Source organism: Fistularia commersonii, chromosome 3 (genome assembly GCF_037954325.1).
Source record: "Fistularia commersonii isolate RoL2024-O1a breed Wild chromosome 3, RoL_Fcom_v1.0, whole genome shotgun sequence".
Lineage (NCBI taxonomy): Eukaryota > Metazoa > Chordata > Actinopteri > Syngnathiformes > Fistulariidae > Fistularia > Fistularia commersonii.
In genome coordinates, this window is record NC_141286.1 from 18,330,410 (window position 1) to 18,389,035 (window position 58,626).

Consider the following 58,626-nt stretch of genomic DNA (forward strand, 5'->3'; position numbering starts at 1 on the left):
AAGATTCTATTATTCACCCAGCAACCTTTCTCTCCTGGCAGCCAGAAGGGAGCAGATGATCTCTAGTTTGTCAAAAAAAAAACTAAATGGGAGTTAATGAGCTGCTCCCGAGCAAACACTGGGATTCATTATGAATGGAAGGCAATCACACAGATCAAATATACAGTGGGGGAAAATGGAGCAGCAATTTGGAGGCAAAAAAGAAGGACAGGAGGGGAAGAACAAATTGAAGAGTCAGGTAAATATAATAATGTGCGCCTCATGTAATAATCCCCTTATATGCAGATACTGAAGAGAAGCGTTGACTGATAGACAGAGCAGACAGAACTGAAAGGGATCCGGGGTAAAGTAACAGCGGCATTTTTGTTGCTCCCCCTTCTAGATTTTGTTTCTGGAAGATCCGTGTCTCAGCAGGACCAATGTTCCAGCAATGTGACTGATTGATCCAGTAGATGAACAGTAAAGATTAAGAAGATGACAAATAGCCATGCTGCTTACACAGCGCTTGGGGCTAATCTCCCCCACCCCCCTGGGCTCCCTTTTGAGGAGGTGCCACTGAGAAGCACCCACAGACAGTGACACACTCTGATGGCTGGTGGGACGACGTACGACCTATAAGTGTAAGCTGGAGCCCATGGCAGGACCCAAGGCCATCCGAATCTCCGGGCAGTAGAGCTTTTACAGGGAACTCAACCTGCCATCTGCAGACTGGGAACAATCGAAGGGCCACGTTCTTATAGCAATTATTGCAACAAACTCAAAAGGAACTGTCTCTGAGCTGATACCTTACATTGTATTTGGACAATTCCCACTTTGCAAAGTCATCACTTCTTATCAGGACGAATTCTTGGTGAGAAACGATGGAAGATCACCTGTCAAAGATACCCATGATGCAGTCCTCTTCACCTGCCGAGTCGTCTGGGAATGGCGGGACTGATGACAGTCGAGGAGGTAAGGAGGTGTCAACAGGTACCAATGAGTTAAGATGAAAAATAGTTCTGTCGAAAATTATAGAAAATGAAAGAAAAATAGCAAAAAGCTTGTATTTATCTTTAATTTTGTTTCGACACCTGTCCATATTCAATGCTTAATTCATGTCTTAAATTGTTAACCACACAAATGAGGAGACTAAGATATGTAAGATGAGATACATAAGATAACATGAAAAAAATATCATATTTATCAATAAAGACTTGATTAAAATTTAATGGAATATTTCACATGTTGATTTAGAATGTGTGGATTTATTTGGATTAATTGAGGTTTTTTTTTTTTTTAATTTATCTTAGTTGATAATCTGCGTCCTGCAATTCTTTGTTTTAATTTTATAATCAAGAGATTTTCAGAACTAAACGGCTGTCGCAATATTGACTTGTGTATTGTCAAAGTGCCAGCCTCAGGCAGACTGAGCTGACCCTACAGATGGCGGTCACATATATAAAACAATAGCACAGTGAATGAATGGCACTAAACGAATCGTCCTGTGTGACTGTGTTTGACTTACAGCCAAGAGCCCGGCCCCAGGAAAAGCTATGAGCCCAGCTCTGGTCTGCAAAGTTTGCGGGGACACCAGCAGTGGGAAACACTATGGCATTTATGCCTGCAATGGCTGCAGCGGCTTCTTCAAACGCAGCGTGAGAAGGAGGCTCATCTACAGGTAAGACAACCATACTATCCAACTGATATCACTGGACTTTCTTGTCTCAGGAAAACCTGGGCGAAAAAACAAACAAACATGTGAAGAAAGATTTTCTTCACATAATGAAAACATTAGGGCAACACAAATGCATATTTTTTCTTGAAAAAAAAAAAAGTGAAAAAAATTAAATATTTGTGTGCTTAGGTGCCAGGCGGGTACAGGCATGTGCCCGGTGGACAAAGCTCACCGCAACCAGTGCCAGGCATGCCGGCTGAAGAAGTGCCTCCAGGCGGGCATGAATAAAGATGGTAAGTAATTTTCGGAGATCCAGTGTCTGTAATAGTAACATCTCGGAGGGAAGATCTTACCCTCCAAGCCTGTATGATGGTCAAAATTGAGGCATAAGTATGGAAAATGCTTCAGGTAACATTTTTATGACAAAATCCTAAAACATGAGGTCCTACAAAAGGCACAGAAACCAGTAAAATTTGGGTGGTACCAGGTTTCTAGTTGACTTCAGCCACTTGAAAATATGTTCAATATGACTTTGAATTGTTTATATGCTCATGGATATCAGGGTCCAAGGATTTCATGCATCCTTTTCATATTTGTTCTGAGTGTAGCAGTGCAGAATGAGCGTCAGCCCCGCAGCACGGCTCAGGTCCGTCTTGACTCCATCGACGTGGACCCTGAAAAGGACCACCTGGCGACCACACGGGAGCCCACTTCCTCTTCTGCTTCTTCAAGCGGCTCCGTAATCACGTGGCCACACATCACCTCGTCCATGTCCATCACCTCCTCTGTACCCCCCCAGCGTTGTGTCAGTCCCCAGAACAACCACCGCTTCATGGCCAGCCTCATGACGGCCGAGACCTGTGCCAAGCTGGAGCCCGAGGACGGTGAGTTTTGAATATAAATATACTTAAAGTGGAAAAAGTGACTTTGCTGGAGTGCATTATGCAGCAATAGTTTAGAGTGGAAAAGGAGTTAGTCAGTATTATTGAGTGAGATGGGGGTGTTAATATTCACGCCATCTACTGGCTTAATGTAACATTTGTATGTACATGACCAACAATAAGGGTAAAAAAAAAAAAAAATTATTCTGAAAAAAAATGTTCCTATAAGATTTTTTTTTTTTTCATGTGATTCAAGTGATATGTCTTTGTTTCAGTGGATGAGAACATTGATGTGACAAGCAACGAGCCAGAACCAGCATCCTCAGAGTACCACATGGCTCTGTATCCATCCAGCTCAGAGAACGTATACGAGACCTCGGCCAGACTTCTCTTCATGTCGGTGAAGTGGGCCAAGAACCTGCCTGTGTTTTCCAATTTGCCCTTCAGAGACCAGGTAAAACATAGTGAAAAGCCTGAACAAGCTCATAACACAATTTGATTGCATAGTGAATAAGCACTTTTCTTTAATCTATTACTTCTGTAATTGTACAATTTCTGGTGTGTCCAAAACCCCTTCAAGGGAGATTGTAGACAAGACTTCAGCATTATAAAATGCAATCTTACAATCAGTGCAGCAGCAAGACAGCTACACTCATCATTTTTACCGCCACTTTGTGTCCAGGTGATCTTGTTGGAGGAGGCGTGGAGTGAGCTCTTCCTCCTCTGTGCCATCCAGTGGTCTTTGCCCCTGGAGAGCTGCCCGCTGCTCTCGCTGCCTGACCTCTGCCCAAATATGCAGGGCAAGACCAGCTACACCAGCCTGGACCTACGACTCTTGCAAGAGGTCTTCAGCCGCTTCAAGGCCCTTGCGGTGGACCCCACTGAGTTTGCCTGCCTCAAAGCGGTTGTGCTCTTCAAGCCAGGTGGGAATCTGCCGCCTTCATAATATCTATAATCAAAATATCACTCAGCCAGTGAACTGTCCAAAAAAATCTATATTTTTACTTTTTTTACTGGTATATTTTATATTGTGGGCAAGGATTTTTTTAAAGAAAAACACTGAAATAATTGTTTGTATCATCAAAAGAGATTTTAGAAGGGAACTCAGAAACTGAGATAAAATCAACTCAACAAGCATGACTTAAAAGGCTTTCACACATTTAGATTTAAGTTTAACAAAATTGATTATGACTTTGTCGCCATTAAAAAGATTAAATCAGATAAGATTTCATTGTTTAGTTTGATTATGTATTAAAATGTGCCTTTATGAAGGAATACTTTAGTACCCATTTCCCCATCTGAAGTTGTATGTTTTTTCTAAATGTGAATTTATCTGAGTTAAATGGAAAATTCTTGCTTTCTGCAGAGACTCGAGGCCTAAAAGATCCGGAACAAGTGGAAAACCTGCAAGACCAGTCTCACATGATGCTGGGACAACACATTCGTTCGCATTATCCCAGTCAGCCTGCAAGGTACTGTGTTAAACTGTTGGTGCCCGTTTTAGCCTTTTCACAAAAACATATCAACCCTCATCTTTTCGCTTATTATAAGCATCAATTTCCCAGCATTTCCTTAAATGACTTTTTCTCAAAACTGCCGTTTTTAAATGTACCATCAGCATGTGGATGCATATACTGGGGTTGTCCTCAGTTGCAGCAGTAAAATATTAACTTCCATGTTTATTTATCTCAACATAGAGGCGAAAGCGTTCTAGCATGCAGCCAGCAGAGGCCCCCAAAGATGACTGACTGAAAAAAATATACATTTTAAGCATGCATGACCGCAAATAAGTCTTTTTCTTCAGTTTGACTGTTTAAAAAAAAAATCAAAACAAAATATAGAAAGTTATGAAAATGGACCAAACAAAACAAATAAGCACAAACAACAAAGAGACAATGGTTGAGAGCATATACACAAAAGAAAGGAAGGTTCATGAAATATATGATTGAAACCAAGAATCACCAAAATAAAACGGATCTAGACCAATTAAAACTAAAAGAAACAGGAATTTCACTGCATTTGTTTGTCATGGAAAATTCTATAATTCTATTTATATAAGATAGTGTTACAACACATGCATTATCTATATTGATGCAAATTTTTTTCTTCAGGTTTGGGAAGCTGCTCCTTCTCCTGCCCTCCCTGCGCTTCGTGAACTCAGAGAGAATTGAGCTGCTGTTCTTCCATCGGACCATCGGAAACACTCCCATGGAGAAACTGCTGTGTGACATGTTCAAACACTGACTCTTCAAATCCAGAAACCCATGCAATTATCAGCTATCTTCCAATTTGGAGGAAAGTAATCTACAGATGTCTGCTTTTGGAGCTCTGAATACTTACAAGATTCTGTATGCTGTTACGTTTTTAAAGCCACTTTATGTGTTTGTTGTTTTCACATCAGTTCATTCTGAAAAAAACCCATGCAGTTCAGTAATGTCGTCATGCTTGCTATGTATTTGTATCATACTCAGTAAGACTCAATCTTCAAGTGTGTTTTTGTTTTTTTTTTTATTTACACAGCAGACATTTATTTGTTAAGTTTAAGTAGATGGACTGTAACGTTTCTCCTGTTGACGTTTATTTGTATTTATGTTGTATTCCTGTGGTCACACCTTGATAAAAGAAGGTATTTCTTCAATACATCTTCAAGTATAAGATGCTTTCATTCTTATGTCAAAGATGTTCGCACCTCACACAGGGAGGAAAACGCATGTGACAGTAGCCATAACAGACTTGAGTATGGTTTTAATTTTAGATGATTTTGTTATTTCAAAGAATAAAAGCATTTTGAGGTCTTAAAAATCATAATCTGTGGCTATTTTATGGATTTAGGGAGAAAAATTTCAGACTTTAAATTTGACATGAATTTCCCCACATCATAAGAGAAAATCTTTTTCTTTCAGCGTTTGCTTTCATTGGTCACCTCAGCAAATCTACCTCCTCCATCTAATCCTATTCTGGTTAACCTCTTCTCTCACACCAACTGACTTCATGTCGTCTTTCACTACATCCATACATCTTCTCCTTGGTCTACCTGTAGATCTCCTGTCTGGCAGCTCCAACCCTAGAGTCCTTCTACCAATATTATTCACTATCCCTCCTCTGTACGTGACCGAACCATCTCAGTCTGGCTTCTCTGACCTTCTCTCCAAAACATTTAGCATGTGTTAATCCCTCTGATAAACTAATTCCTGATCCTATTGTTACTCCCAAAGAGAACCTCAGCATCTTCATCTCTGTTACCTCCAGCTCTGCTTCCTGTAGTTTCTTCAATGTCACTGTTTCTAAACCATACAGCATTTGTTGGTCTCATAACTGTCTGGTACACTTTTCCCTTCATTCTGGCTAATATTCTTCTATTGCATAGTATCTCTGAAACTTTTCTCCCACCGCTCCAATCTGGTTTAACCCGTTTCTTTACCTGTTTTCCATACTTTCGCTCTTGCTATCGACTGTCGACCCTAAACATAAAACATAAAAAGAGAAAATGTTCAGTTAATTGCCATGACAAATCAGACAGGGTGATCTAAATATACAAAACAAATTCCAATGTTTGTACTTTCCCTGTTACTCGAACTTCAAAACATCATGCAATATACAATAATTGACTTTATGTTAACTTTCCTTATGCTGGGTTAGGTTGGGCCATTGTACAGCTGCATGCACACACACACACACACACACACACACACACACACATACATTTGTTCTAGTTGTTCTAAGCTCTTCCAATCAGACCTCCTGTGTTTGCCTCTGTAATATTCCAATTACTGTTCAGAAAAGAAAATGTAAGGGTCATTTAAGGGTTTTTTCGCGGGTAAACATGTTTGGCCTGAATTGTGCTGCATCAATAGATATTATACTGAAAAAATGATCTGCTTTTTGTACAAACAAAAGAAAGAAATAGAAAACAGTATTTCATGCTGTGTTTTTGTTATGATACAAAATTGGGCTGTTTAATCTATTGATTTGTTAGACCTACATGGTCTACATGGAAAATGTCCTTTTTAAATTTCACAATCATAGTATTTAAAGGGTAACAAAATAAAATATAGAGAAAAATCACCACTGTGATTAAAGGTAAAGAATCTGTCATTATCAATTTCTCTTAAATATTACACTTCGGGAGTTTTTATCAGCAGCAAAACAGGTGGATTATCTACTATTTCAATACAGTGAGAGAAATATACAACAAAGTTTGCTTTGAAAGGAGACTGGGAGATGAGGTTGCCCCAGAGCAATGCAACTGAATGTCAGTTTGATAAGAAACTCTCAGTATTACTTTACATTGTGACTCAAACACATGAAAAGCATCAGATAACCCTGAGTGACCACTCTTTTTAGCTGCAAAATGCAAATATGAACTAACCGTGAAAAGCAGAACAAAATTTGGCCGTCTAATGTGGTACCTGTGACAGCCTGAATCTTGTAATCCCAAACTACTTGCATTCCCATACATTGAAAAAGTAGAAAGTTTTAATTAATTCTGGAGATACAATGTAAATGCAACACAAAAAAGGTCTGCTGACAAGACACATGTTATTAATTAGGCTGTTTCAATCAATTAATTCAGTTGATGATATAGTTGGCAAAGTCATGAATCATGCAACCGGCCATTGAAATGCACATAAGATTAGCCACTCAACAATAGCTTTTGCTTGTTTTGGATACAAGCATCATCAGCTGACATGAATAGTCTATAAATTTAATTGTGGGCAAATGAAGAAGTGGATATATGTGGAAACAAAGCAAGACTTTTGTTAGTTTGTCAAGAATCATCATTTTATGTTGAAGCATTTTAGGTGCTGTAACCTTCACCATCAGAAAATCCTGGGATCAGACCAGCGGGGGCCCCTACTGCCTCTGTCATATGAGTGAACTTACACATCCAGATTTAGACTGTGAACTTTCTCTTATTTGCTTCATACTTGTTAGTTTTTCAATGAATAGTATGACAAATACGTGGACATTTGGCTAAAATATTACATATGATGCACGAAAGGCACAATATCATTGGACGGTTAAATCCATCTTAATCAAGTTCCAGATCTTTTGGTCTCTTTCTGTTAAATCTACGGCAACCCTGGAGAGCAGGCATTGCTTTTAATTTCACCAGACATTTTTTATTTTATTTTATTTTATTACAGTTACAGGTATTTTCCTTCTTCTGTTTTGGAATTAAATAGAAATATTTTACTGAGGCTTTTTCTCACATGTCCAATATCAACATGCATGTTGGTCTTTTCTAAGCTTTTTCACACAAAGGTTGCCTCTGTATAAACAAGATATTTTCATCTTATTATAAGATTAACATCCTAAGTAACAGGCTGAGGTGGGAAAATAGGTTAATGTCACGTTGCAGCACAAAAATGACATTTCCTAATCTCAACAAGAACACAACTAACTTGCTGTAGTAAACCACACTAATTTAGCAGAAATTATAGTAAAACATTAAAACGGCTTATCCTGAAATCTTGATGTCAGTAACTCCCTGTAAAGTGTCCAAACTATCATATGCTTTGTTCTTCATTATAGTTTCCAGTATTGTTAAACTATATCTTTGTTAGAGTTTCCATCAACAGTAGCTTGAGGTGATCTTATGGCATACTGTGTGCCAATAAGTTACTGCAAGAAACTAGTTTCAGATGTCTAGTTTGAGAGCTGAGTTTCAATTATGTATCGAATCGTCACCCTCTTAAAATAATTGCCTAAGTCAATTTTTTACAAAAGTGTTTTTTTTTGCCTAAATCCTCCTCATGATGCTGACCACCTCTGGCAAAATTGCCTACATCCTCAGTTAAACAGATTTTGCCATTCTACCCCTTTAGTAGAAATTGCCTTTGTCAAGAGTGTGTCAAATGGTTCAGTTTTTTGTGTTTCCTGAAAAATCTGAAAAATGACTAAGGCGATTATTTTAAGAGGGTGATGAAATGTATTACAGAAAATTTAACAATTCACTCCCACAAGTGCAACTAAAATTTTCTAGCACCAAACTTAATGTCTGGAAGAGTAGCATTATTTTAGTCACATCTGGAATTATGACTCGTCTCTTCATTGATAATATAGTGACAGCTTAAGCAATATCAATTAATCCAAGTGCCAGAGGTCACTTAAGGTCAAACTGTTGCACCATTCTTTTTGAATTCACAGTATTATTGAGCCTCTCTCTCCCTCACCCCCCTCTGTGCAGCTAGTAATCTGCTGTGTTTGGTTCTTAGTTGGATTGGAATGCGGGACATTTGGGCATAACAGTCCTAAAACATATCAGGACCAGCGGATCATCGGGGAAGGTTACCTGCCTGAATCAAGATTCGCGAGAGATTTTATTTGGCTTCACCTGTTTGATTTGATCAAATAAGTGCAATGAATGAAAGCAAGGTTGAAGTTGAACCTTTTCAGTATTCCTACTACGACTATTCAGACTGGTACTCAAATAATGCTGAGCCCACAATACGTCCCAAAGAGTAAGTATAAACATTTCTGAAATCCATTCAAGTTAGATTTGAATATTGCACATTTGAAGGTATTAGTTTGTTGTTTAGCAAACAATCAGATTACCATTTTATTTGTATGTTTTATTACAGTAATTGCAGGCAAACTATATATAAAAGTCAGTAAGCATTAGAAAATCTGTAACTTAATGTATAAATTCAAATCGATGTAGATCATATAATTTTCCTCTTTAACATGATTGCTATGATTGTGTGTAGAAAATCATGCCTTGAAATGTGTTAGATCCTCACATTTTTTTTGTTCCTTTTCCATGTTTATATTACTAGTCCTGTTAACACTGTTAGAGAAAGTTAATTTGGCCTTGCAAAAGTGTTGTCTAATATATTGTTTCCCTCCCTTCTCAGAGTTATTTTACCATGTGACCCTATAGCAGATGACAAGCTCTTTCACATATGCATACTTTCAATATCCGTAAGTACTGAGCTATTCTAAGTAGATACTGGTAAATTAGTGTCAGAGCAAAGACATTATTTTACATTCATGTATAAATGAGACACTTCCATACAATGCCTGTTGTGTTTTCATGTGTAAGCACAGCCCAGAAGTTTTTAAGCTGAGTGATATTGAAAAGTCGGAGGGAAAGGAATTCTCTGTATTGTCTCGGGAAAAAAAAAACAGCTTCTGGAAACTAAGAAAAATATATTTGTTTTGATATACTGTCATGGACAGATTTACACAAATGCACAGAACAATTAATCCGTAACTCTTATACCCCAAATAAAAGCTATTCAGTTAGTTAGCATACAATTTACATACTGGTTATAGCATTGTGATAAAACAAAAAATTTCCACTGATCTTGAATGGTTTCATTATAACTGCTATTTTGAACACTTTGATGTCCCTCTCAAGGAAAGTTCAGCAAATAGTAAAACACAGCCATATACGCATACAATGTCACACTGTGAAAATCTATAATCCAACACACCAGCCCATAATGATCCGATTACAAATTGGTACCAGGGTTGAGATGATAGGACCTGTACAACTGGAGAACGTCTTGTCATTCTTAATCCCGCAAATAGGTTCTCTAGTTTATATTTCTGGAATGTCAACAATTAATTGGACAGGCTGGATACTTATTGCAAGAGGATGGTAATTAAATAAAGGATAAAATAGATTGCAGGAGGTAAAGCGTATACAGTGTTAATACTATGAAAATCGTTTTCTTCCATTCTCATTGTGTAAACTTCTACCACTTTATATAGTATTTTAGAGTTTTACACTGGCATTGCTCATTTCAATGGGATGCAGCACTGTTGGTCTTGCACAGATGGCGACATGGTGCTGTGAATATCTTTGCGGCTTTGCACGCTCAGAGCAAGAACAATGGGTTTAACCATTATACATTTGGGGCCTTGGCAAGGCATGACTGGGTGCCTGACTTCAAAACATGATTAATAAATGGTCTGCTCACAACGCAGGGTACAATTTCGAGAATCATACTAAAATTATTATTTTTCTAAAAAAAAAGAGTTTTCTAAAAACTTGTATTTTTCTAAAAATGTGCGATTTTGTTTGGTACAGGGAACCATCCCACCTGTATCTCCGCCGTTGCATTTATTGTGCCACATTGAAAAGCTGGCCACCGTAAACAAACGGATCCAAGGAAAATGACCGACATTTACAATAACTACATTGACTCTTTCAGAGGCACCAACAATTACCAGCTCAAGCATGCACTCTACCCATATCAGTGTTGGTAGCAGAGAATGTGCAGGGGTGAAATGAGAGCAAATAATTAAATACTTGATTAATTCCAAAGTGTCATTTAGGATGCCAAAAAATATACTTGTACATTTCGACAAAATAAACCAGTTTCATATTTCAACAGAAGATCATTGCTGCAGTGCTTCCACAGAGAACAGCAGCATGGGACGGTACCATTTTTCATGGCAGGCACACACTCCGATAACTTGCGATAAATAAACTTCTTAACATTAAGAAAATAATTTTTCCAAGATAGTTGGCTTCTGGGACTACCAGGAATGGGTAGATGCCAGTGAGAGGTTGGCTGTTTGGGTTTGCGAGTATATCTACTCGGCAAGGCAATTAATACCTTAACAAAAACATTGAGGTTGCCTGAAATTATGAGTCTAAAATGGAAGTAAGTGCAATTCCTGAGGGATCCTTATGAATACAAATATCAGTAAGTTTAATTCACCCAGTTACCCAATAAGTTGAAAGGTAACTCCTGACAGAAACCTTTGTACCAAGAGAGGAAAATTTAGTATATTTTCCATGCACTGCTTACACCATATTTTCCTCCATATTTTAGCAGTGCTTTAAACTTCAGCTCCAAGTACCATTTCAACAAGCGTGATTTGAAGTAAATGGAATGGCTCATTACAGTAGCATTAGCACTAGTGGTGTAGCCGTAATAAGAAATAGCAACACATAAGTTAATTTTCTTAAACTACACAAGGCTCTAATCAATGTTCATTATATGTATAAATGGACCTTTAGGTGGCTTAGGACATGGAATATAATGATTTGTCCATCATTTTGCCTTCACGTTTATAAAAGGTAAGCTCACTGTACCTTAATAGGAAAAGAAAAGATCTTAACTGGACGTAATGTCCCAGTTTTATTTGACTTTTAATATACTGTGATGGCTGAGTCTGACCAAACCACAGCAGAAAAAAACTCCGGATGCTTAAGCTGATCTTGTCCTGCAGATTTGTGCTTAAGAATCATCAAGATGTCTTGTTGCATCTACAGAAATTCTTAGTATTGTTGTATCTCAAAGTTGCATTGTTTTAATGGGCGGACAAAACTGGCTGCCAAGCTAAAAAAGCAGCTTTCATTCATACATTCCATCAATTCAAATTAAATCAAATTATGCTTTAATAAGAAAGAGTATATCCTCTGCTACATATGTTTAAAGGTACAGATCATAATAATGTGTGGGTAAAATGTGATCTGGAAATGTACACAGAACATGCTATTGTTATTGCTTGCTATTGGTGGGACAAATGTTATTTTTTGAGGGATTTACAATAGACAGAAAAAAATGCATTATCCACAGGTCTCTGTGATCTTGTAATTGATTTTTTTTTGCTTTAAATGAAGTTTGCTTTAAAGCGAGACACTCAAAATTCTTACATCTCCCAGCATTATATACACACATTTTGCCAAATCTGTTCTGACTATGACTATATAAAAGTTCTCATTCCCTCTAGCTGGTGACCATGTTAATCCTGACAGCTCTCATCAGAAAAAATAAACTCTGCCAAGGATTTACGAGAGGATCCTCCAGTATCTTCAGGTGAATTGAAATTGCAGAGTTAAATAACGGCTTAACATAACTTCTTTGGCACACAATCCAAGTGTTTCTCTATGATCTCACAGTCCGGCCCACTTCCTGGACCAAACCCAGAAAAAAGGCCTTGTCATGGCTGTTTTTGGACTACTATTCAGCAAACTGGCAATGCTTGTGATTGCTCCAGACCCGCTCCCTTTCTCCAAAGACACTCCAGAACACATGAAAGGTGAATATTTCCATGTAGTGCTCACTTTGTGTTGGGGTTCGTTATAGCTGAAATATTAGAAGAAAACAGGGTGATAGTCATTAGAATACGAGAAAAGAATAACTGTGATGAAAGTAAAGGGAGCAAAGTGTTAACAGATTCACAGAGAAAATAGGGTCAGTTCATACAAGAGCTATACTACAATTGCTTTCACTTTATATTGGCCAACCTCAAACCTTTTTATCATTCAATATTTTTGAATTTAAGAAATACTCTGGCATTTTTGGAAATAGAATTTGACCCATAGTTTCTTTGAAATATTAAAAAATTCTAACATCATGAATCATGAGAATATGCAAGGCCTTTTTAGTTAAACCATATTCATCCTAGGCCTCATTGTAGAAAGCCCAGGCTTGAAACAGAGCAGTTTTGTTTATTTTTTAATTGAGGCTTGTGCAATGCTGCGTTCATTCACATAAGCCTAGGAAAGGACAAAAAAGCTGTATTGTAAGAAACACTGATTTGAGTATCTATTATTTCTTTATCTTTTTCTTTTTAGAATTTATGAAGATCATCGCTATCTTCTACTATCCAATTCTGTACTATCCTCTGATGGTGTGTGGAACTTTGCAGCACAAAGCAGGCTATGTGTTCGGAACACTGCTTTCCTTCAGTCACTTTGGTGTTTTGCTGTGGCAGAAAGTTGACTGTCCAAAAACTCCAGAGGTGGGACGTTCACATTATATCATTTTTGCACATTTGGAAGCTTCTGACATTTGCCTTTTTTTAAATCTACAGCACTGATCTTTGGGTTTGGTGTTACAAAATGGTCTTTGTCAGTATTTTTAACTTCCATTATGTAGCTTCTGAATTGAGTAAACTGCAACTTTCGGTAGGGCTGACAGTGCTTATCATCTGTCGTGATGATTGCAAGACTTTAGATTAATAATTGATGTGAGAGAAAGAAATAGATCTGATGGATTATTTTTTACTCTAATACTAGTGTAACAAGATGATTGCTATGTACAACAGCCTCAAAGAAAAACATTTGGCAAGGGTTGAATTGACAACTTCTGACTTTGGTGATCTTAGATTATAAACCATGTACCTAAAGTCAGACAATGTTGGGGCGAGTGATTTTTATCATGGCTCTAAAAACCCTGAAAGACTGTCAAATGAAAATGTGAATCTTGGATCCGAAAAATAGGTAATTAGGAGCGGCAACCCATAACGAAGTCTTGCGTTTTGTTAATTCGGTCCAATCGGAGCTTGAGGTTAGTTTATTATAGTTTGATTCATTGAATCATACTAAGTCAAGCTGATAACCTATGCCCTTCCCCGATAAGCTCCTCCAAAAAATGCAACTGCAGTGATGTAACAGCAGCTGAAGTGAGTGATCCAACTTGTTGCATTACTTCGCAACAAATCCCCTTCATTTTTCTAAGCTCTTTTCAGTATGTCAGCAATTTCAATTAAAATTGTAGACAAAAGGACCTCTTAGTCTGCCTGACAAATAATGATCGCTTTTGTCTTACATTATTTTGCCTTTCTTCTAAAGCTGCCTTTGAGGCTGAACAAAATACAAAGAACAAAAAATAATAATCAATATATTTAACATTTTTTGCCAGCAGCTTTTCCTCTGAGTGAGAGACTGGAGTTAGCTGTACCAAACACTTTGCTGTGGCAATTACATTTTTAATGACATTTCTCTGTAGATCTACAAATTCTACAGCCTTCTTGCAAGTCTGCCTCAGATGGCCTGTCTCGCTTATCTCTGCATCCAGTTTCCCTTGCTGTTTGTCAAAGGACCAAAGACTGACGAGGTGAGAAAGCACTGGATGCACAATTTGCAAATATAAAGCTCTTGAATCTTTGATGAAAAACAGTTAATTTTTTTCCTTTCTGATGAGATATCAAGCTGAAATATAACCGCACTAGTGAGCCCAATATCCTGATGCTCTACAGGTTAGAAATAATTTCAAACAAAGGAAAACCCTTAGTTACTGTACAGTAAGCAGCTTGTACGCAATCGAGTAGTTTGAATCATGTGACCTTTTGTTGCTGTTTTTTTCTTTTCCAAATGCACAACATATATACATATATTTGATGCTGGTAATTGACAGATAGCAAAGTTACAGATATTTCACTTTGATGCAAGATCACTGAATTTATTGAGGCAACCCACCTGTATACAATATTGAAGGCATATTTGCCAAAGTAAGTGTCTTAAAGTGTTTTCTTTCAATACCATGGAGAGCTCAGGAATTTTGTTGTAATTGCCTTACAACAAATGGGATGAATAATCATGGAAATTAATACATTTCTTTTTATTTCATCTCTTGAAAGATTGTCTTGATGCCTCAGGATAGCTGATAAATCCACACAATGCAAATCAATGCTTATCTTTTTCAAGACCTCCTCCAACACATAGCTATATATATGTTCATCACTCTGAGGCATGTAATCAATGTCTCACGATGGATACTCATTAAAAGTTAGCACATTGACAGAGAATATGTTTTGTATGTATAATAGTAACCCTTAGCAGGTACTCAGTGATGGTTGTCCTCTCCTTATCTCCTTATGACATGGTTAATTTTGAATTGTTATTTTGTGCACAGGACCTTGACAGTAGCTACTACAATGACTACGTGAAGTCACTTCTCAAGAAAAGGCCCTCTGCTGCCAGGTGACCGGAGACACAACATTCAATTGGGCTGATATTACTTTGAACGGCATCTAATATGATGGGATATGGATACGTTAAAAGTCAAATTCTTGATGGACCAGTGAAATACTTATCATACTTATTTTATGTTTATGATGGGAAAGCAAACTCAATTTAATCAAAAGAAAGTAAAGCCACAATGTTCAATGTTTTCTTAAAATATCAGTAACAACTTAATATTCAAATTAAAATTATTTAATGGCTATATTGTTAAAAGCTTGGCAATCTCTGCAAACTAGGAATCTGCTTTACTGATGTGATTGATTTTTCAACTAAAATCACATTGTCAATGTTTACAATAGTCATGTGATGAGGATTATAGTACTTCATAGAATGCCTGAACTGTTAACTGCTTTACTTTGCTATGTTTCACGTGTCTGTAAATTAATAAGAAACTATAAGTATGTTGATGCTATACAAAATGCAATTAACACTGAACTGTTTTTTAAATTCTATAGTACGTCCAATTCAGAAAAAAAGCCACTAGCACAGAGGTTACTGGAGGTGCCTAAGAGTTATATATATTTACCAGAAAAAGGTGAGTACACAGACTGTGTCATCTAGTACTAGTCTTTTTAACAGACACTCAGCACTGATGGTAGTCAGTATTTGTATCTATATATATTGTAGACCTTTGACTAAATTGGTGCCATCATTCTGAACTTTGACGCTCATACAGTAATGACCTCTTTTATCTTTCAGTTTTCCGTTTCCCTTTAAAGCTGGCTGTATCAGCGTTTGTGGCTCTCGTGGCAATTTACCATGTAAGTTGATTAAAAAAACCCACACTGTGAAACATCTCCACGTTTGCTTTTTGCAAGGTACATGATCTTTGTCTTTCAGACAGCATTGTTGCTAGTTGTGCTGGTTGTCCCCACACTTCATATTGTCCGTGCCGGTATCGATGAGAACATCGCTTTCCTCCTACTGGGGTTTGGCATCGTGCTGTCAGACGACAGGCTGGAGGTTGTCAAAATTGTAACTTTCTACACTTGGCTGCTGGAAGGTTTGTGGTCACGTCGTGCCATTTTATGAATTAAGGATCCATCTTTAAATGATAAGGCACACATTTTTTTCCATGCTTTCTGATTTTTGCCAGTTTGCTACCTATGTGCCATGACCATGTCCTGCATGGTCAGCCTCACCATGCTCATGAAGTCTCTGGTGCTTCACAGGTGAGTTCACAAGGGTGAGCAAAATTTCACAAATCACACCGTTGCTTGTTTTAAACCAGAGACCAGAGAACCATATTCTATCTAGTAAGCCAGTGCTTGAGATGCAAAAGAATATCTAAGGTAGTATAATGGTTCGTGCTTGTAGGTTTTACTTCTCACAAAAAACTGAAAAAATATTTTTTTCATGGGACTACAGTTGTGAGTTTGTGAGATTGAAAAGCTTTATTAACATCTGCTGAACTGGATCTCGTCTAATACCGAGGTGCTATCATCACAATGAAATATGTGTAACAAGGAATAAATGACTCACATATTATTTTAAACTCAGTTGAAAAATAAAACAGGCAAACAGTACCAGAGCTTGACCATATTATTACATACATTTTATATCACACATCAGTGTATTTAAAAAAAAGCGTATGTTAACAAGCTTGCCATGATATATTCATTGTTTCTCGTCAGAATATAAAAAGCAAATAAAGTTGCCTTAAAGTTGTCTCTTGATGCAGCAGGGATTGCACAAAATTACCCCTCCTATTATTCTTTATTGCTTATACACAAGGTCTAACCTCAGAGGACTGTACAAGGGAGAAATATACAACCTTTACCACAGCCAGAAGAGCCTACGGCCATCAAAACCCGGTGTTGTGTGTTGGATGGGCTTGACGGGATACCAGGCTGCGATCATCAGTATTGGTAAAGAATGCAACACTGAAAAATATCAACACTTAATAATAATTGTAAATATACTTGTGTGAATTGACCAACACTGTCACCTACTTTGCCAACAATGGCAGTGACTTTGGACAATAATTTTATTTCCTTCATTTAACCTTTACTAAACAAAAAAGAATCCCAGTGGGATTAAAAATATCTTGTTCAACTATGTCTTGGCCGAGACAGGCAGCAGCACAATGACCAAAGTTAGATACAAATGGACAATCACCATATACACTTTAAAAACATAAAATAATCAAATAACCGGATCAATAAAACCAATCATAAAACCCCCCATAAATCCAGGTGAATGTCTAAAATCGGATGTGCTTGCCTCCAAGTCTTCTTAAAAGCTTCTGATGAGACAAAGCCTTTAGGTTTCAGTTTTTTCTGTAGTTCAAACAAGGTGAGCAGCAAATATAAATGCCTTTGTCCCAGTCGAATTCTGACCTTGGGACCGACGACGAGAAAACATCCTGGGAACGAAGTCTAAAGCTCCTATCACTGATTAGGGTGAGAAGGTAGACGAGAGAGAAGAAGCCAGAGATTAACCGGTTAATTAGTTATCTCCCAATACTTTAGTCTACATGCAGACAATGAAGACCATCCAATATTGTCAGACAGCCCCCAGTGATGAGTGCGAGATCTCAAGTTGATGATGAACCTCAATGCCCCGTGATACACAGTATTGAGCACATATACAGTTAATGCTCTGAGATGAGGCATTTATTGTCTAAGAACTGACGAACATCAAACCAAACCATCCATCTTATCCGCTTATCCTGCACTCAGGGTCACGGGGGGTGCTATCCCAGCTGTCGTCGGGCGAGAGGCAAACACCCTGGACTGGTCGCCAGTCAATTGCAGGGCAACATACAAGAGCAGACAACATTCACTCACTCACTCATTCGGGGAAATTGTCCGAACTTTTTCCAATTAACCTGCTGCGGAGAACCTGGAGGAAAACCACGGGGTGGAGAACATGCAAATTCCACACAGAAAGGTCCTCTAATGGGAATCGAACGAGGGTCGTCGGTGATGTGAGAGTGAAGCACTAACCACTGCGCTACCCCCCAAACAAACCAGGTTTCCCTTTTTTTTTTTTTTCCAACTGATGAGTCTGTAGACTAAAAGACAGAGATTCATCAATTAAAATACCAAGACATCTGTACAATGATAGAGACTCAAACTATGAACCCTATGAATGTGACAACTGGGGGCAGATTCTTTGGCTTGGCCTCAGCATTTGAGAACAGCCTAACTGTTCTGTTCTCAAAAGAAGGTGAAAGTGACTGAGTGATTCTTATCTTACTAGACAGACAGTAAAAAGTAGAATGATCTGTATATTGAATATCTTATTTAATGTCCAATTAACACAGCCATTCATTGATCCATGTATTCCAATCTTGTAAAACTGAGAAAAATCTGAACGATTAAGTTAGCAGTAATTCATACCAAAAGTTGTATGACTACAATCAAAACAGTATCCATCCAACCATCCATCTTCTGCCGCTTATCCGAAGTCGGGTCGCGGAGGCAGAAGCCTGAGCAGAGAGGCTAAGACTTCCCTCTTCCTGGCCAAATGGTCCAGCTCTTCTGGGGGGAAACCAAGGCATTCTTAGGCCACCATAGAGACATAGTATCTCCAGCGTGTCCTGGGTCCTCCTCCTGGCCTGCTCCCATCCTGACCATATGCCTGAGCCACCTCATCTAACTCCTTTCTATGTGGAGGAGCAGTGGCTCCACTCTGAGCTCCTCCCGGATGGTGAACTTCACATCCCTATCCCTTTACAATTTTCAAATGAATAACCTTTTATGAAGACATATTTTTCACAATGAGACGTGTTAATAAGAGAGAAAAAGAAATACCACATAGCTGCAGTAAGTTTATTATGTGATGTTTTGAATGGTGATTTTCTTTTTTCTTGGCAGGGATGGTCATCCAGACTGTTGTGTTCTTCATCTGCTTTGTGTTCTTGGTGTTCTTGGTCATTATCCCTGTATTTTATGGACGTAACCTTATCGTATTCGAAATAGCAGGAAGGGCCTGGTGAGTCAGTAATATATATATATTTTTGCTGCTTTATTAAATATTATATAACAATTGATAAAACTGGTTAATTTGTTTTTGCCAATCAATAACACCTCAGGCCAGCCTGGGTCACTTTGATACTGGTTACAGTGCTGCAACATGCAATTTCCAAGACTAGCTTCATCAAAAAGGAAGCTGGGACCAGAGACCTGAACAACAAGTATGTAAAGAAGGAACTTTCCAGCTTTAATGTTATAATAATTGCTCACTTAGTAATCTAATAAAGATCTAACATCTGCCATTGACAACCATTCATTGTACTTAGTAAACCAGCAATTGCAGATAGTGCTCAAACATGGGGGGGGGGGGGGGGGGTCAATGGAAATAAGTGAATTTCCAAAAGGATGGTATGTTCCTTGAAATATTTGTGTTTTGTTATTTGCAGAGAGAGTCTGTTCCTTCTCACATACCTGTTGTTCCTTGTTAACATGGTGGTGGGAGTAATAGTTGCCATATGGAGGATAGTGATAACTGCTCTCTACAACATTGTCCATCTTGGTCGTATTGATGTTAGTCTCCTGCATCGCACCTCAGAGTCCTACGACCCAGGTAAGATTTGTGGGTTTTGGACTGCAGAAGAATTAGTACCATATATTTGACTTAAAAAAAAAAAAAACTAATCTTCTCAGGTAACGTGCTGAATGAATGAAAAATGAATGACGAAAAACGAAATGAATGAAGAATGTTTTTTTTTTATTAAAAAAAATAAGTTTGCAGAACATTGAATTGATTGATATTAATGTTTACTAATATGCTTGTGTATTATGAAAATAATGATAAATACATCCATCTATCACTTCTGATTAATGTAATTATCACTTCATTATTGCTATATGCCTTTCTTAGCTTTGAAGAAAAAAAAAAAACAATTATGCCCCGGCTGCGTTACATGCATAGAGGGCACGGATATTGATGGCATGCTCTTTTTGTACAACATCGTTCACTTCATCTGGATATTTCTTGAGTTGATGAAAATTCTTTTTTTTTCTTAATGTGGTCAGTCATTGAGTTTTGAATGCCGTTTATTTATGAGTCTTCTTGACAGGGATACATGGTATGACTAATAGCTGATACGATACAATATATGACAAAGAATGACAGTACTAGTTTTAGAAAAGATTCAACTTTTTTATGATTTAAATAATACTAGTCATTATAGCTATTTTTGAAGCTATTTTTCATGGTTTTAGTGTGACTGAATCCACTGTGATCTTTCACTCCCTCCAGCCTACCGCTACTACACCCACTTTCTGAAAGTGGAGGTCAGTCAGACTCATCCAGTGATGAAGGCTTTCTGTGGCCTGCTATTGGACATGATGGTGGAAGGTGGCAGGGTGGGACAGAAAATCAAAGATGCAGAAGAAGGTACACACACACACACACACACACAAAAATAGCATTTACATGTATTGATTACAATGGTGAACACATGTTAGATGTTTTGAAGAGATGGTCACAGAAGCCAGACTGAGATGGTTCAGTCATGTACAGAGGAGGGATAGTGAATATATTGGTAGACGGATGCTGGAATTGGAGCTACCAGGCAGGAGGTCTCGAGGAAGACCAACGAGGAGATTTATGGACATCGTGAGAGAGGCTATGAAGGTAGTTGGTGTGATAGAGGAGGGTACAGAGAATAGGGTTAGATGGGGATGGTAATTCGCTGTGGCGACCCCTGAAGGAAAAAGCCGAAAGGAGAAGAAGAAAAGAAGAAGATGACAATGGTGACCACTGAGCTTGTGACTTTTGTGAAAATTTGGAAATCATTTTCATTCAAAGAAATTGCATTTATGAGTGACAACAGTAGATTTGTTTGGTTTATGGTCATTAGCAAGATTCTAGTAACTACTTAATGTTGCATCAGACTCTGGTATATCACACCAAAAGGATTACTACCACTATTACCACACAATCATAGTTTATGATTTTTCCAGCTCAGATTAATCTTGGATCAACATGAGTTTTAAATGGAAAATGTTACTTTTCAGTATGTAAAGAAGCCAATCTGCTACATAGATTACCTGGCATCTTCAGTTGACATGAGGGACAGAACACAAATGACAAGCCGTGCCAATGATGTGAAGAACCAGGAATACATTTTTTAGCAAATACTGATTCAGTGAAAGAAGCAGTGAAGCCTTTTCCATGGCAACCCTGTTTCTTTTACCCCCTCTCATTAAAAACAAAAAGGTTCACACATTGCCTTTAGAAGGCTAACCTGGATTCAGTGGTACATTATATAATTTCTTACCTGTAACTTCACATGACAAAGCATGTGAGGTACACATGTGATATCATGATTTAAGCACAGATTTAACACATTTGTGCAGCAGAATAGCACAATGAAAAATAAAATCGATGTAACTACTGCATGAAAGTGGCAGTATCTATCCCGGATCTTTTCCTTCTCTCTTGACAGCCTGCTCCTCCATGCTTTCAGGGATCCAGGACAATCGGCAGAGCAAGGCTTTCAGCAGCAAGAGAATTCGCTCTCGTTGGCTCTTGCTCTACACGCTGGTCAATAACCCATCACTGCTGGGCTCCAGGAAACACTTCCAGACTCTGCAGGCCACCGACAATGTCCTCAACGGAACACCAAAGCATAGCTCTAAGATGGGCAGTGTGAAGGAAAGCAGCATGCAGAGTACAGAGTCTCTCCAGTCTACAGAGAACCAGACTAATCAAGATAAAACTGACTGAGATCACTTAAGTAAAGTCAGCCGTATAGTTCAAAATAAAATCAGACTTTCTACTTGTAATGCTATGTGTTCACATTACAAAATCCAGTATGCCTTCAGAGCAACCACTTAATCTGTTTATTGAACCAAAGACTTTCCTGTTTAGCAAAACACGTCCAAATGTATGTTCCATAAAATATCATACTGGACTGCAATGCATTTCATACTGACATATCCTATATTCATAATCGCTATGAAACCATACCAGACTAACCCAGAAGACAGTAAAAGACTTCTATTTGGCCATAATAATTCCATCAATTGTCTTTCAATAGTAAGAATACATTTTCCCTCATTAGGCTTGATGGATGGTTGAGCATCTTTGATTTAGCCAATTGTAGTCAATTGTGGGGAAATACGTGGAGTCAAAGATGTACTATAAAAAAGAGTGATGTGTGAAAAGCCACATTTTTAAATACAATCCTAATATTTTCACAACACTAGAAATAATGGTTCTCAAATATTTGTAGTCACATGAGGAAAGAAGGAAGTTCAATATGACTTTTAGATGCTGAAAAGAAACTGAAGGAATTTAAAACAAGAAAATAAATATTATTTAAATCTTATTTTCTTATTGCCTATTCTAAACTTAACTGGACTTTAATTAGAGTGGTGTTAGACAATCGCCCAGATTTATTTAAGACAGACAGACAGACAACACTTGTGTTGCCAGACCAACATTGAATTTACTGGATGCCTTGGAGAACTAGTCACTGCAAACACATTACTGCTGAGAGAAAAAAAAAAAAAAAACAACTTTTGAGAGCAGTGCTGTTATTGTAGCGGTTTGATTGGAAATGATTAAGCCTGTGTTTTCGGTCACATCATGTTGAAATTCTCACTGTCCTGCTGGTGGCCAGATAATCAACTGAAGCATCATTGTTAACTATATCCAGGCCAACACAACAATGATTGGTTTGACACTGATTGTTGGTTTTCGATAGCCATCCGGTTTTCTATCAGGTAGGTGACAAAGTCAAACAAAGGCTGATCAAAAGCTTACTTACAGTGCAACTTGTCTGTGGGGAACAACACCTGACACCCGCTGTAGGTCGCATATGCTTTTACTCAAAATTGTGTATTAATTATGACTCTTATATGCCAGTGTTCCCTTACTTCATTTTCAATAAATGTGTTGAGAAAGAAATCTGCCTCCTGTGTAATGAGTGTCAGCTTATGGAATGTGTTTGCTTTCTTGTGACTTGTGCACTCAGCACATTGTGGAACGCACACAAATACAAGGGCTGTAATACTCTCATACCAATCACCTCATGCAGGCATTTTAAAGTGCTCCGTACACAAGGCAGTAAACAATTGCTGAATATAGGATTAGATATGGAGTAATTTGACAAAAGTACAAGTTTTTGGATTGTATTATGCAGTTGTGTACAGGCAAGCACAATGTCCATCTTGATTAATGACAGTATAATGACAGCTATGAGAAATGGCTCAGAGTGAATCCAATCATGCTGATGCAGGCTGTGACATTATGTTCTCAGTTCTTCGAGCTGCCAAACAAAAAACGTATTAAAAAAATATTTCTTTGAATGTATTAAAAATACCCTTATTATTGTTATCCAGGGTGAAAACAGTATCTCCATCTCAGTAATGATTCCAAAAGCATGAAACAAAGAAAAAACATAATTTACAATTGTAGAGAAACAGGATGAAGGTATCACGTGACCTGAGTAGTAAAATAATTCACAAGCGAACCAATATTTAGACCCTGCTCTCTGTCTGTTGATTTGGAAAGGCTCAATTTGCCTTTTCAAGGTAATTACAGACACTCACATGTAAAAGGAAAAGTTTTACACTGGTAAAGAAGAAAAGCCTGACAATAAACCACATAAACCAAATGATCTAAGACAGGGCTGTCAAAGTCATTTTCACTGCGGGCCACATCAGCATAATGGTTGCCTTCAAATGGACACATAAGATAAGATAAGATAAGATAAGATAAGATAAGATAAGATAAGATAAGATAAGATAAGATAAGATAAGATAAGATAAGATAAACTTTATTGATCCCCATAGGAGAAAATCTTTCGTCACAGCAGCATAACAGTTATAGTGTCAAAAATAAAAATATGAATGTAAATATGAATAGAGAGACTGTTAGAGGACATAAAATAGCAAAGACATTTATGAATAAATAGAGAACGGGGAGAAGAACAACAGCAACAACATCAGGGATAAGAATGGACAACAGACAACATTTCTTGTTTTTCTGGAGGGCTAACTTTGGCATACTTAGCTCTGTGTTTGGTGTCAAAATGCCGACATACATTGAACTCTTTGACAACCGACACTGCCTCATAACACAAAAGACATACCCCTTTTTCCTCCTTGAAACACAAACATGTATTCACCTTCCCATCTTTCTTGAAACAGTCTTCCATCTGCATCAACTGTTCTCTCCCACTTTCTCAATTCCACTTGTTGAAAATCGCATAGATGTGGATACACTGCAATCTAATGGCTGGATGCACACACACACACACACACACACACACACACACACACACACACACACACACACACACACCCATCAATATGCTAGTATGCTTAGCATATTAAATGTGGTATTCACCAAATCTCACCATCTGTTAGAAATAGTTTGACTCTTTTTGACCTTGGTCTCTTCCCTTCCAGTCTCCACCTGGCGCACAATTGCCCTCTTTTATGGGCTTATTTTTTGATTCCTTTGCAGACTGTTCTCATTCACCCAACATGTGAACCCTCTATGCATGGTCTTAAATGAACCCACTTTTTCCCTTCATCTTCATTCTAACAGGACAATGTTAAACTTGAGTTCATTTGTAAAGTATCAAGTCATTTGCAGATTCATTCATCATAATTAACTACAAATCAACCAATCAATCGATTGATTAATTCATCAAACAATCAATCAATCGCCAGACAGTTAATGTATTTCGTGATCTTATAAAGATCACTAGATTAATAACAAGCCAGGAGAATAAATGTACACAATTTGCATAAGGATATTGTCTGCATGTTAGCACTAGCACATGTCAGGTAGCAGATGAAATGATTATTATTGATCATTTATAAATGGTTCTTGATATGTTGAGGGTAAAGAGCGAGATAACATGATCAGTCAGTCAGGATTCCTTTATTGAGGCACGTAGAATTAACTGGTAAATCATACTGAAACACTTTGATGAAATTATACCATTTCTGTATCACAAACATACACAACAGACAGACAGATCTTGTTTTTCACTGACAGAAAAAAATATACAGCACAGTGAGATTCACAGTACCATCATGCAGTTTATCTACACTAAACACACACACACACACACACACACACAGTGAGAAACTACAGGAGGAGTGACACAAGACCAGATTACAAAGGAGGATTTTTTTCACACCAAGAGCATTTTTTATGTTATACATGGCAGGAGAAGTCATTACTCAACCACATTTTACCAGCCTGACAAGAGAGTTTATTCATTTCGATTCAGCACAATTACAATTATTTAAGAGATACTTAGGTTACAGCAGCTGACAATATAATGGCTGAATCTTTGAGACAAAACAGATTTCACATTTATTCTGCAACGATTCATTGGGCTCCTCTGTTAAAGAATGCGGCTACTTGACTCTGAAAAAACACAGTATTCTCTAAAAGTCTCAATAACATCATAGTCATTATTGGAATGTAGTTCACAATTTGCTTACTTAATTGTAGGACGTGTTCAGTGAATTCCACAACTCATTTTGTGTCACTTTAATTTATCAACAAATAGAAACAGAAATGTTCTAAACAAACAAACTACTCTGTAAAAGTACTGCTCGTTTGGTGGGCAGTCTTGAGACCAGTACCTGTTCCAGTTAAAACATGAGCTCTAATCCCTGTTCAGTGGCTTGCATAAGAACATTATGCTGAAACCACTTTGATATTCTAATGTCTTCTAACATTAGCCTGATTTTGACACAACGGTCCGTGGTGCCCAGTAACAGGGGCAATGAAATGAAATGAAAATTGGTCTTTGTGTCCATGGTAACTATAAAACTATGGCCGGACACTTATAAGGTGAGCGTAGCCCAAAGACGGGGGACTAGAAGTGGTAAATTTCCCGCAAATTTTGAAATTTTCTTTGAGTTCTGTAATTTGCTACCGACATTTTATTTTTATATAAGCATGTGATACTATTTTACCATTGGTGTAAGAAATAAGCAAAATATTACATCAAACTGTATTCTAAAACCAGTCGACTAGCCAGCCAGAGTAATCGAGTCCATTCATAAGAGCAACAGAGAAGCACCATATTTTCCACACTATAAGGCGCACCTAAAAGCCTTTAATTTTCTCAAAAACCGACAGTGCGCCTTATAATCCAAAGCGCCTTATATATGGATCAATATTGGTTAACTTTGGCTACCGTAGTCGGGGGGCGTTGCCAAAGTAGCAGCGGTAAAAACGGTAAAGGGGAATTCCAGTCCTCCACACTTGTGTGTGTTTAAAGACCCCAAAATGGCCCCTTTCAAGAGATACACTTACGACGCAGAGTTCAAAATCAAGCCGATCAGTCACGCAGTAGAACATGTGAATAGAGCAGGAGCTAGAGAATTCAACATCAATAAATCAATGGTATGGAAGTGGAGGAAGCAAGAAGATGACCTGCGCCAAGTGAAGCAGACCAAACAGTTTCCAAGGAAACAAAGCGAGATGGCCACAGTTGGGAGTGGGACTGTAGTTTCTATTCTCTGCGCCTTATAATGCGGTATGCCTTATATGTGAAAACAGTTTTAAAATAAGCCATTCACTGAAGGTGCGCCTTATATTCCAATGCGCCTTATAGTGTGGAAAATACGGTCAGTGACAACTGAGCGACAGTTGATGTACAAACAGAAACTGCACCCGCTACATTTACCTACATTTACCATGGCAATTAAAATTGCACTTTTTGAGATGACAATATGTCAGACAGAGTTACTGATTAGGATATTTGTAGTTGTTTATAATATTCACAGCCTCCGCTCCCAAAGGGAGCCTATCGCTGACCTCTGATCCCACCTCACAGTCATCGGAATTCCCTCTACATTGAGACAAAGAGAAGGACTCAGTCACTACACTTTCCTCTGTATCGGCTTCTTTCTCCCCATCTACACTCTCAGTGTCCCCCTCCTCCTCATCCAGCTGGCTGACAGTAATATTCCTCTGGGACTCTGTTTGCTTTGTGTGGATGTTGAGATTAGTGGCAAGGGTTTTTTCGATGCTGTACTGGTCTTTAGCCTTGAGGATCATCTTGTATGTTTTGCAACGGTATTTGTAAACCAAGTGGAAACACATGGCGCCCAGAAGTGGGACAGTAGACACAGTGAGGAGGCAGATGCTGACAGAGATGATGATGAGTAAGTTGGGCAACTTTCTCCTGGTGGTGAACAGCACCTGCACTTCACAGTCCCCCCCATTATAAGTCAAACACAAAGAGTAATTGGTACCAGGTCGCAAACCACTGAATGGGTAGGTGTTCACACCCTCCTTAATTCGAGTCCATTGCACAGCTGAGTGTTTGGTGTCAGATGCTATACACAGATACAAACTGTTTGACTGGACTTTTTCAGTAACACTTGTAGGATCCCCGGTCTCCTCGCTGATATGGTCCAGGCTCTCAGAATCACCGGTGGTGGCAGTCTGCTTGGAGCTCTTGTCTTTGGGTATAAGAAGAGGGTTAAGCCATACTGTTGCTTCTGTTTCTGACACCCCTAAGGCAATGACACCAAAGTCAAACGTGTACTGCTTAATATCATCCAAGCTACCATTTAAGATGTGGCTAGAAATATATTTTGTGTTAGCCGTCAAGCCACACTTACTGGAATTTATTGGATTTTCATCAAGGGAATGGGACTGGACCCTTGTGGATATGAAAGTGGGCCAGATTTTTATGACTTCTTTTATCATTGGTTCAGGGGGATGCACGGAATCAGAAACAGATGTTTTGTTTGCTGGTTGGCGTACACTTAGTTGCTGCTTTTTAGTCGAAATTATTGTTGTGGTCCACTCTTTGACGGGTGTCGGTTTTGGTAAAGCCACCACTTCCACAAACAACGATTCCTCAGCTTTACCCAATGAATTTGCTGCACTGCAGATGTAGTTGCCGCTATCTTGCCTCTTGAGGTGCAAAATAATTAGAGTGCCGTTATTATAGACTCTTGCAGAATTGTGAGACCTTGAGGAGTCCGTATTTGATTCGGCAAAGTCATTGTCAGTAAATGATAAATTCACCCCTTGTCTTTGGCTTTTGTTGTGAATATACCATGTGACCCTTGGCTTTGGGTTCCCATTGAAAAGACATGTTAAAATCAATGCACTGTCCTCATAGAATGATGCGTTATGAACGCTTGGCTCTGTTTGGATTGCAACAGTTGGGATTGTACACTTTGACTGTGGCATATTTGCTATCCTTTCCCCCTTCAGTTCCTCTGGACTTTCACAAATAATCATAGCCTTCTCTGAGACAGAGATGGTGGTCGTGGAAATCCAGTCTCTCAGCCAGTTAAGAGAGCAGTTGCATTCAAAAGGATTGTTATAGATTTGTAGATGGGACAAAGATATGAGTTCATCAAAAGTGCCTTCAGCTATGGTTAAGAACCTGTTATTGCTGAGATGAAGAGATCTCAGGTCTTTGAGGTTGGATAAGGCATCTTTTGGCAGATTGACCATCTCATTGTGGTTCATCTTCAGCAGTTGCAGCGCTGTGAGATTTTCAAGATCTTCCCAAGGAAAGTCTATGATTCTGTTGTGGCTAATGTCGAAGTAGCGTAAATGAACCAGAGGAGCGAGGGTCCCTATTTCGATAGATATGATTTCATTATGAGTCATCCACAGCGACGTCACTTGAGTATAATTATCAAAACTCCCAAATGGAATCAGGGTGATCCTGTTAGCCGAAAGACTCAAGCTTGTAACATTGGGAGGCAAATCGGCTGGAATTTCAGTCAAGTCTCTGGAGGAGCAATAAGCAAAATGACGGCCGTGTCTATCTAAGCAGGTACAGCGCTCGCAGCCGTCGAGACCAGTGTTGAGGAAAGTGGAGATCCACAAAGTGAAGTAGAAGATGTGTGTCAGTGCCATTTTCTGATCCTGGAAAACAATGTCACAGTCAATCAATTGGCAGATTAAACTTCATTCATTCATTGTGTTTCACACGGAAGAGAAGAATATGAAGGAGATGGTTGAATTTCAGGAAACAAAGTACGAAACGTAAAAAATCGAATTTGTTATTTATTTAGGTATTTATTCGTTTAGCTGCAAATTTCTCACAATATGACATTTGAAGTGTTTATCCAGACCAATTTAATAATCAAGTCTACATTCTAGCATGATAAAAATGGGCCTTCATCCCTGCGTTTGATACTGATAAGGGGAAACTACTTTTTAAATGCCATTAAATGCAAATACTATTTACATTTCTAAATTTGTTTACATTGTTGTGAACTTCTTACATTTCCCTGCACTATTTACTTCTGGTAACAACAGTATGTATATTATCATTCATTTATTTATTTATCATCACTTGTCTGGCTGCACTACGGACGGCAAAGTAAAAATTTCATTGTATCACTGTTTTCAGAACATGACAATAAGCACTTTGAACCTTGAATCTTTGTTACTTATATACCATTATGTAATACTGAATACACAATACATAAATAAATGCATTTTCCCCAGCAGAATGAAAAAAATTCTCAGTCAATTTCTATTTGAATTCTGATGAGAAGCTTCTAGAGCCTTTTGCTGAGTTCAATAAATATTACTGCATAACTAGATCTTAACAGAGACTGTGAACTTGGAATCCAATTTATTGCATATATTATCGCATATATTGTGCTTACAGTTTAAGCATTATAATATGGACAATGGAACATTGAGTCTCGAGTAATAAAAATGAAACTATCTCAATTTCTTAACAGATTAAAGCCTGGAGTTTTCCTGCTCATTTTGGCATTACAAGCAGGATGATAAATTCTCTGGTTATATTATTACATCTTATATGTATTGTGTCTAATAATGATTTTATACTATGAGTTTGTTTTCAAAGGTCATGACTTGTGAACCACAATTTACAATTTGCAACCAGATCAAATTTTTCCTCAGAAGATGGATTTCAGAAACTTCATAATCGTCTAGGATTGCATGAAAGACAGAACAACAAATATCAATCAAATATCACTACAGTACCTAAAATGACCCAAGAAATTACACTTTCTCCACAAATATCAAAGACAGCATTTGAATGCTTTCAATTCATGAAATATACATAAATAAACATCAGTCTCAAGTACAACCTTTCACAAGTATTTACAAAAAATAGAGCTACCGCTCTAGCTTGGGATAAACTCGACCAGGGCAGAGTACATGACATGTTACTACGCTTAAGCATATTTTTATTGCAAATGAAAATAGCAACCTAATATCTGTCTATCTTCCATTTCACCCAGCCCGGTCATTTTATATTTTCCTTGAATGAGAAGGCCCTGAATGTGTCTGAAGGGGAGTGGTTGGGGCTGGAAGGGCAGAATCAGAGACTATTTGGCAACTCATCCTCAAGATTATCAACATCTGCTCCGTGGGAACAGGCTTTTGATTGACAGGGATGGAGAGACTTCACGTTGCTCCTTCTAAACTGCGCAGCAACTGGTCTGTCTTTCTGTCTGTATTTTGTCTGTCCTTGTCTGAAAGGCAATGTGCGCACACTGTGGATTTACAGCCCGGCTCACGACACACGCACTGTCACTGTCAGTGAAATCTGGAGTTAAAATCTCATTTGAAGGCCATCCTTACCTGCGTTGTCATGTTTGGTCTCGTAAGGGAAATCGGAGAGGCAGCTGGTGTTTTCCTGGCCGAGAGAGGTGATCCCTCCCTCCGCCTCACACTGTAGAAACACGCGTGTCCGCGATCCGTGTCACCCACGGAGCTCTGTGTCCGCCAGAGTTGACTCCCGCCTCCTCAATCGGTCGTCCCATCCTGTGTCCTTCGGACAGCTCTCTGCATCTCGCCTCCCGAAAATATCTTTTTAAAGGGGACACGGACTTTTCTGATGAGGTGGAAGGGAGGAGACACCATGACAACAAGAAACGATCATTACTCTACATGACGCAATTGGTTAAAAATATCAAAACAACAAAAACACCAACAACAATAATAAAAACAATCATAAAAATCTTCTTACTTCTTCTTGATACTGGGTCAGTATTACTTTTATCATTAATAATTACTCATCAGTAATAAGAATAGAATAGAGCAGAAAAGAAAACATACTAATAATATACCACAACCACTAATAATAATCCCCCTATTATGATGATTTATGCATTTTGATTTATTTTTTCATATTTCCATCTAATTATTTATTTATAACTTTTTGCCGCATTGCCCCGATTTTCAAGCTTCATCGTTGATTTGGGGGTAACTGTGGTGGTTCATTCCCCCGTTCCTCCTATTTTGCTTGCCAAGCTGTCCTTGGGCTGGACACTGAACCCCAAGTTGATCCCAATGGTCTGGCAAGCGTCTTTCATGGCAGCTCTGTCACCATCTGTGTGAAAATATGAGTGTGTGTACATGGATGAATACAATTTAGTGTACAGTAAAGCCCTTTGATACTTCAAGGCAAAAGCACTGTGTAAGTTGAGACAATATAAATATTATCTTTACCTGGGGATTGACCGGCTCCACACATTGACCTTACGAGGTGACTCGAGGGCAAATTGCCCATAAATTTGCAAAGGCAACTGGATCCAATGTTGGTTAAAGGCATCCATTCATTCCTGTATAAGCAACTCTCCCATCCACAAACGGGACATGTTTATACAGTACAATAACTGTCTGATAAAAACATATAAAATCATGTAAAAAAGCCTGAAACTTTGTCACAAATGAAATCACACAAAAAATCCACAGCCATCAGTTAACTGGTTAACCTTGAAAAGGGAATGTCTCTGCAATGCTCGGAGTGAAAAATAAGCATGATCATACCCTGTGAAAGACAGTAGTGAGGAGACTGGACAACTTTCCTCATGGTTTATGAATGAATGAATGGAACCACCATTGCTATAACACTGCATCACCTGTATAGCAGCCATAGTTTCCTGAATGAGCAAGAAAAAGACACTTTGAATCTGATGATTACTATCATCTGTCCTAAAACACTGCTAAAACACTGCCTGGCAGAGTCTTGGAAAGCTCATGATCTGCGATAACAGATCATGAGCTACATAAAGATCACATGAAAGCTTTGTCAAGATCATCTGTATAAGGTTTCTAACATGTTAGATCGTCTTTGTCAGGAAGGTGAACAGGGAAGCCATGTTCCAACAAAAATACAAAAAAAAAAAAAAAAACATTGTCTGCTGATTCCCTACATATTCTTATATATGTCAAAGAGGTTCTGGGAATCCACAACAAACATAAAGGATACCATGCAATAATGTATATACCAAATGTTCTGGCAAAAAGTGCATGTTTATATAGCCAGGCGTTTATTATCCTAATATTCTGTGATAAATTTCAAATATTCCAAAAAAAGAAACGTACACTCTTAAAGTCAAATGGAATTCAAAATATCCTTGCTATTGTAGAAGCTCCATTGGATTTGGCCAAAGTTCTGATATACTAATTTGATCATCTAGTGTCCCCTACTGGCTGAAAGGAAGTATGCAGCTGTTTTCTTTTCAAATTTGCATGTACAGTACTATACAGGAGGTAACCTGAAAGAGGTCAGTGACTGCAAAGTAGTTGTAGGTGAGAGTGTAGCCAGACAGCATAGGATGGTAGTTTGCAGGATGACTGTAGTGACAAGGAAGATCAAGAGGACAAAGGCAGAGAAGAAGACAAAGTGGTGGAAGCTGAAATGGGAGGAGTGTTGTATGGTTTTTCAAGGAGGAGTTGAGAAAGGCTCTGGGTGGTCAGGGAGAGCTTTCAGATGATTTGACAACTACAGCTAATGTTATCAGGGAGACAGGTAGGAGAGTACTTTGTGTGTCATCTGGAAGGAAAGTAGATAAGGAGACTTGGTGGTGGAATGAGGAAGTGCAGGAGTATATACAGAGAAAGCAGATAGCAGAGAAGAAGTGGGATACTGAGAGGACTGAAGAGAACAGACAGGAGTACAGGAGATACAATGTAAGGTAGAGATAGAGGTAGCAAAGGCAAAACAAGGGGCATACGATGACTTGTACCTGTATACTCGGTTGGACAGTAAGGAGGGAGAGAATGACCTGTAGAGGGTGGCAAAACAGAGGGATAACGATGGAAAGGATGTACAACAGATCCGAGTGATTAAGGATAGAGAGGGGAATGTATTGACAGATGCTAGAAGAGTAATGGGAAGATGGAAAGAGTACTTTGAAGAGCTGATGAATGTGGAAAATGAGAGGCAAGGGTAGAAGAGGTGACTATTGTAGACCACAAAGTAGCACAAATTAGTAAAAGTGAAGTTAGGAAGGCATTAAAGAGAATAAAGAGTAGAAAGGCATTTGGTCCTGATGATATACCTGTGGAGGTATGAAAATTTCTAGGAGGCAACAGTAAAACTTCTGACTAGATTATTCAACAGGATCTTAGCGTCACGGGTCACATGGGGTGGACTCAAGCAGGGAACCACACCTCAGAGCAGAAATCTGGATTGAAAGCGCTTTACTGCGTTGAAACGGCAGGTAGGGTGTCGCTGGTAAGCCCCTGGCCCCGAGACAGAGTTGCACAGGGCTGGGTCTCACCAGGACGGGTGGCAGACAGGACAGGGTCAGATGTTACACCGGCCGACTGGGTCCGGTCGTGACAAGGTAGGGGTCAGCAGTTACACCGGCCAACTGGGTCCGGTCGTAACAGGGTAGGGGTCCGGCCGTGGCTGGAGTCCGCAGTGGTCTGAGAGCCACAATCCCCCAGCGCCAGGCAGAGCGTGCCACTGCCCTTTATAGGGATCTTGATTAGCGGCATCTGCTGCAGCTGGTGCTGATTACAAATTGGGATCAGGTGTGATACCCTGACACTTAGAGAGTGAGAAGATGCCTGAAGAATGGAGACGAAGTGTGATGGTGCCCATTTTTGAGAGTAAGGGGGATGTGCAGAATTGCAGCAACTATAGAAGATAAAGTGGATGAGCCATACAATGAAGTTATGGAAAGAGTAGTGGAAACTAGACTGAGAGCAGAAGTATGCATTTGTGAGCAGCAGTATGGCTTCATGCCTACAGAGTACTACAGATGCAGTATTTGCTTTGAGAATGCTAACAGAGAAGAACAGAGAAGGCCAGAGGGAGCTGCATTGTGTTTTTGTAGACTTAGAAAAAGCAGCTCTAGAGAGGAACTCTCTAGAAACTGTTACTGGTATTGGTATTGTATGAGTGAATCTGGAGTGGCTGAGAAGTATGTTAGACTGGTGCAGGACATGTATGCTACCTGTGAGACAGTGGTGCGGTGTGCTGCAGGGGTAATGGACAAGTTGAAGGTGGAGGTGGGGCTCCACCAGGGATCAGCTCTGAGCCCCTTCTTGTTTGCAGTGTTGATGGACAGGCTGACAGATGAGGTTAGACAGGAATCTCCATTGTAATCTGTAGTGAGAGCCGAGTACAGGTTGAGGAAAATCTAGAGAGGTGGAGGTATGTGCTGGAAAGGAGAGGCATGAAAGTTAGTCGCAGCAAGACACAGTATATGTGTGTGAATGAGAGGAACTCTGATGGAACAGTGAGGCTACAGGGAGTGGAGATCAAGAGGTTGGAGGAACTCAGGTACTTGGGCTCAACAGTCCAGAGCAACGGTGAGTGTGGAAAAGAAGTGAAGAGTAGGGTTCAAGCGAGTTGGAATGGGTGGAGAAAAGTGTCAGGCATTGGTGTGAGAGTTGGTGTTGTAGTTGGTGTGAGAGAGGAGGATACAGAGAATAGGGTTAGATGGAGAAGGTTGACTGGTGATCCCTGGAGGGAAAAGCCAAAAGGAGAAGAGGAAGTACAGTACTGTATACAAAGGTGTGTTCATTGGGCTGGATTTGTGGTTTTGGAAAAGTACCTCAGGATATAGAGCTTAGTAGGGACACTGCTTGAAGAAAAAAAAACAAGGTGTAATGTAGAAATAGGCCGTCTTCTCCAGTAGATGGCAGTATAATCCTAAAAGAAGCGGAATCATCTCTTAGATTTTGGGTCCACGAAGCTTTCAGGGCCACACTGGAGTTCAAAGTTATGAATTTGTTTCAAGAAATTACTTTTGAACACCCATCGCCCCCCCCCACACACACACATCTGTGTATACAATACACAGATGTATACAATACACAGATGTGTGTGAATGTATATATGAGAAAGAGAATAAATTATATATAGAATCAATTTTACATACATTTTTCAATGCTTTGTGTCTTGTTTTCTTTCACTATTTTGGCAAATAAGTGATTTTGCTTATTTAATGCATTTTGGAAGTGACAATTTACAGATCATTGATTTCTCTTTTTTTTTCACATTTAGGGAAGCATCAAAAACATTGATGAAACTTCCCCGAACATCAGGTTACCACACTAGGTAGGTAATAACATATAGGATAAAAGATTAATTAAAAGACAAGATTGAAACTAAACGAAGAGTGTATTAAGATTTTTTTCTAATCATTGAATAAAGTTCATATTTTTGTATCTCCCTCAACTTAATAGCTTAAATCTACTCTTATTGATGTATAAATGGTGATACTTGTTTCTAAAAATCCTTTCAGGACTCCCTGGTACGCAACTTCTTCAGGGGGCCTAAGGGCCGCACTTTGCTTTGATTCTAAATCACGATTAAGTGGATATTCTGCTCCATGTAAGATGAAAATGGCAATTTCATGGAAGTTGTTTATTTTTGCTGCTGGTGATCAAGCACGAGTGACTTTATTAGTCATTTTTCCACGATCTGGGATGAAAAATTTGCCCTTAAATGAGCTGGTTTAGAGCCTTCGGAGGGTAGGAGGATCGTATCCTTTTAGAACAGAACAACTCTGCGCTGGAGGATCGATGATCTGCCAACTGTTTTGTCTGAATGAGTGTTTTCCTCCTGTGACGCTTGTGGACATACAGCATGCATCCACGTGTGACACATAGGCTGAAATTAAAAGATCACATGTGTCAGTGGAGATTGTGAAGAGTCCCTACACACACACACACACACACACACATACGCCTCCCTCCTCCTAGCCATCTCTCCACACCATGTGCTCCTTCCACCCTGTTCCTCCTGTGGAGGAGAACAGTGTGATTTAGGCAGTAATGCATTTCTATTGCTCCGTCTGCGATGCCCCGACGAACAAGCGGCCATCACACCACTGCGTAAAGAGCTCGCAGGGCTTTGGAGAGCCTCATTTAACTCCATAATCTTTCACAGCCATTGACATGTCAGCCTGGTGTAATGCACTCATGCACGTACAATATACAGACTGAGAGACAAAATAAGTCTGAACTAAAAGGAAAAAAAAGGAGTGCCGCTGCACGGCAGAGTGGAGGGAGAATTAACATACTGAAGACGCTGCATTATGCAAATGTGTTATGGTTCCTCTCTGACAGAGCTGGTAAATTGGATGATGTTTTATGATGATGTAAGAGAGAGTTAAGGCTCGGCGGATCAGTGCATTTAATACTGCTTTGATATGTGTCCTCCTCCTCCAGCCCTGCCTCGGCATGTCCCGCAGCCCAGATCCTGAATTCATTAGCTCGTTTTTGTACAAGTCATTATGAGCGTCTGCGTCCAGGCTGGTAGAGTCTGTAAGACAATAAAACAGCCTGGAGACGAGTTGGGGCCGCCTAAAGGCGCCCAGTGCTAAACCATGCTTAGGGGGATAAAGGGATTGGGATTGGGATTGACCATAGAGTGGGTCACACAGCAATCATTTCATTCAAAAAAAGAAAAAAAGAAGATCAAAATTTTTTTTTAGTGAGGTGTGTGGTTTTAAGGAGAAATAAGGATAACATGATCATGAGCAAGGTCAGATGCTTGGGAATATACAAGAATAAATCATGTTACAGTGGCTGAGTGAAATAAGGGAGCAGAGCATTGCAGGAATACTCAAAACGTACGAAACCCCCACCAGCACACACACACACACACACACACAGACACACACATACACAGACATCGTCACACATAGTATGGCAGCCTTGGCTTGGTTCTAAAGCTCTTAGCCGTTTGTTTAGTGTTACACAGGCTCCATTTACTCCTGATTGCCTGTGACTGGTGACCTTTGAACCCAATCCAAGCAGGTCCTGTAGGAGGAACCATCAATACTGGCAGCAGGTTGTTTTTGCCTCTGGGCTGGTGGATAAATGATGCCCTTGGTGGATACACTTGCTCTAAAGAGGAGCACAAACATGTGCGCTCATAGAAGAGAGAGAAACGGAATTTTGTTTGTTCCTGTGAGAGTCCACCTACTGATAGGTTGAGTTTATTATTAGAAAACATTACCCTGCTGTTTTATTACTAATTTATCCATTTGTCTCTTGAATTTTGCTTGAGTTACTTGCTTTATCATGGCAAATACTGCTTCCATATAGTCCACAGGCATTTCAATGGCATTCCCACACTGCTACAATTCATTAATTTGATTTCAAATGTCTCAGTGATTTTTTTTACAAGCGATAAGTGGTCTAATCAAATTTTAAGAATCAAAGTGATAATTCCCTTATTCTGAAATATATATTTGTTTGTTTTTGAATGTTTTTTTTCCTCTCTTAGAAGAAGATAGAAAGTTGAATATCTGGAGACACTGAAAAATAACATCTTGGGTTTTGAGACAAATTGTTTGATATTTTATGTACAGACTATAGATATAATCAAAAGACTGAGTGATAGTCAAATTTAAGATAACATACAGACCCTTACTCAGTAAAGTCACTTGATCAGAGCTTATTTATTGAATTAACATGATTTTTACGGCAATTCCCAATCTGTTTTTTGCTTTGCTGATTGCTGTTGTCTGCATGATGCAAGCATTTGCTGCACCTTCAAAACGGCACTTTATGCACTTTCTGCTCTTTAGCTGGAGAGGTTTTACCTCGACCTTGTTTGCAGATTGCAGGTTCCATTTTTTTATTTCCTGCCAAGATTCAAAAGAATAAAGAATAAAGAAAAACTTCATGTTTTTAGTTCTTCCTTTAGTTCTCTGAGTGAATATGTGTTTGAACTTTTTCCTGGAAGAAGAAAGTTAAAGCAGCATTGGATAAAGGGCATATGGGGTGACACTGACTCAGTGATGTGATGCCTATCTGTTTCAAACAAGTCTCTTTAAAATTCGAGAAGAGGATTCAGAGTACACCAACTACCACTGACACACTTACACATGCTACCTTTCTGTCATCATATATTTCAAGTTGTTTTTATACCAGAGCCAGCAGTTCAAGTTTTCAGCTTTCTTCTTCACTACCTCATTTTCTTCTTTTCAATCCTCATTTTTGAGGTGAAAACAATGAAATAAAAAGCTTGTAAAACATTTTGTTTGTTTCATTTGTGTCTCTTGGCACAATTGCTGAAAGAGCTTCTCTAACAGGCTTTGAGATCATCAAGGCTCTGAAATCAAGTATTTGTGAGGTTTTTATACAAGATCATTTTCATTGAGATCTGCAAGGATTGTAGCTCTGCAGACCTTCAGTGTTGATTTTCAGTTTGACGTTTTTTGTGAATAATCTATTGGACTGTATTCATTTGGCATAACATGATAAAATTATTATTGGAATAGAAATTTTCTTGCAAGGACAAAAATGAGGTTCACATTTATTGAACATGACTCACGTGCTCCTCCATATTAATATTCACAATGCCGAAAGCTGTGCCCTGATTTACTCTGCACTCGTATAGGAAATAGAAGTATTCGGCAATGACGCGCAGGAATGAGGGAAAGTATGCCGATTAAAATACAGCTGTCAAGCAAATAAACAAGCAAACAAATTGTCCACATGCAGAAACATGCAGACCCCCCCAATACACACACACACACACACACACACACACACACACACACACACACACACACACACACACACACACACACACAACACACCCACTTACACACATACACACATATATCCATTAAAGGTGATGAATTGTTGCCTTGTGGCAAGAGACCTTGATTTTGGGACATCATCCAATATCAGGCCTTGGGCTGAAAAAAGAAGTGAGATACACTCCCTCATATATTTGAGAGTGTATCTTTTTTCTGTCTTCTTCATATATACACATACACATACACATACACATACACATACACATACACATACACATTCACATTCACATACACATTCACATACACATTCCCATACACACACGGGTCAATATCCTTCCATCCCAGCCCCTCACTCCTCCCTTCCCCTCCTTGCTGTCCGAAGTTCTTGTTACAGATACCGCAGATTTACTTGGGGGTCCCGGAAGCCTCCCATCACACAGGGAGAAAATTTATTCATCTCATCCTCTCTGGCTAGAGAGGTCACAGCCTTATCTCGTCCTCTGCTGTAGCGCTGTCAGTTCACTGGGCGCAAACCATAACTTGTAGCTGTTAGAAAGAGAGCACCAAGCGGTCGGAGACTGTAGAGAGAGACAGAGAGGCAGTGACGAGAAGAGCAGAGATGTGTGGCGAGAAGAACGGCAAGCTTATGTTAAAAATGAAGAGGATGTACCATGCACCATGAATACAATCAAATCAAAAGAAGTGTGAAATAAATGACCGCTTCCGCACCGATATTGGTTGAAAGACAGGCCTTTTTGTTTTCTTCAAAAAATCACTGATTCTTTAATCAGCAGTGTTTACCCTCGATAATTATCAATGCTCCCGGCAGAAAAAATATATTCGGCTTAAGACAGTCCATTCATCCATCCATCTATTTTCTACTGCTTCTCCGGGATTGGGCAGCAGCCGCAGCAGAAAGGCCCTCTGCCCTGCCATTGGTCCAGCTCCTAGGGGGGATCCTGAGGTGTTCCCTGGCCAGCCTGGAGAGATTGTCTCTCCGGCGTGTCCTGGTTCTTTTCCAAGGCCTCCTCCTCCTGGCTGGACATGCTCAGAACACCTCACCAGGTAGGCGTCCAGGAAGCATCCTAACCAGATGCCTGAGCCACCTCATCTGACATCTCTCATCTGAAGGACCAGCAACTCTGATCTGAGCCTCTCCCAGATGGCTGAGCTCCTCACCTTATCTCTACAGGAGAACTCAGACACCCTGCGGAGAAAGTTCATTATAGCTGCTTGGATCCACCACCTTGTTCTTTTGGTCATGACCCAGAGCTTGTTAACATAGGTGAGAGTAAGGACGTAGATAGACTGGTAAATTGTGAGCGTCGCCTTTTGGCTCAGCTCCTTCTTCACCTGGTCTGCAGAGTCTGCATCACTGCGGATGCCGCACCGATCCGCCTGTTGATGTCGTGTTCCATCCTTCCCTCACTCACTCGTGAATAAGATCCCGAGATACTTGAACTTATCCACTAAGGGAAGCCAGAGTGGGTACGCCACCTGTTTCTAGCTAAGGAACCATGGTCTTGGACGTGGAGGGACTGATCCTCATCCCGACCACTTCAAATTTGGCTGTGAGCTGCTTTAAAAGTAAAAGTGTAAACATTGCCTGATAGAAAAGGAAAAAAAGTTAAGGGAGCCGGTTAAGAACATCAATATAAGCAACCACCAATCCCTGCTTACAAAATAAGGCAGTTCCAAAGTATTGGTCATAATTTCCAAACATTTCGCAAGTGAGCCTATAGATGAGCGAGTCTTGCGACAAGCATGGCTAGAAAAGTCCAAAGGATGAGGGTTGGAGCATCACACGAGAGGAATAAAAGGCTGTTGGCTCGGGCCCTACAGGTCAGCTCTGACAACATGACGGTCAAGGCAGCTTTGAAAGTGAAGATCTACAAAGCGGGAGACCTCAGGCTCATGGCAGTTGGCAACAGAACCATAGTGGTCAAGATGAGAAAGTCGATGACTTCAGGAGACATCAAGATCTTTTTATTCTGAGATGAGAAGACAAGCTGACCCGTGACGGTGTACAAGGAGAAAGTGCCCAGTCAAAGAAGGACGTGTGAACATCTCTAGAAATATCATTATGAATGTAAAAATAAGATTAATATGTCAGTTGTCAAGCACTCAGTTGGAATAAAATGATTTGCATGGACATAAAACACTTGCTGTTTCCTTCATATGACACTAGATGCTGCTAAAGACTCCCAGTTGCAGTGAGACAAAATCTCTTTACACCGCTGTATTTTCTCCCCTTTTTTCGGCTTTCTTTAGTTCTTTGTAAATGACTTTAACACTTTAATACAGATGAGTTTTGTTATGCTTTAGAAAGAAGTTAAGACTGCATAAACTGGTTAATAAGAGCAAGGGTGCAAGGCAGTAGGGGGTAATGCTGGTGGGATTACACAGAGCCTCCCCCGCCACTCCCCTGCCAGCTATACACCCCTTACTGCGAGAGGAAGTGTTTTACAATGCAGCCGTCTGATGTAGGGAAGGCTCTTCCACCAGAGTTCAGTTAATTAACCACATCAGTTTCTTAATGTGATCAGTTTTAATTAAAACAGAATTTAATCGGGAGTGGTAACAGGAGGGTATCAGCGGTGACAGTCGGGGAAGGGGGTGTGAAGAGGTTACGCCACAGTAGGCAGGTTGCTTAAATGTGTGTAATTGTTCATGTTTTTGTCCATGTGTATATGTGTGTGTGTGTGTGTGTGTGGGTGTGTGTGGCTGAGGTCGCGGCAGCCCCAGTTTCTCTCACTTCACATTTGTGGGCGTCTAATTAATATGGATGGAGCATTAAGCCTTTTGGACTCTGGTGCCTCTCATTTCATGACTATTAATGATTTTAATGAACTGGGCTAATAAGGCCGTTTTTCTCCGCTGAGCTCTGGAAGGGCTGTCCGACACACGCCAGGGTCAGGAGGACGGGCTCTCCCGGCCTCCACTTGGGAAATTAAAACACCACTCACAAGCCCATTAACACTACATCGTCTGTGCACTCATCAGACGCTATAACACAGAGAGCGCCGTGTTTATCATAGAGGGAGACAACGGAGGCAGGTCACATGCAAAACGTGGCCTGGAAACTAACACTGATCTAAGCCAGAGCTCATTTCTTATATGCAGCTTTGCACAACCCTGGCTTAATAACCTTTAGAATAAGGGGTGCTGTAAATATGAATATACTGCTGTGGCCTGTGTTTATAGATTTTAAGAATGAGCCACGTGCTTGTGGTCGCATCATGGAATTTTCTGCTTACTTTGTAGATCTATTGAGAAAATGATTAGTCAATTAGATGGCTCATCAATAATGTATTATCACATTTTTATCGCATTATTGTATCGGAGGGGGAAAGAGACACCCGTTTAAAAAAAATTCAAGCAACAAGATGCATGAAAATAAAGTAGACTTCCTATCCTAATTATGGAACATTTTATGCAAGATAAAATTGTCAACTTGACTGTTTAATTGTACCATAAATAAATGTTCACAACGTGATTTTTTTTCTGATCTTTATGCAGTTCCAACTCAGCAGAGCTTTAACAGTTTTATTTCATTAAAAATGCTCAGAATTTCATTTCATTTTCTTAAAGTTGGCTCTATGTACTGTATATTTTATAGGTCTGGAACCTAGAAATCATGGCATAAAAAAGATAATTCCACAGCTTTCATTTCAGAGAAATCAATAGATAAGGTCAGAGTTGAGAATAAAAAAAAAAAAACACAATCAGAAAGAAACCTGCCTTGCTCAATGGTGCGGCTGTGATTCCACAGAGCTTGTATTGCTCTTAAAAAATATTGCAAAAAGTTTAGCATTTGTCACAGCTTGGCAACTATCAACAGTGTTCAAAAATGCTCTCTCAGAGTTACAATATTATCACTGTTTAATCATTTGCTGTTTGATGACTTCCCGACTGTTAATTAGTATGTACAGTTAACTGCATTCGATTTTATATGTTTTCATAGAATAATCATTCAGCAGGATTTTGGATTGTCTGGGTTCATGAAAGGAAGTCAACCATACTGGGGAAACACAGTGGCAAGCAGCTCTTCCTTTGATGGGAATAACAGCCAACCTCGCCCTCTAATACGGAGAAACAGTTTGTATTTTATATTATCTGTTTATCAGGGCACCTTGGTGGAGCAACCAGTATGTTTACCTCTTATCAAATCCTCACCACAGCTGCCTGCTTACATGTTATTTACTACATGTTCTCTTCCTCTCCAACTTGGCTTTCCACTCTCCCTTCCCTGAAAAAAAATCTGTAATAGCAAATCTAATTTTATGTAGCTATCATGGGATTAAAATGGGTCAAGTCTGAGTTTTTCTTCAACGTTTTCTTTTTGGGGGTTGTGATCGTAATCAGTAAATGCTGCGTGGAATTCTGATGGAATCACATCATGACCTGCGTTAAGAGTGTCAAACGGTTCTTGGTGAGAACAGAAAAACAACCTTGACGCCTGACTCTTTTTTTATTTTTTTCGGGCCACACTAAATTAAGCAACTTAGGGAGACCTATTGTTCTGTCCTGTGGGAATCAACATGTCTCATCTAATTTTAGTTCATTGAATCATCTGGGAAACAGAGAGGCGCCATTGAGTACCTGCTGCAGAGGCGGCACAATTGATTTTGTCCTGAAACAAGAAATAGTATTGTGCTAATGAAAAGTGTATCTTTTCCAGGATGTAACAGGGCCTTTATTCTCTCACTGCAGCTTAAATGACTTGAGAAAGTACAATGACTTTCATCGCCAATGACTTTGAAGGTTTTCTATATGAAAAAGTACATGACTGTGGCCTGATTCTCATGGATGGAATTACCTGAGCGGTCTTGCTTCTTCACATTGAACACCATCCCTCATCGCTGCACCTCTTAACACTCAATCCCCAACGGGCCTCAATAACCCCCGATAGACAGCCATTGATTATTGCTTCAATGCAGCGACAAATAAAGCTGTCGAACTCAAGCCAACCAATCACGGTACAGCCTGAACTGTGCACAAGACAATCATCCTTGAGTTCATGCTGCCATCTCTGCTCTATTCATTTTTCTTCCCGGCTCTAAAACATCGTGGCTGCAGAACTGCTGGCCTTGCTTTGGAAATTTACAGCGCCATGCAACTATGTTAGATGGAAAAAACATCATGCAGAATTTCCTCCTCCTCCTCAAAATTTGTTGCTTTGTGAAGTCAAATTTCTATTAGCTTCCATGAACATATGCATGCATTCCTGACCTGCGTAGACCAGTAACATGCAGTCAGTAGAGGCAGGTGAGGCCGGGCCTCACCTGGCATCATTGAAAGAAAAAAAATGTAAAATGAAAAAATAATTTGAATGGTTCTACTTATCCAGTGATTTGTACTATAAAGTTATTTCCACCTAACTTCACACTTTTTAGTCGTTTATTTTTTCAAAATCGCTGAAAAAAAAAATTCAATTTAGCGTTTAAAAAAGAAGAACCCTGCGGTCCGCTATGGATTGCGCAATAACTGTGCTGCCTTGCTATGCGGCTCAGACCGTATTGCTGTTTCTGTGGATGTCACCATTGAAATTTTAAAATACTTTAAGCACTAATACATGAAGTACATTTCCATAATTTAGCTTATGTGTATAATTTTTTCGTTAACAACTGTAACATGTTTCTTGTGCCGAGCGATAGTAAAGCGGCAGCGAAGACACACTAAGTGAGGCACGCAGTGACGGGGCCTCATGGTAGGGGGCACTGGTGATCCCAGGGAGCCGTTTTGCTACTCGGCTAAAGAATAATAGAATTGCAATAGCAAGCTACTGTAAACAGTTAGCAAGTGAAGTGCAGCCACCCAGTCATTTTTTCTCATGCTTGGCTTTATTTCCAAAATGGAGGATTACATAGCTAAACTGAAAGAATTTTCTAAACTGGACTTTCAGTCGAAGCAGGAGATAATAAGTAAGAGAAGACCGACGCCGGTGCTAACGGATTAGCATCAGACTAGGAGACGGAAGACTCGGTGTTTTCAAACGAGGTGGTACATTCGAAAAGGCTGGCCGTGTGGATGTCCAGTAATAGAGCGCCTTTTCTGGTTTTCCTGCATTCTTTTATCAACTTCAGTCAAATGGGATATTCTAACCTGAAGAATCTGCAAAGAAGCCTAATCAAACATGAGCGGTCGGCCACTCACATTCAAAGTCAAATCGCGCTAGAACATTCGGGATGTCCAGGATAGATGAGGCTTTGAATGAACAGAAAATACCTCACATCAGCATCCACACAGCTAAGGTAAAGGAAAACCGCTCCGCGGCGCATGGACTTCATTTATAAGTAAAGGTAAGAGATAAAAACGTTTTTTTTTGTTTTTTTTTATGCTGCAGCTTCTAAATGTAAAGAATGCTGATATGATATTTTAAACAAAACATGTTAACTGCTGCCAGTAAAATGGTGAATGAGCTACTCCATAGGGTTCATATGTTTGTAAATCTGACTGATGACGTCAGTGCCTCACCAGCCATGAACCTCACTGCACGTCACTGGTTTAGACAGAATTTCTATTTAAGGCCTACACGATGTGAAATCAACAGTATTCACAGTTTTGATGACTTTTATAAAAAGGAGAAGTTATTCCAAATCTTTTCCGCTATCATGTTGTTTTGTTGGACTTACAAACAGCTCTGAACACACAACATACATGAAAAACACGATATGAATTCCCTCACTTTAATTAAAAAACCTTACGTGTTCTCTTTTATATTTTCTCAGTCGACGGTCTGCTCAAAGATGAGAGAGAACTCTCAAAATGTGCTTATTGGATCATCTGAGATTGCGTGTTAAAGAAAGATCCAGTCTCTTATTCACACCAGTGATGAGATTCTCGGACAAACAATATTTAAACTGTTGTGGAGATACCGTCAATTCTGTACATCTGTAGGGTCAATCCAAGAAGCCCAACTTTAATTGAATTGTGTCAGCGCATTGTAATAGCTTATCGGACAAAAATAGATTACCCAGACAAGAACAAGACCTGGCTGATAAGCTAGCAGGAGTCTACATGGAGGTCAAATGATTGCAGGAAGGCCCAGACAGACACTTCGCTCAGGGTGTGAGGCTTATTTGGATATGGCACCGAAGTCTGCTGCAGCTGGAGAAACAAATCATGCTTGTGTTGCCTCTCATGCTTGTTAACATGCAATAATAGAATAACAGAGGAGAAGTTTGAGTTATGCTTGAAAATGTTTCACGAGGTGCTGATAAAGTGAAGTTCTATTGCTATTTGTTGGAAAATAGAAGGTGACGTGCACTAGAGTTTACAATAAGATAAAGCTCAGTTTACATCATTTGAACCACACCGTGACCACATTTTTTTCAAACCAACCAACAACATTAGATTCGAGATGTATAGAAACATCTGACACAATGTTAATTATGACCAAACATAGTAAATAGTTCTTCACCAACTAACTTAATCCTGAGAATGATTTTTGAGGAGAATTAGGAGAATTGGCTAAGTATAATGTCTCATTTAATTTAGTTGCTTTGGTCCAAAATGTCATAGTGCCTGCAATAATTAATAGTGTTTTTTTCTCTTGCATGATTTGGAAGGGTTTTGGAAGAAGCTGATCAATGGCCAGTGAAAAAAAAAGTTTGTACAACTCGGATGGTCAGACGATTCTGCCGCTTTCACCTGGTAGTTTTTAAATCGTTGGATCAATACCATCAAAAACAATGCACTTTTTGCCCTGAGTTGCACATTGTTTGAAGATAATTAGCATTTTGAAGCTCAGGGCTGTACAAAGGTCCGTGGTGTCTTGCTTCTTCTCTTTCCTGATTTTCGGACCCTCACTTTGTTCATGTGCTTGGAGGCAAGTGGGGCTCCTATCTCCTCTCATCTAAATCAAACAATCGTAACACATTGGAGCACTTTCCATTAGCCATTTGAGAAAAAAAAAAAAAAAGTTGAGGCTTAGGTTCAAATGCACATTAGTTAAGATTTGGGAAACATTTTGGACTGGTTTTGCATTATAATTAATTTAATATGGAAAGAATTTCTACTAAAAAATGTAATCCGGTTTACAAATCAGATCTGGTATGGTGATCTAACCCCGCTTCTCTTCAGTTTGTTTGCGAGGTTGTTTATTGATACTCAACTAATGTAATTCATTGTCCTTGTGATGACCATTTATTTATATTCAAACTAGTATTCATGTTGATTATACTTTTATCATGGTCTGGTTATTAATAATTAACATGACTATTCTAGCATTTATTTCTTCATTAATTCTTGATATATATATATTATATTAATATGAATATACTAATATAATTTAGAGTTTTTTACTCATTATTATACTGCAATAAGCCTTTATACACAAAGGGAAAATTGAAGGGATTTAACCCTAGACAAAGATTCACAGAATCCAACAGGACTGATTGCAAATTTTCATGCAATAAATGTTTTCTTTACAATTGATTTTAATGGTTTATGGATACGGCAGGGGAAACTTGATGTTACAAACGGAATTATTGTACTTTCAACAATTTAAAACGCCTTTTTCATGTCTTATACTTTATTCTATATGGGTGCTGGGTCAAATGTTTGACAATTAGCATCAAAACTCTATATATCCCAATATTAGATCCATCCAACACTGCTTTTTGAATTTGAATTTGGACTCTCAGCTCTGCACATTGCTGTGAATAAATGAGCATAATAATAGTCCTGATACATTATGGTGACATAAATGTCTCCAGCCCACTGGCATTTAGTGAGATGCTCCTCTGTATGCTAGAAACGTGCCTCCTCTCCTCAAGGCCTCGGTGTCTGATATTCTGCTGGTTTCTTGATGGTTGAGGGAGCAGAGAGAATACAGCTGTGACAGATTTTACAACCACATCTATTACAGCCAATAACTATCTCATTTATCCTTCTGACCAAAAAAAAACAAAAAAAACAATAGTGTCAAGTTTAATTTTTTTTGGTGCTCTGGTGGAGTTTACTTTTCAAGTCACACCATAAGTATTTCATTTGGTCATTATCAGGTCCCTTGCTGACATACTCATTATTTTTCGTTACCAGTAAAGGCTTATTGCTTCTTTTTTAATTAAGTAAGTTTGTTAATTAGGTGCGCAGCATGCAGGCCTACAAACGGCCTGTCGAGGTAATGAAGTAAAAGAGCAGGTTTATGGAGGGAGAGTAGAGTGTGTATGCATATGTTTGTGTGTAAGATGATGTAGAGAGTGATGGTGTTTCATCGCTGTGCTGTGCTACTCAGTGATGAATGTGTTTGCAAGGAGAATAGTGCTGGAAAAAGCTTTGCCACAAGCCAAATAGTTTCTCCATATTAGTCACTATTGACATCCTATATTAGTGTGACTTGATGTAGTTAGTGCTGCTGCTGTTTTACTGCCAAACAGCCTCATCTTTGCAAAACATCACATGCTGCTTGGCGATGAGGACGTGCCTTGAACAGCAACAATCGGCTGTCACAAGTAGAAGGACACAACCTATCCATTTCTATGAAATGTTTTTTGTGTGCTTGCATCTTTTAGCAGGGTAATTCACTGCGCTCACATCAATACATCATAGGCTCCTCTAAATTGAGCTCTGAAACACAAAGGGAAGGGCAAACAAGATGGACAGAGAAATCAATCTCCCACCTGATAACGCAAAGTGAAGGCACAGCCTGCCACTCTCAGAACTGACAAGGAGTCGGCACACAGCAGTATCTGGCTATCTGTCTGTGATGTGAAAACAATCATCTCTGACATGCCATACATAAGGCATGCGCAGACACAGCTGTTTTTGTCCTGACCACGCTTGTAAAATAGCAATTCTGAAAAATGAAATAAAACATTTTAGAGAGAAAGTGTCATGCTCTGAACAATCAGCGTGAATAAAAGTGCATCCAATCCCGAGGATCTATTTGAGTGCATTTCTAAGGCACCTACTATATTTAATGCATTAATAATGACTTTATGTTCAATTTAAGTGAAGGAAGTTTGAAGCTTCCTGCATTTTTCTCTGTTGGTGAGAGACAGGAGTTGGCATGGCGAGAGCACAGTTGCAGTGATTGCAGATTTCACATCGGCCCTGCCTCTAAGCTCCTATTGATCTGAAGCACATTAGTTCTGCACTAGAGGGCTAACCAGGGCCTACTGAACTCTGCCACATTCATGCAGCAGGATAAAGATTGGCTTTCGACTGGCACCTCAGCCAAAAATATTCAGACACAGAGAGACTAACATAAGCTGAGGCCTGGTTTGACAAAGACCCTGCCTCTTTGTAGCATTTTCATAGCTGTCACCACTTTATTGATTTGGGAACCAGGACACCTACAAGGCAAAAGTTCCCATTGAAATGTGAATGGATATTCTGTCCAAATGAATATATAAAATGTCAGGCAACACAAACTCTATTTAATTTTATTGAGTTTGAACTACATTTATCTAACCGCTGTTCTCTAATAATCTCTGGAAATTTACCAAAATTATTCAAGAAGGGGTTTAACAGTGCGCAAAAATTTTGGTTCAGAACATAGCGCGGTTTCAAGGTCACAGTTTGGTAGGTTTCAGTACAGCAAAAGAAATAGCATGGAAGATTGCACTCTTTCTTCAAGATTAAACTGTGGTTTAGAGAAAGAAATAGAGCTGCATGGTAAAGTGAAAATGGAATTTGGGCCATTTAAAACTAAATGTGGTCTGTGTAGTTTCCTTTGGTTTTTATGGCTGTTTTTTTACAGTTCAGATTTATAGACCTCAGTTCAGTTCATTTTTTTATAGCTTAGTTTTATGCCCCTATTTGAATAATCATTTGCTCTATAAAATGTAATGAAATTAAATCCAGTCAAAAGTAAAAATGCTTATATATTAAGAAAAAAGAAAGAAATAACAAGACTGAAAACGATATTTGTTTAATTAAATCATTTAATTATTGACTGCCTGTTGATTCATTTTAAACATTTCAGATTAATCATCTCATTTCAGCAGAAACTCGGGTGATCGTCTCTTTCAACCTTCAAATGCCTCCCTGCCATCAGCATGACCGACTGCTCATTAGAAGCTTTACTGATGTACTGATGATTCGAAAGAAATTTCCGGCTTAACAGGCAGTGTGTATGTGTATCTGTATGTGCATGTGTATGTGCATGTGTATGTGTATGTGCATGTGCATGTGCATGTGCATGTGTATGTGTATGAATTAAAAAAATATAATGAAAACAAGACCACAGGGATGTTGAAGTACTCAACTGAAATGATCAGAATCGGCTTTATTGGCCAATTATGTGTCCATATACAACTACTGCATATGTATGTCTTTTTTAAAAAAGACACTCCATCAATAAATAATTTCCAGAAGATCCTGTAAACATTATTACAAAAGCAAACAATTCAGACTTGTTCTGAAAGCTAAAAGTTGGAAAGTTGAAGGGTCTGGAATTTAAGTGGGACTGACTTTTGGCTTACTTATGGCACAGTCAAGTTTGTTGGCCACATTTGACCCAGATATAATGCATTGAGTTTGAATCAGGACTCACATGCTGCCATGTAGTAACCCAGTCCTCCAGACTGCTTGAAGCCTGTGCCATTACTGTGTGAATTTCTGTGTGAAGTGTTGAATGAGACATTGTTTTTAGACTTGAAAGGTGCTGTGTTATTACAGTCCAAGGAGCTGTGGCCCATGCCATTGCTCAAATCAAAAAAATACCACAGTAGAACTGAACTGAGGGGAAGGAGAAGATTTGGGCTGAATTCACTGGCATTTCTGGTTTGTGTAAAGCCAGTGAAAATATACACAATAGGGCACAATAAAAATATTGGTATAAATTTGCAAAAGTTACCAGGCTACTTTTAAATCAGAAGCCTGAATGCATACTGTAATATCTAAATGTATTACACTCATACACATATTTCATGTAAATGAAATCCCTATAAATATTTTATTGCATTTTTCAGGACCTACAGTAAATATAAAGTAATGGTCATTCTGGACTTTGTAATGCGTGGTAATGTTGAACTGTACAAGAACTGTCCAGATGTTCTGTTCAGCTCATTTAAATTAACTGGAATTGGTCCGCCTCGTAGATATGTACGTGTATTTGTACGCAGTGATATCTCAGTGTCATAGGGCATGTTGTGAACTGTTTAATCTATGCAGTGACGCTTCACGCTGGGTGCTCAAACTCAGCTCCTGGTTTTTCATAGTGCAGATGCCTCACAGCCTCCCTTGTTTGTCCCTGGAGAGAGGCCTGACAGGGAAAAGCCATAAGACAAGCTTCAAATGACACACAAAGATTGCCTGCCTCTCCTTCACCACACCATCAGCCCCTTCCCCACCCCCACAATTCGTCTCCATTCATACATGAGCTAGAAAGGAGGAGGGAGTGGGTATACATTTGCAAACCATTCCCTTGAGAAGCTGGGAGATTGCCTTCATCTGGATGGACTGACAGTGTTGAGGGGGTGCTCCTCCCCAGACAGGTCGCAGCACCATGCACATATCTCTCTGATTTCCCTCACATGTTCTATCCCCAGTCCTCCAGATTCACTGTGTGCCATCTGTGCCCTGCAGAAATGCAGGCTGAAGTATTCCATCTTTGGGTAATGGCCTCCTGGACCCTTTTTGATCAGAGCCAATACACCAGGCGTGGCTATTGGGAGGCCTGATGCACTGACAAGCCACCCAGGAGAGCTGTGTACGTCATGATGAAACCACAGATCCAAAAAAGAGATATTCAGAATGAGATATATAGACCCTTGAGGACAGAATGTCTCCATGAAACGCTTGTCATGTTAAAGCATTTTCCATTTACTCAATTGTTCTTCTCCTTTCAGCTTTTCCCTTCGCCGGTCGCCACACCGAATCAACCTTCTCTATCTAACCCTATCCTCCTCTCTCACACCAACTACCTTCATATCCTCTCTCACTACATCCGTAAAACTTCTCTTTGGTCTCTTCTCGAGACCTCCTGCCTGGCAGCTCCAATTCCAGCATCCGTCTACCAATATTTTCACCATCCCTCCTCTGTACATGACCGAACCATCTCAGTCTGGCTTCTCTGACCTTCTCTCCAAAAAATCTAACATGTGCTGTTCTTCTGATAGACTCATTCCTGATCCTATCCATCCTGATCATTCCAAAAGAGAACCTTAGCATCTTCATCTCTGTGACCTCCAGCTCTGCTTCCTGTCTTTTTGTCATTGTCACTGTTTCTAGGCCATACAGCTTTGCTGGTCTCACCACTGTCTTGCACACCTTTCCTTTCATTCTGGCCGATCACATAGTACCCCGGAGACTTTTCTCCACCCATTCCAACCCGCTTGAACCCGTCTCTTCAACTCTTTTCCACATTGTCCGCTGCTCTGGACTGTTGAGCCCAAGTACCTGAAATCCTCCAACTTCTTGATCTCCATTCCCTGTAGCCTCACTGTTCCACCTGGGTTCCTCTCATTCACATATACTCTGCCTTGCTGCGACTAATCTTCAGTCTACAATAGTCACCTTTGCTACCTCTATCTTTACCTTATGTTATATCTCCCTGTACTCCTGTCTGTTCTCTTCAGTCCTCTCAGTATCCCACTTCTTTGCCAACCGCTTTCTCTGTATATACTCCTGCACTTCCTCATTCCACCACCAAGTCTCCTTATCTACTTTCCTTCCAGATGACACACCAAGTACTCTTCTACCTGTCTCCCTGATAACATTAGCTGTAGTTGTCCTATCATCTGGAAGCTCTCCCTGACCCCCCAGAGACTTTCTCAACTCCTCCCTGAAAACCATACAGCACTCCTCCCTTTTCAGCATCCACCACTTTTTCCTCTGCTCTGCCTTTGCCCTTTTGATCTTTCTTCACCACAGTCATCCTGTAAACCACCATCCTTTGCTGTCTGGACACAACCTCACTCTACTTTGCCTCACTCTGCTACTTTGCAGTCACTGATCTCTTTCAGATTACCTCCTCTACACGAGAAGTAGTCTACCTGCGTGCTCCTACCTCCACTCTTGTAAGTTACCCTATGTTCCTGTCTTTTATGGAAAAAAATGTATTCACTACAGCTATTTCCATCCTTTTTTTGCAAAGTCTACCACCATCTGTCCCTCTGCGTTCCTATCCTGTACGCCAAATCTACCCATCACTCCTTCATCCCCTCCATTGCCGGGCATAAACATGCCCATTGAAGTCTGCACCAATTACCCCTCCTTCATCTCTGGGGATATTCCGCATCATGTCATCTGACTTGTTCCAGAACTTCTCCTTCTCCTCTAACTCACATCCCACCTGTGAGGCATAGCCACAAACAACATTGAGCAGCACATCTTCAATTGTTAAAAATAAAAAAAGCCCATATAAATGTTTCAGACAGTCCATTTCAAAAGTCTAAAGTTCAAAAGTATCACCTGATAAAGCAAGTTTAGCCCAAGCTATGGTATTTTCATAACTCAGCTGTGCCATCTTCATATTTGAAAAAACGAACTTTTACCTTATTGATACTACACATATATATTTTTTCTTTATTCATTTTTTAACATGACTTTATTTCAATCCTTGTCACAGAAAGTGTAACTAATTTTTTTTTTTTGATTTAACTTTGTACTACATATGTGTTGTGTACATCTATTGGTAGGACTTATTGTAAGTAATTCAGGTATTTACCTGGAGGAATAATCCCAAACAATTTTAAGCATAGTTGATGACTTTTGATAATTATACGCAATAAAAAAGTTTATAAATATATATCCCCCTGTGAGCTGCCACCTTACTGTGATGGAGGGGTTTGCTCAGTGATCCCGGGAGCTATGTTGTCAGGGGTTTTGTGCCTCTGGAAGGGTCACCCAAGGCAAACAGGTCACAAGTGAGGGACCAGACAAAGTGTGGATCAGAACGATATGATCAGATATGTTCTGACTAGATATAATCAGATATAGTCGGACTCACCTTGAATCACAGTGTGGGGTCTGGAACCAGGCCTCTCGAGAGGGGCTGGACTCTTTTTTTATCCTGGAGTTGCCTCCAGATAGAGGTGCTGGGCAGGAGTGGGCATATTGATTACCCCCCATCTCGGTGCTTGCACGCTGGGGTTCAACCCGGTGGACGATAGGGTAGCCTTCCTCCGCCTTCAGATTTGGGGGTCGGGTTCTGACTGTTGTTTGTTGCTATGTACCCAACAACAGTTCTGTTGTCCCTAGAGGGGCTGCGAGAGAGCGCTCCTACCGGTGACTCCTTCGTTATGCTGGGAGACTTCAACTCTCACTTGGGTAACGACAATGCGACTTGGAAGGGTGTGATTGGGAGGAATGGCCCCTCCGACCTGAACCTGAGAGGTGTTTTGTTATTGACAAAATACCACTTGACATGACAGTGCTTTTCTCACAGGGGGCTTGGCTGCAGCAGTTATATCTGAGATATGGAGGGGGTTTTCTCTACCGTCACCTCTCTGTTCCTTACTTACTGGAGGCAGCTTTTGCCATGTTCGGGGAGATGATCAGAGGACTGGAGAGGATTTGGTAAGGGCAGAGGAGGCTATGCATATGTCAAAATGCTGCATTTACTCTCACATCATATCCGTCTTACATCGTCACTCCAAGGAACCGAGCTGAAGGGAAATACATGCAGGCATGTTTTTGTTTTTTGTTTTTTTATTTTTTAACTCATTCAAAGGAGTATATTCATTAAGGAGGAGAGGAGAAGAGAGGAGAGGAGAGGAGAGGAGAGGAGAGGAGAGGAGAGGAGAGGAGAGGAGAGGAGACAGGCATGAGGAGAGGGAAAAAAACATTTGTTTGTCTGCATGTTTGAGTGTTTATTTGCAGGCGCATTCCTCAGCATGTTACCAAACAAGGAGAATATTAGTATGCTGGCAAATAATGGCCATATTATGGAGCAGCAGACTACATAAGTACATGGAGATAGTGTATCTGGCTTGGATGGGTACATTAGTTCGTAGGCAATGCATGCCACGACCACTGGCAATCTTTCCAGCGATGTAATATGACAGCCAAATGAGAGTTATAATCACTGTGTGGACCAAGAAATGGGAAATGCATCATCATACCTAATGGATGCCCCTGATTTACAGTCACTCATTCAAACAAATTGAGAGTAATTCACAAAACTAACATTTGTTCGAGAAGTGGCCCTTCTGGTCCATTTATGAATGGAATTTGAGTGGATTATTTGCGGTTAAAGTTTTAATCATCAGTATCAATGTGCTTCTCAGGTAACTTTTTTGTTTTCCTCATGCTTTTCAAAACACGTGTAAGCTGGTGAGATGAGGGGCTGTGTGTTATCCTGGGATGGCGGATGTTCTCCCCATGCTTGCATCTACTCTGTCCAAGCTCGTTGGCTTCTTTCCACAGAAACATGCAGACAACTCTGAATTATTGGATGTCTCTATGTGACCCTGTGTTGGGAAGACTACTAAGGCCTCCCAACCAGTGTGGGTTTAGATCAGCTCCTGCATGATCGAAACAAACTTGAATGACTGAAAAGAGAAAACTTATTTTTACAAAATCTTTAACCTTCAGTGTTCATCTTCAAACTTATATTTGTGATTTTTTTCATGGTGGCTGATTGCGAATAAAAAGATCAGAATCAAAGTGTGAAAGAACGAAGAAGTTCCTGTCGATGTCTTCAATGCGCCTCCAAGTTTGATGCATCAGATTCATATATAATATCATGCTTTTCAAAAAATTCACATTTTTTTGTTATTCATGTCAGGGGTTTGTTTGTGATAAATAAAGATGACACTGTTAATGCTGTGGAGATTTGGTTTGTATTTCTGTGACGGATCATCTGACAGTTCCTAATTCTCAGGATGGAAGAGCTTTTAGCCCTTTTTTTTGTCATCGACTGTCAGGTGTTGACATCTGAATCTCAAAAACATGTCGGTGCATTACTTAATGGAAGCAAAAAATATCAGCGGCAGAAGATTTATTTAAGGCATTCAATTTAAAGAAGATTTGTTTTGTTCATTTGCAGTTCTGCATTTTCATGTTAGGTCCCCACAAAATCCTTATCTGTCTTATACTGGATCCCTGAATCAAAGACACAGTCTGGGATTTTTTTTTCCTCTCTCATGCTGATGAGGCGGTGTCAGAGTGATACACAGGATACAAAGAGAATATCTGATTTGTTTGTAATTGATTAAGTTTCTGTAGCAAGAAGTGAGATCAGAGGACCAGTGACTTTGTTAGCATTGCAGCCAATACTGATAGTAGGTCTGGGGGTCCTTGTGAGGATGTGAGGAGCAGATAGCAACAGCCTCAGAGAGACTTTTAGGATGCCATTACAGAGATGTGGTCCTGCATTTAATTTTTTTATTGCGTCAACAGCATGGATTTTGCATGATTTCACTTCACATTACACCCATCACATTAGTTTTGTTGGTGATTAAACATAACTGTAGCACAACCTGTCAAAACACCAGCTGAAACTGTATTTACTGGGCCTGTGGTTAATGTGTGGGACTCTGATCTTTCTTATCCCCTCTTCTTCTTTGCTCCCCTCAATTTGGTGAGAATGGACTAAATCTCACAGAAATATATGACTTCAAATTTGCACTAATGTGTTGCTGTACCTGAGAAGACCCATTATATACAATGTTTGTCGATGGAAGAGGTGTTTTGTGTATTCCATAAAACAAAATGATTTCTTTGATTTTTGCACATAAGGCGCAACCACTGTAATACAAATTAGATAAGGAACATTTATTTGGAGCTGACAGAACTACAAAATCTCTTTTTGACACAGTGTGCACATCCTGTCAACAACAATCTGTCTAAGCTCTTTTTAAGGTCTTCTCCATAAAAGCTCACTTTCATCTGATTAGGCTGTATCTCGAAGGCTCCTGAGGGGGAGCATTCCTGCATGATGTTGTTGTGCTGTGACAAACTAATGTCGGCTGAACATGAAAGTAGTACAGATCAGTCTGAAGCCTGTGCTTTTTTGCATCTAGTGTCCCCGTAAAATACATTTACTTCATTACTAAAACTGCCACGTTGGACAGAAATGGCATTGTACTAAAATGAATATGTTCATTATCTAAACCGCTTGCCCCCCACAAAGAGCGGTGTTCAGCTAGAGAGAATCCCAGAAAACATTTGGAAAGAGTATTACCCTTGATTTTTTGCCTATAACCGCACAAATAGACATCCAACCATTCACGTCCTCATTTAAACCAAAAGATTTTTGGTCTTCAGTTATTCCACTGCATGTTTTGGGTTTCTTGGTGGGAGCTGGAGAACCTGAAGAAATGCCGGCAAGTTAGTCGCAACCACTGTGTTAGGGTATATATATGAACACTGACAAGGAAGGCCATAATAAAGTAGATACTTTGAAACAGCAATGGTAGATACTTTCAGATACAATGCAGGAGTAAATAAAAAGCTTTACGAAAATGGTGGAATTGTTTTGGAGAGCTGACATGATCTGTCATTCAATGTGTTTTAAACTTTTAAAAAAAAGTTTAATTCAAAGTCAGACTGGATAGCCTTTAATTGTAAGGTGGTTTAGGACTTAAAATATTGCAAAATGGTTATTTCCTTTTGTAAATAAATCTTTATAATATTTATACATAGAAAAGGACTAAATGGCTGTAGAAAATACCCCATGTTCTAAATGAATTAAATCCATGGTATAATCAGATGGCCAGGGGCTTGTCCTTATCCCTCCAACCTATTGTAGTGTTTGTGTTTTGCAGTATAGAATGTTATAAGAAATAAGTTAATTTAACCTTTGAGGGTCAGGCAAATAATCAAATATATATTTAAGGTGTTGGAGGGGACACTGTGTCATGTCCCCCAAATTAATATTGAAGGAAACTGATGTGGATAGAAGGACACAGAAAACAGTCTTTAACTGTCTAAAATTCCAATAATAAGCAATGGATGGAAATGACCATGAATTCACAAGTTGTTATGCTGATTATCTGAAATTGTTAAAATTGGCAATGCATTTGAAGATGTGCCTGACGAATTACACATTTTCATTTTCAACCACTGGATTAAAGAAAAATCCCAATTAGCTGTTCCACATGAATTCAAAGCAGGAAGAAAGCAAACTTCTTGCCACAACGGCTGGTGATCAGAATAACATAGAAAGTAAGATAATACTTTTCTGATGTGCACCAGTGTTTGAATTCAGTGCTGTGAATGTCTGACCTACAGTGACAAAAACATTGTTTTCTTGCCTTCTACTGCATGCTATTGCATGATGGGATGCCCTTCTGCATTCGCGTAACCCTGAATGGGAGCACACAAGTAAATAAAATGAATCCATCATAGCCTTTCTTCCCATGGACAATTGGCTTTTATGGTCGGTTAAGGAAGTGACTCACAATGGCCAAGGACACCAGATTCGAAGTGAAGACCGACCAATCCACTTGTTTTCTATGTAGTCATCAACCATGGAGAGAAACTCATTGAAAAGTGGTTGTCTTCCTCTGTCTCATGGACTATGAAGAGGATGGAGTGCTGGTTCCTGAGGCATACTTTCAAAAAAAAAAAAAAAAGGAGGCAAAAAATTGACAATAACAGAAGATGATATGATCCTTTTCTATGATAGAACCACGAAAACTGTGACCCTGAAATGTCTCTTGGGAGAAGTTGTTCATCTCTGGGACCTTCTGTCTTGTCCAACTCTCTTGCAATGTCTTTTCAATGATTGCCATCAGAGTTGGTGCCCTGAGCTACTCTGTTACCCCTCCAGAACACCCGCCTGCC

General features: G+C 39.5%; 3 protein-coding genes across 4 annotated transcripts; 2 read left to right on the top strand and 1 right to left on the bottom strand.

Moving 5' to 3' along the window:
* The first annotated feature begins 524 nt into the window (after positions 1–524).
* Positions 525–5,629, top strand: nr2e3 (nuclear receptor subfamily 2, group E, member 3). The gene is made up of 8 exons (XM_086139813.1): positions 525–951; positions 1,507–1,657; positions 1,844–1,947; positions 2,263–2,538; positions 2,811–2,989; positions 3,218–3,458; positions 3,902–4,007; positions 4,647–5,629. The coding sequence occupies exons 1-8, from the start codon at positions 861–863 to the stop codon at positions 4,777–4,779; spliced, it is 1,281 nt and encodes a 426-aa protein (XP_085995939.1). The 5' UTR covers positions 525–860; the 3' UTR covers positions 4,780–5,629.
* Positions 5,630–8,752: 3,123 nt separating this feature from the next.
* On the top strand, positions 8,753–23,113 carry LOC147235762 (receptor for retinol uptake stra6-like). Of its 2 annotated transcripts, none has more exons than XM_086139833.1 (17): positions 8,753–8,999; positions 9,393–9,459; positions 12,229–12,314; positions 12,398–12,537; positions 13,076–13,242; positions 14,232–14,339; positions 15,138–15,205; positions 15,703–15,782; positions 15,947–16,008; positions 16,088–16,250; positions 16,344–16,419; positions 16,982–17,115; positions 19,069–19,186; positions 19,287–19,388; positions 19,614–19,777; positions 20,456–20,593; positions 21,669–23,113. In XM_086139833.1, the coding sequence occupies exons 1-17, from the start codon at positions 8,899–8,901 to the stop codon at positions 21,926–21,928; spliced, it is 2,034 nt and encodes a 677-aa protein (XP_085995959.1). In that variant the 5' UTR covers positions 8,753–8,898; the 3' UTR covers positions 21,929–23,113. The 2 variants fall into 2 exon arrangements, with proteins under 2 accessions (XP_085995959.1, XP_085995951.1); XM_086139825.1 differs by having other exon boundaries at positions 8,761–8,999; positions 21,648–22,064.
* A 1,970-nt stretch (positions 23,114–25,083) lies between these two features.
* Positions 25,084–30,989, bottom strand: LOC147235763 (immunoglobulin superfamily containing leucine-rich repeat protein 2-like). Its single transcript, XM_086143976.1, has 2 exons — positions 30,782–30,989; positions 25,084–29,080 (listed from the first exon to the last, which is right to left on the bottom strand). Exons 1-2 carry the CDS (start codon positions 30,791–30,793, stop codon positions 26,927–26,929), a joined length of 2,166 nt encoding a protein of 721 aa, XP_086000102.1. The 5' UTR covers positions 30,794–30,989; the 3' UTR covers positions 25,084–26,926.
* Positions 30,990–58,626: the final 27,637 nt, after the last annotated feature.

Excerpts from the sequence above, each read along its gene's own strand:
- nr2e3 (XM_086139813.1), top strand. The coding sequence starts at position 861 with ATGGAAGATCACCTGTCAAAGATACCCATGATGCAGTCCTCTTCACCT. Across the intron at positions 952-1,506 it reads GACTGATGACAGTCGAGGAG|CCAAGAGCCCGGCCCCAGGA; the intron begins GTAAGGAGGTGT and ends TTTGACTTACAG. Across the intron at positions 4,008-4,646 it reads TATCCCAGTCAGCCTGCAAG|GTTTGGGAAGCTGCTCCTTC; the intron begins GTACTGTGTTAA and ends TTTTTTCTTCAG.
- LOC147235762 (XM_086139825.1), top strand. The coding sequence starts at position 8,899 with ATGAATGAAAGCAAGGTTGAAGTTGAACCTTTTCAGTATTCCTACTAC. Across the intron at positions 19,778-20,455 it reads CTCAGAGTCCTACGACCCAG|CCTACCGCTACTACACCCAC; the intron begins GTAAGATTTGTG and ends CACTCCCTCCAG. Across the intron at positions 20,594-21,647 it reads AATCAAAGATGCAGAAGAAG|CCTGCTCCTCCATGCTTTCA; the intron begins GTACACACACAC and ends CTCTCTTGACAG.